This window comes from Meles meles, chromosome 18 (assembly GCF_922984935.1).
Source record: "Meles meles chromosome 18, mMelMel3.1 paternal haplotype, whole genome shotgun sequence".
NCBI lineage: Eukaryota > Metazoa > Chordata > Mammalia > Carnivora > Mustelidae > Meles > Meles meles.
Genome location: NC_060083.1, coordinates 7,075,539 through 7,144,373, shown reverse-complemented (window position 1 = coordinate 7,144,373; position 68,835 = coordinate 7,075,539). Strand labels below are relative to the sequence as shown.

Here is a 68,835-nt window from a genome sequence, read left to right as displayed (position 1 = left end):
GGACTGGGTTCCAGAGAGCCCTGGTCCCATCTCACTGCCCCCGAAACAGGCCCATTCCAGTGATTCAGCAAATGAGGGTGGTAACGCTAAGTGTCAGAGCCCCGGAGAGGTTCACCTCTCCACGTGGAAGGAGGATTCATTGCTTTCAAAAGACGCACCCAGTGATCTCCACTGACCAGCCAGCTCTGGCAAATGGCCTGTTGTGGTCATCTCGTACCTTCGGTGCCGTCGGGCTCGGCCTGCTCCTCACGCTGCTTCTGCTTGAACTTCATGTTCCCGTAATGCATCACGGCGCCCGTGAGCTTGTAGAGCCCAGACTTCTCCTCTGGGGTGAAGCCCAGGATGTCAATGGCGCTCTGCCCGTCAAAGGACAGCACGTTAGTCGGCTGACCCTGGTGATGGAGGAGGAGCACCCCGAAGCTTCCTCTCGGTTCTACTTACGTCCGTAGCCAACAGCTCCTCCGCATCGTCGATGCTGGCCACCAGGATTTCACCCTGGCTGATGAACGGGTAGTCGTAAGGGTTGGTTGTAATCAGCAGCAGCTCTGAAATGAGAAATTTTAAATAGAGACGTCACACAGATACAAAGGAAACATCCACCCAGTGCATCTGAGCTCCTAGATTCTGGGCTGAGACTTTCACCGGGGGAGCCCAAATTGAATTTAGGGTCTGAAATTGCTTTCCTGCAGCCTGTCGCTGCGCTGAGGATTAAGAGCCCCCGAGAGAACATCTAGATTGCCTTGCTTTGCGCGTAAATGGTGCATCTCAGTGTAGGCCGGGGAGATTTACTACTTGAAGTTGGCGGAGCGTGGGTCAGGAGAGGAGCCCACACAGAGGGAAGCACAGGTGCTTCGGTGTCGTCGCAGCCTTTTCCAAACCTGTGGAAGGGCTGCAGCCCGTGTCCAGGCGTTGGGACCAGAGGGTGGAGCAAGCACTGCAAAGAGCAAAGCCCACAGAGGCCTGTCTTGGTGCAGGACGAAGGGCTGTTGGTCTGGGGAGAAGCTGCTTCCTATGTCCGGACACTAGGGGGCGCCGAAGGACAACCAAACGCTCAGCTCCAGCCCGTTTTCAGGAGCCCTTGTGCAATTCAGCTGCGGTTTAATCTCCTTCCTGCCCAGGGGATTCAGTTCCTTTCAAATTGGCACATGGCTGTCAAAAATGGCCCCGTCCCACTTCTAACACAAACATCCTCCGCTGGCGGCCAAGTCACCTATGTGTAGGCAGGTGCAGCTCTCCCTGGTGCGGTGACTTCAGGGCCCACGTGCCTCACCTATGAGCTCCGGCTTCTTGTTGGAAAGGATCTGGTAGAAGATGTGGTAGCTCCTCTCAGCCTTCAGCTGGAAGGTCACTCTCGATTTTTCCAGCAGATCTATGGGCAAAACACGGCACTGTTTGCCAGACCGCCCTACCCACCCTGGGACGCCCTGTACCCTGTAGTCCGCTTACAAGTTTCAATATCTGCAGAGGCCAGCTTCCCAGTGGTCCCGAAGTGGATTCGGATGAACTTGCCCTGTGGGGGGAGGGGACAGCAGGTGTCTACGTGGCTCCAAGTATCCCTGCTAGTCTCCTGGGCGGCATGAACAGGAGCTTTCTTCCCCTACTTAAAATTGTATCTTCCTTCTTCTCCCTTCTCTGCCCACTTTGATGGGTCCCCTTTCTTCCATGCCCTTTGCCCCAGTGCTCCCCTGGTCCCCATCCCACTATAAAGTAACAGAGTGACTTTTTTCTTTCTTTTTTTTTTTTTTTCAGAGTGACTTTTTTCAAGATGCAAATCAAACCGTATCGCTTCCTGGCTTACAGAATCGCTCAGGCGCTTCCTGAATAAAATCCCCCCTCCCTTCTCATGGCCTCCACGCTCCTACGTGACCAAATCTCTGTCCACCTCTTCCCCCACCTCGTGGGACCCACCTCTTGCCCACCTTGCTGCTGCCGCGCGAACTCTCCACGGGTCCCTTGACTACACCCGGCCCTTCCCCACTTCTGAGAGTGGGTGCTTTCTTTTTTTTTTTTTTAATTTAATTTCATTTATTATTTATTTGACAGAGAGAGAGAGAGAGATCACAAGTAGGCAGAGAGGCAGACAGAGAGACGGGAGGAAGCAGGCTCCCTGCTAAGCAGAGTCCGATGTGGGACTCGATCCCAGGACCCTGAGATCATGACCTGAGCCGAAGGCAGAGGCTTAACCCACTGAGCCACCCAGGCGCCCCAAGTGTGTGCTTTCTCTTCCCTTTATCCCTCCTCATCCTGCAGGCCCTGGGGTTCGCAGGCCGGCCCCCCAGATGCCTTTTCTGCCAACCCTGTCTGAAGGAGACCTTGCCCCCAGTTACTCCCTGTTGATTGGAGCTTTTTATGAAACTGTCTCGCGGCTGTGCTGCATTCTGTCACTGGCTACCCCCACCCCCGTGCACCCCTCCCCCCTGAGCCTGTAGCCTCCGTGAGGACAGGAAACTGGCCTGTCCTGAAGGCCCCTCGAAACCCCAGCCGAACTGAACTCAGACTCACAAAGCGGGAGGAGTTGTCGTTCCTCACGGTCTTGGCATTCCCGAAGGCCTCCAGCAACGGGTTGGCACTGATGATCTGGTCTTCCAGTGTCCCCTAAGGCAAGCCGTCAGGGGAGGAAGCAGCCACAAATGACACTGGGAAATGCCCCCAGCTCTGCCCACCTACCCGCCCTTGCTGCCTGGCAGCCCGTGGCAGAGCCTGTCCCCGTCGCCCTGGCTTTCCAGGACAAGTCTCAACCAAACCCTCCACATGGCTCAGTGGAAACGCTTCAGCGGTGTTGTAACATTCGTGTGCACTTGAGCGTCTCGATGTAAAATTCCCTTAATGCTTCAGTGCCTTGCTTCTCTCTAGGGAGTCTGGCTGTCTGCGTTCATCTCGTTCATTTCGTAGGGGTTGTAACCTATCTGTTTTGAAAAGCAGGTATTGCTACAATTCTCTTAAGTCACAAGTCTCTTAAGTCGGTGCATGTGATTCTGCGTAAAAGAACAAGTTCTGAGCTGCTCCCCAAATGACCCTCCTTAGTTAAGCCTCAGAGCCTTGCTTTTTAGGGAACCGCAGGATCTGGACGATCAACCACACGCCCCGTTTGCATAACCGGAGCTCCTGGGACTTCAGATCCCAGCCTGCCCTCGCTCCTCGCTATGAGGTTAACACAAAGGTCAGAGGTGGAAACTTGGCAAGCCTTTCCCTTCCCTGTACCTTCATCTTGGAGTCCTTCTTCTTGGCGAGGTCCCCAGTCGCTGCAATTGTTGCAAAGTACTGGATGACCCGTTTGGTGTTCACAGTCTTCCCTGCCCCGGATTCTCCGCTATTTGAGAGAATATAAGAGAGAGGGAGAGAGAAACATGTCCTGTTAGTAGAAACAGCCTCCCCAAGGTGTCCCACAGAGGCCTGGACATACCCCAAGCGACAGCAGACCCACACCTGCCAGACAAACATGAGAAACTACTCAGAGAGGCAGAGGCCCAAGGGAAGGGTCATCAGAGCCGAGCTCCCCCGGCAGTGGGTGATTCCAATTTTCGAGACCTTACATATTTCCTTCTGGGTGTACGTCCCCACCTCTGTCCTGTCATCACAGACTCTGCTCTAAGTACTTTCCTCTTTTTTTAAAAAAAAATATTTTATTTATTTGACAGAGAGAAATCACAACTAGGTAGAGAGGCAGGCAGAGAGAGAGGAGGAAGCAGGGTCCCCGCGGAGCAGAGAGCCCGCTGTGGGGCTCGATCCCAGGACCCTGGATCATGACCAGAGCGGAAGGCAGAGGCTTTAACCCACTGAGCCACCCAGGCGCCCCCCTCTTTTCTTTTTTAAAAAGAGAGTATGCAAGGGGAGAAGGAGCAGAGGGAGAGGGAGAGAGAATGTAGGAAGACGCCCCACGGAGTGCGGACCCTGAGTGGGGCTCGACCCCACGACTCTGAGATCATGACCTGAGCCAAAACCAAGAGTCGGACGCCTCCCCGAGCGAACCACCGGGCGCCCCTGCTCCAAGTCTGTCTAATGAACAGCATAGAGCAAACAGTGCCTTTGCCTCCTGCCCTGGAGACAGAGCCACAGCTACGGAGCTGCCCTGGGTCTTGGATACTTACGTGATCAGAATGGACTGGTTCTCACGATCTGCCAAAGACAAAATGAAACAGTTGACAGCGATATGAGGAGCTTCCCCAGGCCTCCGCCCCTTGTCAAGCAGTCATGGTTGGCTACGCCAGGCCTCCTCCCCGTAGCATTTTGTGGGCATCTGGGGGCAGCCCAAAGAGCCTCCTTCTTGACGGCGACACTCAGAGCGGAAGCCTCTGCCTCAAACCAGCCAGTGGCTCTTCATCCCGCCGGGTGGAACCGTGTGAAACCGTGGGTCTTCATCTTCACCCCGCCCCCCCATGTCAGTTTCATGTGGTTTAACCAATGCTTACGTTCAATCCAAACTTCCTAGCAGGGCCTGAAAAGCCCTAAAAGATCTGGCCTCTTGCAGCCTCTTGAACTACCCCCTCGTCTCCTCCCTTCTTCGGAGGGCCCAGGCCAGCCAGCAGCCCCAGCGCGGCCCCTCCAAGGTAGGTCCTTCCTGGACACTCACCGGTCAGCATGAACTGGTAGGCGTTGTCGGAGATGGAGAAGATGTGGGGTGGGGCCTCCTGGCGCTTCTTGCCTCGGTAGCCTTCCACCACCTCGGGGTTGTACACCGGCAGCCACTTGTAGGGGTTCACGGTGACGCAGAAGAGGCCCGAGTAGGTCTGTGGGAGTGGAAAACGTGTGTGTGCACGTGCGTGCGTAAAACCCTTTGACTCTTATTCTTTTTTTTTAAAGATTTTATTTATTTATTTGACAGATAGAGATCACAAGTAGGGAGAGAGGCAGGCAGAGAGAGAGAGAGAGGAGGAAGCAGGCTCCCTGCCAAGCAGAGAGCCCGATGCGGGGCTCGATCCCAGGACCCTGGGATCATGACCTGAGCTGAAGGCAGAGGCTTAAACCACTGAGCCACCCAGGCGCCCCTTGACTCTTATTCTGTCTTGATGCTGAACTTGTAAAGGAGGGGTGGATTTCTCTTTAGAGATGAGGCACAGAAATGCAGAGGGGACCAGTCGGCCCTCCTGCCACTAGCAAGTGACCCTGCCCAGGCCCGAACCTCGGCTGGCTGTCCTGCTCCCTCCCCACTCCCGGCTGCCAGCCTCTCTTCTTCCTATGCCCCCTCCCTCCCTCATTCCCTGCCTTTCCCCTCCCCCTCCTTCTTTTTCTCCCAGCTCCCCTCTCATGGGCCAGCTCCGTCACACCCCCGTCACCCCCACAGCACTGACCGCCCCAGGGCCCCTGGGCACTGACGTAGATCATCCAGGACGTGTAACGGTCCTTGAGGTTGTACAGCACGGCCGGCTCATTCAAGTGCGTCAGCATGGCCATGTCCTCGATCCGGTCGAACTTGGGGGGGTTCATCGCATACACGTCCTCTGGTTTGACCACCAGGGTCTGAGTGGGAAGACGGACAGTGACCCACCTCGTGTCGTCTGTGTGTCTTGCCCCCACCCCTCCCCCCGTTTTCATTTTCTTGTCTGTCTTCCACGAGAAGCCTGAATCCCAAGGGGCAGACCCTGGGGAAAAGGGCCTCGGACAGCAGGAGAAACAGGGCCAGGGGGAGACTCACGGGAACACCGAGAGTGTGTGATTATCTCTGTCGCTCAGGGATTTTGTCGCTTACTGTCTACGGCGCTTCCATCTCTGGGCAAGGTGGATGGGAAACCTCTCTTTTCCTGCCTTCAGGTAGGAGTAATTTAAACCACCCCGAGCAACCAGCACCCCCTTGTGATGGGTCTGGACCGTCTGCTTCCCACCGTCCCTGCTGCTTTGCAAACCCCCTGGCAGCCCAGACATTTGACGGGTACGGAGAGCCCCTCCAGGAACCTCGGCGGCGGGATGGCCTTGAAGGGTGACTCTACCGGCCCACTTTCTTCACACGAAACCCAGTGACATTGTGTTCTTTTTATTCTGCTCTTAATATTTTTTTAGCTTTTCTCAGAACATTTCCAGAATCTTGATTCCAGAAACTAGTGAAGTCCAGGATTTCATCACCATGTTCTTGGCCAGAATGTATGGGCGACGCTGCTCATGGCCTTCATGAAACAGGGAGGCTGCCGTTTCACACGGAGCCTGTGGTCCGCTAGGATCCCTGACTCGTTTTCCCTTCTTCCTCAGCTAGACAGCTACTGCTAGAAAATGCAGGGGAACCCAGGCTACCAAAGGAGAGTGTTTTACCGAAGGAGGTCTTCTCGCTGTTGGCCTTCCAGCCCCACACCCTTACCATCCCCCTAAAGCAACGTGAGCATTGGCAAAGCCTCCTTCCTAAACTTGAATTGCTTTGAGTGGCGACGGCTGAGTTGTTGGAGGCGGGTGGTGAGGGTGGCCGGTGCTCAGACTCCGCGACCCTGCGGAGCCCACAGCGGGCCCGGCGGTCGGCAGAGGGCGTGCGCGAGGCTTACCCGGTTGTCTTCGGTTTCCACCGTGACCTTCCCATCCTGGCTACTCTTGATTCTCCCCTTGGCGTATTCCTCCTTTGAGTCGACCACAAAGCAGTAGGTCTTGGCGTCGAAGGGCTGGTTCTGAGCCTCGATCCTCTCCTTTTCCGACTTCCGGAGGAAAGGAGCGGCGATGCCGAACACTTCCATTTCAGTGTCGCTACTCATGGTGCCGCTGGGGGGAACGGGGGACAGGTGAGCCCCGCCGCCGCCACCCCGCTCCAGCCCCGCGTGCCCGCCTGCTCTGCCTGCCCGGGGCAGCCCCATGAGCGGGGGCCCAGGAGCCCAGCCGCCCTCCATCTCACAGGACCGGAGAGCTACAAAAACCACGTGTGCGTGTATTTGCCCCGGGGCTTCTCCGTGCAAATGGCACAGAGCACAGGTGATCCAAGGTTCGGATCCAATGGTGAAGGGCCCGCAGGGGTGAGGGCAGCTCCCAGGACCTCACCCTCCTGGTCTGTAAAACCCAGCAGCTGCCGAGGAAAGCTTTACAAGTAAACACCCTCAAACGTAACCAGTCTTCACACGGTGTGCTAAGTGGCAGATAGCTAAGGACCTTCGGGGCCATTCTGATTCAAGGTGGTGCCTCCTCCCACAAGGAGACCAGCTTTGGCTCAGACTAGAAGCAGCATCAGAAGCCAGCATCCCTCGGCAAAGTTCCTCTCCCACCTAAGGTGTGCTTGTCTGAGGTCGCTTCGACGCCACGCCCTCAAGGCCACTGGGAGGAACAGGGAACCTAGGATTACCCCGGGGGCTTCCAACAGCCCAGGGACCTGATCTGCTTTCTCACCTGATCCGTCACACCCACGCGAAGGCAGCACAAAACAGCAGCCGTGAGAATCAGACCTGCAACAAATATGCAAAAGACAGAGTCAGGACCGGGGGCAGTGTCTGGTTCAGCTTTGCAACAGCTCTGGATGGGATAAGGACATAAGGACCAAGGCTGGTGGTTTAAGAAGAGCCTTGCCCCAGAGGCAAGCTGGAGGGGCAGATGGGACATGACCCACGGTAAGCCACTAAGGCAGGAAAAACCTCAGGTGTCCCCAAATCTGGCTCCGACTGGCAGTGGTTCCCATGTAGAATCAAGCAGTAAGGTCTGATCTCTGATAAGAAGTTTGTGGTTCCAGCGAGGGCCAGGTCTAATCTTCAGCGGACAGAGAGGTCTCTGACAGTGGCTTATGGCTGCACAGCCAGCATGGTCTTGATGGGACGGGGCACCGGACAGGCACACAGCCCAGGATGGCCAGGAAAGAGCAAGGGAAGGCACGGAGTCCCCGGCCCCCTGCACGGATCAGAGCCACCAAGGGAGAACAGAGGGCCATGGTGGACAAGCCTCGGTCCATGGTGTGCACAGACAGATCCTACCCAAGAGGCACCCAAAGACAAGGTCACCGGGAGCGTGGGGAGGCAGCAGGAGGGCCTACAGGACCCCTGCTTGGGTGGGATGCTGGAGGCAGAGGGGGTGGCCATTTGGGCTGGAGAGATCCAGCCCCACATCCAAGTGATTCTTACCAAAGCCAGGCAGGGCGGTGCACCGTGCACCCGGCCCCATGCAGCCTGTGTCCTCCGGGGCACAGGGACGGAAACCGCAGGAGGGGCGCTGTGACTTACCTCCGCCCAGGAGAGAGGGAGCTCCAGAGGGGCTGCAGCCGCCTGGGGTTTTATAGGCCCCGCGGCAACCCCACGGGCTCATTCCTTCTCTATATTTGGAAAGAGAGTGACCGACAGCACAAGCTGAGAAGCCGCTCCTTCCTCACGTTTTTTGGTCGTTGCCAAGGGAAGGGTATATATAGAAATGAGCAGGATCCATAACCCTTTTCCAGCTGTGGAAGTGGGAAGTTTGAGATGCCTTTCTCTGGATTTGGGGCTGGGCCTGCCGTGCTCCCCGCGCTGGGAGCAGCCGTCCGGCTGCCGGGGGCCTGATCCTGCGGGCAGCTGCCCCTCCGCAGTCAGAGCCAGCCCAGCCTGAGCGCACAGCTCGTCCCAGTGAATGCAACCCAGGAGGGAAAGTAAAATCCCCTGGGGATGGCGAGCAAGACTGTGGTCCCCACGCAGGGTCCTGACAGGGCTGTGTAGGACAGTCCCAGGAACAACAACACTGATAATAATAATGCCTCCTCCTGCTCCCCGTTTACTGTGCAACTTTCCGTCTGATTCGCGTCATTATTAACGGAATCCTTGTTGAAGCCCCAGTAGGACCGACAAGTGCATGAACGCTGGGGAGCTATTCCAACAGCCAGTGTTCTGCGCGGCAGCTGCTTGAGGGCCGCTGTATTAAGACATATTGCCAATCGGGGAGGACCAGCTGCCCGCCTGGGTGGGGGGCAAGGGGGAGCGGAGGGCCCCTCAGGGAGAGGGAGGGCGGGGGCTGTCTGACACATGCGGTTGTTTCCAAATCGAGATTGGAAAAATAAAACCTCAAGATGAGAGTCAAGGTAGATTTGAAGCTTTTGCTTATTCTCTTTCTTCTTTTTTGTGTTTCTCTCCCCCTACCCCACCCGCCTTTTATTCCCTGGCCACGCCGCTGGGAGGGTGGCCGGGTGGACATCCTGTGATTAACTGTAGCCAGGACTGGGTCTGCATTCCCACTGGGGAGCAGGAGCTGCCCCCTGACAACCCTCCCGTCCCAAACGCAGGCATGGAGGCCACGCAGAGAGCGGGGAAGGGGAAGGGGGAGCGGGGCCACAGTCCCTGGGGGAGGGACATTCAGGAGACACCCGCTGGATACTGGTCCCTGCCTGGGGCACCTCGAGAAGATACAAAGGAAATGCGACATAGCGCTCCTCTGCTGCTCTGAATAATTTACGCTCTAAAGGATGAGTCAGTTGTTTTCAAATATTGAGGCAATTTCAGATCATGGTAACACATTTGTGAGCGGCCGCCTGCCTGCCTGCCTGCCCCTCCAGCCTGCTGGGACGGCTGTGTTTCCCTGTCCCTTCGTCTTCTTTTCTTTCCTTAAAGAGTTTATTTATTTATTTATTTATTTGCGAGAGAGCATGAGCTGGGGCAGGGGGAGGGAGAAGCAGACTCTCTGCTGAGCAGGGAGCCCAACACGGGACTCAATCCCAGGACTCTAGGATCATGACCCGAGCTGAAGGCAGATGCTTAACCGACTGCGCCTCCCCACCTGGACGCTCCTTTCCCTGCCGCTTCTCTTCCGGTTTGGACCAGGACACCCTCCTCATTCAGGGAGAGAGCACCGGCGCTCCTGGTCTCTGTCCAGGCCCCAAAACACGGTGGTCTCCCTGGAGCCTGTTCTGCTCGGTGACACATCAGTCCAAATCCTATGCTGTCGGCTGGCCGTCTCATCCGGAGGCCTGGTTAGGACCATGTCGCCTGGGAGCAGGGATGTTAGCAAGGACGCCAGCGAGAGGGGCCCGGCTGCCTCTGGGTCGTCGGTAGGCAGAGCAGGCTGTGCGGGGGACGGGGGCTTGACGTGCCTTCTCAAGTGTAGTCCCCCGTGTGCCCATCTCTCTGTGCAACCACATCTGTGCCAGCAGATGGAGGGGACATCTTGGGTACAGCAGAGCTCAGAGTGCCTTGTAAAAGTGCACTTGTCAGGTGGCCGCACTCAGCTCTGAAACGTCATCGGCCCCCGAGCCCAGCTTTTCCAGAGGCACTGACCTCCCTCCCTTCTCGCCATCACGTTCGTGGTCATAGGATCTGATGTGCCACCTGAACGGCTGGACAGGCCTTCTGCTAACCAAGCTCCATCTGCGTGTGAGGACACGGAAGGAGGGCCCGGGAGCTCCTCCGAGGGAGAAGGAAGCCCGAAAGGAGAGGATCCCAGGTGGGGATGGGCTCTGCATGCCGGAGGAAACCCCCAGGAAGACAGAAGAAGCGACAAGGACAACCTCCAGTGCAGAAAACAGCTTAAAAACTAGACATCAGGAATCAAAAGATCTGGTCCTCTGGAACCATGTTTTCAGGAGAGGGAAGAACCCCTTGTAAATTGCTTGGGGGGCAGGGGGCGGGGCTTGGGCCTCACTTCTCGGAGCCTCTGTGTTCCCACCTGTAAAATGGGGACGAGGTAGCTATGTGCGTGTATTCCGCGGGATCTTGAACTGTCAGACACACTATGCCAGGCGCTGCGCAGGGCACATCGTGGACATTTAAATCTTCTCCTGTATCTGAAGGCTTCCCTGTGTCCCAGGACAGTGTGACTGGTTTTCTTGATGACCCGGAGTAGATTATCATGACTATCCGTCTACTGAGATGAAGAGGGGGTAAAGGACACGCAGAATATGAATATTTTAAAAAGATATCCAAAGAGAGAGAAACGCTAAAGGAGACAACCTCTCAGGCTAAGGAACGCTCTGGGGGTGTGGAATCTGTTCTCCAGTCGCGGGGGACAGATGACTTATCAGTATATTATTAGCCGCCTTTTTGGGAACAGGAGGCACCCTTGTTCCTCCAGCCCTCGCCCGGCTCGAGTTAATCCCCACAGCCAGGGCAAAGAGCTGCCTTTATTCCCGGATCAGCTGGAGACAGAAACTGCTTGGTGTCTCAAGAATGCTCGCTGGCTGGGGAGACATTAAAGGAGGGCGGCCGGGCTCCCCTTCCCAGAGCCTGGCCGCTTCCTCTGGAGCTCCTTCCCTCTGCTGCTGTTTGATGTCCCCGGCCTAAGGGGACACGGGGCTTTTCACAGCGGCGCTGGGCGGCCTGCTCTCTGCCAGAGCATGAAGTCAGCATGGAGAGCAGATGCCTCTCAGCAAGGATCAAGGACCTTCTCCGCGTCCCGCTGTGAGGGGATTAGGTGTTGCTCGAAGCAAGGCACTTGGTTGTGCTGAGCCAAGACTGTTCCTGGCCCTGGCGTGAAGGGTGGGGGTCCCGTGCCAAGGCCCAGAGCCCCAGACAGAAATTCAGGCAGAGAGGGCCCGCGGCTGTCCTTTAATCCAACGCAACATGCACTTTTCTCAACTTTCCGTTACAGAAAAACTGCAAATGTACAGCTATGTTCAAAGCCTAGTGAAGAAAGAAACACGCAGGACCACAAGGTTGCTGGGCCTCAGGTCAAAGCCGGGGTGGGTATGAACCCCTCACTGTGCGCCTGGGAGGAGCTCAGGGAATGGACGGGTCGGTCAGGAATGAGGACGTGAGCCGGGGGGTTGTTAGGTCATTTGAACATGTCATATCGGAATCCCTAAGGGAAAGCGGGAGCAGGTACCAGAAGGCGGGAAGGTGAGGAGTGGCCTCCCACACTGAAAGTGTAAGGAGGGGACCCCCAGAGATGACTGAGGGCAGGATCGGCAGAGAGGGGCTGAGTCCCGTGCCTGAGGTGGGGCCCCTGTGCTGCCCTCCCAAGCCCTCCTGAGATGCAGGTGATTGATGGCCCCTTGTGCTCGGGAGCGCGGGGCATGACTGAAGCAGGGAGGAATGCCCCGAGCTCGAGCTGGTCCGAGCTGGTCGGGAGAAGATGTGCATTCCAAGGGAAGGCACAGGCATGGCCCGGGGCCTTGCCAGGGGATTTGGGGACAGGAATGAACAGTAACGCAGGGGTCAGAACAACGGCATACAGAAGGAAGCACGTAAGCCAGTCCTTGGGCGGCATGCGGGGCGTGGAAGACAGCGGTCAGAGACCCCCAGGAGCTTACCAGCAGAAGGACAAACAGCAGAGAACGAAGAATCTGGAAGAAAGATGGCCCATTTGGGCGGTGGCAGTTGGTCAAGATTTAAAGCATGACCTTTAAAAGACAAAAAAGATTTTTATCTATCTACCTATCTGTTTATTTAGAGTATGAGCAGGGGGAGGGGCAGAGTGAGAATCTCAGGCAGACTCCCCGCTGACCGTGGAGCCCCACACGGGGCTCGATCTCACCACCCTGCGATCATGACCTGAGCCGAGACCGAGTCTGACGCCTCGTCGCCTGACCCGCCGTGGCACCCCTAAGGCATGACCTTTACATCGAAGGATAACACTGGATTTTCACTTTAAATTGTGGTTTTCAAACTTAGCCCTGCCTTTGAGTCACCCGAGGAGCTGTCAGAGAAAACCCGAAACTCTGCAGAGCCACTTGGAAGACGTGACGTCACACTGCAGAGGAGACTCCCTGGCAACAAACACGACCGAAATGTGGAAGCGCTAACTTGACAAGACAGGTGCTGAGAGTCACAAAGGTGATTTCCTCGCTTCCGGACAGGACGAGTCAACAGTCACAATCACGCCGGTTATGCACACATTAATGTATACATTCAGGGCAATCCCAATAAAAATAGCAACAATTTTTTTTCTTCCTGGAGCCGGGTACTTAATTCTAGATTTCATGTATGCACCACACTGAGAAGGGACGTCACAGGCAGGACATTCTACCGGATACTGAAGTGTATGCCGTAAAGTCTACATATTGAAGAATGTCGCCTTGGTGTCTGAAGAGGCAGGCGGCCCACTGTGCGGCGGGAAGGCCCGGATCGACATGAAAATGTGATTTAGGATCAAGGCAGCATCTCAAGTCAGTGCAGCAAAGATGGGGTCTCCCATCATTGCATCGGGGGCCCTCTGGAAAAAGGTACGTCTGGACCCATACCTCATCCCACCCACCAGATGAAGTAACAACACACGCGTGAGGTCCAAATGGGAAAATGACACAGGCACCACGGAATCATGGGCAAAAGTCCTTTACGGTCCAGGAACGGGGAGGGCCTACCAGGCCTCAGGATTCAGAGTGGTAAAATAAAAAAATATGGAGATTCAGTATCATAGCAGTTAAAGCTTGGGGAGTCAAAAGACAAAAAATTATTCAGTGGAGGAAAGGTAATCAATGTGTATTGAGGGCCCCAGGTTTATACAATGAAAAAAAAAAGACAAAAATTTAGCAGAGTCAGAGACAAATGACAAATCATAATTAAAAAAGAGACAGATGACAAATGGGGAAAAATATTTGCAATTCAAATTGTGCCTAGGGCCATTTTCCTTAATATATGAATTTTTAGAAGTTGGGAAGAAAAGAAATTAGGAAAAAAACCCTCAGAAATAAACGGCAAACCAACAAGCAGGCAATTCACAGACAAAGATAAGCAGGTGGCATTTAAAGATAGGAAGAAACGGGGCGCCTGGGTGGCTCAGCCTGCCTTTGGCTCAGGTCATGATCCCAGGGTCCTGGAATCGAGCCCCGCATCGGGCTCCCTGCTCAGCGGGAAGCCTGCTTCTCCCTCTCCCACTCCCCCTGTTTGTGTTCCCTCTCTTGCTGTGTCTGTCAGATAAATAAATAACATCTTTAAAAAAAGGAAAGACGTCTGCCTATGGTTTATATGAAAATGACACTTTCTTACCAGTGTGAGTGGAGAAAATCCAAATCCTGGGCATCGGATTCCCTTGATGAGCTGTGATGGGACACACACTTCTGTGCTTCTCTGGGGGGGGGGGGCGGGGGGGGGCATGGAAAAGTGCGCACCTGCCACGGAGGAGAATTTTCAAAGATTCGCAACATTAAATATGCGGGTTCCCTTTGGCCCCACAGACCTCGTTCTAGGAACTGACCCTGAAGACAGGAGTCCACCAAGAGTTAAACACTATAAACCCCAGGTTATTGCGGCACCATAAATGATTGAAGATAGCCCAAGAATCTATACAGGATGCTTACTGATTAAAATTAGGCTAAATCCACATGAGGGTCTCTGTGACTCTGCCATCTGCAGGCATAAAAAACAAACAAACAAAAAGCCTAGAAAGATCTCTGTGAACTGTTAGGGAGTAATTTCCAGGATACGCTGTAAGTGAAAAAGGAAAGATCCAGAACAGTGTGTATAGGAAGGAGATAGAAGAATATCTATACATATTTGCCCATTTTTGCAATAGGAAACATAGGAAACTAGCAAAAATGGCTGTTATCGAGGGGGAGTCGGAATCATGATGGCCGTGCCTGGTTTTGACTTCTGAGACATGTCAGTGGTTTATACATTCAAAAATCAATCTAAATTTAAAAGGCGGGAAAAAAGCAATCCCCCAAACTGAACACAAACAAAAGAAATAAACCTCGTGTCTATCAAATTCATAGCATACCCACACACGGAAAAATCTCAATTCTGGTGCCAATTCTGAAAAACAGTCTGCACGTTCTTAGGGAGATGCCTTCAAAGCATGAAAAGACCGTGAAGAGGCTGGGAACTCTTCTCTGTTGGCTTATTATTAGTTGTAATACTGGATTACAGTTCAAAATGACCCATATATTTTTGGATAATGCAAATAACTAAATTATTAAATTTTCACAAAATACTCATTTGATGAGAAACCAAGATTTCACTCCAAGGGAAAAAAGGCACAAGTATAAAATAAAAGAAGGTGAGGAAAATCCAGTGATGTTCATGTGAATTGGACCTATTAGTATGCATCGATCGGCGTATCTGGAGGAACAACGATTTTATTTGAATAGCAACAGATTGGACAGCAAATAATCCATGAGTGCTAAAGTAAGACAGAGTGAAGGGGTGGGCATATGGAGGAAGGCAAGCTCTTCCTCTTCTTCACAGAAGAATGCCACTAACAGACCGGACGGAATGAGGAGAAATAGCATCATTTTGCCACCTCCGTTAGAGCTGGTCCGAGCCAGGATCATTAATGCTGTTGAAAACCACTGGGTGAAGGCGCAAGAGAGGGGGATCATCACCGCCCTAACCAGGCAATGAAACCTAGCACCACGCACCATATCCTGCGGTAACGACCTGGCGTCCTAACGAGGGGACCCAGGACGCACTATAAATACCCTCCACCACCCGAATCTAATCAAGCCTCTGGCCACCGCGTCATGCACTCAGAAAGCAGAGAGAGGAGCAGCTGAGTGAGGCCAGGAAGGAGAAACCATCAGTCTAATCCAGAATGAGGGGCATTACACAAGAAAACAAAAACATAAAACTGGCCAAGATAGTCAATGTTATTTTCTTTCAAATCTGCTTTTGGTTAAAAGAGACCACAGAGACAGAACCAAGTGCAGCACCTGAACCTTGGGGAGATCCTAGATTGAAAGAAAGGACAGGAGGTTTGGGAGAGACGGAAGAAAGAACAATCTGGAGCCATCTGGAAAGGCATTCTGGGGACAAACTGAGAAAATCTGAGCATAATCTGGATATTTGATATTGGATACAAAATCTTCTTGAATTTCCTTCGGTGTGAAAATGCAACTGTCAGTACACGGGAGGGTCCAGCCAGAAATGCGAGTCCTCCAGGCCGGGGACCATCTCTCCAGCAGAATAATTCGTTCTAGAAAAGCAGGTTCTGGGGTGCTCCAGAAACCTGGGAGTGACAAAGACTGAAGCGTTCGTTTAGAAATGAATAGCAGCCAGGTCTTGTGGGGAAAGGCTCCCTTTGCCAAGACAGTTTTCTGAAAATAAAGTCAAGAGTCATAAACATTTAAATTTTAGAGGAAAAGATAAGGAAGGTAAATTGTAGCTGAGACTAACAACCGCCAGGACGACACATTATTTCCAAATATTGTTATATGCCTGTCCATATTTGTCCTTTCAAAATAACCAGGGGAGACGGGTATCTATTTTTTTATTAGAGCAGCATACGCTCCCTGTAAATGTCAAACGATACCATGCAACAATGTATTGATAATCAACCTCGCTTTTACGCGATGTTATTGTGGACATCCTTCTATGTCAGGAACTTGGGATTTATGATTTATGCCCATTTGTAATGGTGCCGTACAATTCCATTATGTAGACGTCCCATAGTTAATTTAATAAATCTCACTTTTGAAAATACCATAGTGACGAACATCCTTGATCCCAAAGGATCAAATCTACTGACTCTCCACCCCTCGTCCTGCCTTCCCTACCGTGTCAAGATAATTTCCCCATGTCTTCACTGACCCTGGTTATCATGGCTCTAATCTGTGCCAGTTTTATAGACGAAAAATGTTACTTCCCGACGTCTTGGTGTGATTTTCTTCTATTATGCGCGAGGTTGGACCTCATAAGCTTCTGGTCACTTGTCGTTCTTCTGTAAATAGTCTTCACGTCCTTTGCCTTTTTCCTCTTGAGGGGTTACTATTCTTCTATTTTAAGAACTTTCATATGTCAAAGATTTTGGTAATCTCTTGTGTACATCGCAAATGTTTCCTCTCATTTGTTCCTGATCTCATCTGAGCCTCACAGCAGTGCCGGGGTTGGGGTTAGACGGAGCAGGTGGAGTTATCCTCACTTAATTGATGTGGAAACTATGACTCAGTGGGGAATATTTGGCTTTCCTTGCTTGGAGTCCGGCATGCCAAGCTATCTTACTGCTCCAGCAGGGTCCTGATGGCAGCCTCAGGGCTCTGGGAGGAGTAACTTATCAGAACTTCTTAACTGTTTGCTCCTTGGTTTCCTCTTCTGTAAAAAGAAAAAAAAAAAAGTGGAGTCAGGTCAAATGAGCCCAACATTCTCTTTTGCTTTACTGTCTTTTGCTTCTGTGATTTGAGGTCCCAGAGAGCTCCAAGTGGAAGAGGGCATTGTCTGTATCCTCGAAGCACGTCCGTGGAGTGTGGGAGGCCGCTGGGTTGTCTTTCGCCACATACAAAGTGCAGGGTGAGTGCCCCTGCGTGTGACCAAGAGTGTTTCCTTCTTAGACCTCCCTGGGCTGGAACTGGGAGCTCAACTCTGGCCCTGTCTCTCTCCAGTCAAGAGCAATCCAAGACTCCAGCATTTCTGCGTCACGGCTGGAGGGTCCTAGGTCAAGGTAGCTTACTTCCTCTTCCCACAGTCCCTGCAGACATCATTAGCCGATCGTAGCTTGCACATCAGAGCCCGGCCACAGCTTCAGATCCTTGGAATTGTCTTCTAGGGGGCAATAACTGATCAAAACTGACACGGGGATAAGCTGTTTGTCTTCCCGACACTAGGATATTTTTCCTAAAGATCACTTTCTTATGACAAAATTAAAATACTTTTGTTGGGGGGGGGGGTTGGAAATAGAGCGTCAAAATTAAGAAAATGAAAAGAATCCATAAGACCATCATTGTTAATATCACTTTGGTATATATTTTTGGGTTTATACAAAAAATGACATCAAGGGGTGCCTGGGTGGCTCAGTGGATTAAGCCTCTGCCTCTGGCTGAGGTCATGATCTCAGGGTCCTGGGATCGAGCCCCACATCGAGCTCCCATCTCAGCAGTGAGCGTGCTTCAACACCCCCCCTCCCTTGCCGCCTGCCTCTCTGCCTACTTGTGATCTCTGAATAAAATCTTAAGAAAAAAAAATGAGATCAAACTTTTGCAACTTACTTCCTCACTCACGGTACATATTGGATGTCTTTCCTGATCATTACACAGGAACGAGCTGCTCCCTCTCAATGGTCCGTGGTGCTTCCCTTCAGAATGGACCATGGTTTATTTATCCCCGGGAACTGGGCACCTTCCAGATCCCCTAGAGTTGGTCACCTAGGCTGCTTTCTGTTACTTACACCGTCCATCATCTACCATTACACAAACGTTGCAGTGAGCGAATCTTTGTGCGTCATCTACGGTTCTTTCCGTGGATAAATGCATAGGCATGGACCAGCAGGCTTGCTGTACTACAATGACAAGTTCAGAGGACGTGTCACACTTTATATTCCCCCAGCTCGGTGGCAGGGTCCCTTTCTCCATACCCTCATACTCAGCGAGTAACGTTCTTCTTAGCATTTTGTCATCCCGAGAGACAGAAATTCCACTCCTTAAATTTGCATTGTTTGATCACTAATAATGGTTTTTGTTCTTGTTTTTGTCTTGGTTTTGGTGTGGCGAGTCACTCTTTGATATTCTCCTTTCCTGAGCTGCTCGTTTATATCCCTTGCTCAGCTTTCCCTTGGGGTGTTCCCTTCTACTTCCTTAGGGATCCATAAACATTCTTTACACATCAGCGATGGTAACTCTTTGTTCCAGATGTTTCTGATGAGGTCTAACAGTGACTTAACTTACTCCGTTTATAAAAGCTTTTTCTACTATCTTAGTTGGCGTCTTTATGCCTGCAAAAAACAGGGGCTCATTCAGAACCTCCAGAGAAAGGAGGTGGGATGCAGGGGGCGGGCATTGTAAGGACAGGTGGAGATTTGACCTAAGACAGGAAGCCCCAGGCATTCTAAAGCGTTGGTCTCCAGGTCAGGAACACGGGAAGCGGCGACACATGGGAAGATATTAGCCCCTCTACTTAGATACATAGATATACATTTTAAATTTTTATAGGAAAACAGAGCAAACATACATAAGGTATACAGCCGTGCACACGTGCAGTTTATAGACTAATAAATACTGATGTATATATCACCCGGTCTAAAAATATCACTTATTTGCTACTTCAGCCTTTCATTTTTTTTTTCTTTTTAATGTCCTACATCTGGCAACCACTTGCCAGGGGTACTTGTAAAATAGTCTGCGTATATAATTTATAAATAATGAGTGTATATATTGGGTGGATGCATGTCACCTTTCTTTATCTTAAAAACTTGTTACTCGAAAAGGTTGGAGAATGCCACTCAAGGAAATCTCTCTTCTGGGGTTCCTGCTTGTCTCCCCCTGCCTGCTGGGAGGCTCCCTTTGCTCACCGCTGTGCACGCGTTACTTCCGTGTGCGTGTGGCTCAGCGGCTCAGGGCCCCCACCTCTGGCCTGGCCGGGGGCAGGCTTCACCACAGCCCTGTGGCAGCTCCCATGCCGACCAGCTCAGCCTTCCTCTGCTCTTGCTCCTGAGGGGAGGAGCTGAGTGATCCGGCCTGTGAACTGGCCGCCGACTCTGGGCCGCACGGGTGTGACCGTGTGGTACAGGACCTGGGCCACCGCTGCCATTAGGCACGTGTGGGCAGGACGCGTGCCACGGCACCTGGGGCAACCCATGCCCCGTAGGGTAACTATTCACACGTATTTCCTGGTACTGCCTATATTATTTTTTATACCTAAATCCTTAATCCGCCTATGCCTGTTTGAATGGAGGATACAGAACAGCCAGCTCCCTTTTCTCCCTTCATTAAGTTCACCGAGCCCCAGTACTAACTGGAAGCGACCTTCACCAGTCCAATGTACCACCCTCGTTAGAGAGTCGTGCGAAACATGTCTCTGTTTGCATACTTCTGTCTGTGATTTGATCTGGTGAGGGCTGTACTCGCACTAACTACACTTCTTAAAAAATGACGGCTCAGCGATATAATTTGACAGTAGTAAGGCAAGTCCTTTCTCCTTGCTCTTATTTTCACTCCCTACTTGCATTTTTCCAGACTGATTTCTGAATCTTTCTGTTGAGCTCCCCAAAAATGCCACTGCAATTCTTTAAAGTAAGACACGTAGGTGAGCTGCAGGTCACGTGTACACCCAAGTTACACACCAAATGCCGGATGCTGTTGAGATTTAAAGCCGCAGGCTCCACGGCTGGCGGTCTCCTGTAACCAAGAGTCCTACAGAGCCTGAGCTGGCCAAGACGCGGGCACATTCAGCCTCTCCCAGTCTAGCTCCCAGTCCCACTTAACTGTATTAGCTATTCTCATCAGCCCCGGGGCGGACTGCAGGGCAAATGGCCCTCAGTCTTGTTTCAATCCACCTCCAAATGGCCCAAGTGGAAATACCACATTTAACCCTCATATGGCCTCAGGTTAACCAAAGAGCCCATCTCTCTGCTTTTTGCTGTAATCCCCCCCGCCCGCCCCCGAGAAACCCTTGACATCCCACGCTGCAGAAATTCTGACGGAGTGATCGATGTCTTTGATTAAAATTTGAAAAATGGAGCGATCAAACCATTCCCAGAAAATGGAATGTGTTTGCTTGAGAGACAGCTTTCAAGTTATGGGTTCCACAGAAGCAAAATTAATTAAAGAAAGAGCTTCCTGGCGGCGGGGTGGGGGTGGGGGATGGATTACTTTATTATTTTTTTACTTTCTCTCTTCCCTGTTGGGGAAAAGTTAGCAGGCTCTGAAGTCGATGTGCCACAGAGCGGTGGTTCTCAGACCTTAACGTGTGTAGGAGTCAATTGGGGAGCTGGTTAAAATGCCGCTTCTGATTCGGGAAGGCTGGGGTGGTGCCCGAGACCCCGCGTTTCTAGAAAGCCCCAGGTGACGTGATGCTGCCCCGGGGCCGCGCGTGGGGAGAGGGCTGGAGAGGAGGTTCTGGTACTGGTCTTGCTACAGACTGGCAGAGGGGTTCCAGCTGGGCCCTTCCTCCCCTCCACGACGGCGTGGGAGCAGAACAGCCTGAGACCTCGCTGCCCAGCGGATCAGAGCCCAAGGCTCTTGGTGCGACTCCTGGAGACTGCAAGGCCCTCCCTGTGCACAGAACTCAGCCTGCCCCCCCTCCCCCCGCCCTGGCGCCATCTTCAGTGGAAAACGGATAACGGGCGCCAACTGCAGACCCGCCCAAGAATACTTCAGATGGCTCAAGTATAAGGCCAGTGTTGCTGGGTTAGTCCCTAAAAAGGGACTTGACCGGCACGGGCATCATCAGAGCGGCCTCCGGGCTTGACTGACACCGGCCAGCTGCCGCTCGTGGGGACAGCCAGCGAGGAGCACGCCTGCTCCCTCCTTCCGCTTGCTCCCCGCTGCATCCTGGGCCCAGAGAGCCTCCAGAAGGGTCTGAGCGGGATTCTCTGCCTCTCTGCCAGCTGGGGGCGGGAGTCACCGGGCTCCTTCTGGTACCTTTGGTGGCAGGAGAGGAGAGACACTGTGTGAGCGTGCGCAGCGCAGGGGCCTGGCCCTGCTGACGTCGCTCCTCTGGGTTTGCTGAAACTCGGGGGGCTTCGCCTTCCATGCGGTCTCTGTGCAGTCCACTGCCCATCTGGCTGCCTGGCACTGGCCGTCAGCTCGTGCCACCACCCCTGGGACTGCGAGCCGCTTCTCCGCATCACTGAAGGCTACCTTCGTGGGAACTCTCTTTCCCTCCCTCCAATCAACCACTTACACCCTCGGTTTACAACCTAATACATTTTAGATGCGAATGTCATCACCGGGACCGAGCTGTCCCCTGGAGCTTTGCAATCCATAACCGCGCAGCTCCTGGCGATGGCTGTCCGCCAGTCTGCCCTGCTCTCCCAGCGCCTCCCCTTGTGCCCAGTTATTCCTGTCGTACAAACAAAACAACTAAGACGGGGCGGGGGCGGGGGGTGTCATTCCAATCTGGTCCAACCCAAATACCGCCGCTGCCGGGTGGGAACGGCGGGGAGGCTCGCAGGGGCTGTGGCGTCGAAACCCCCCGTGTCCTCCTGACGCTGAGCGCAGGCATGGACACGGAGTCCCACGTGCCACACGGACAGAATGCGCCTCCAGGACGAATGGTGTCGTGGCTTCTTGCGACAGAGGATCCAGCGTGGACTTGAGCTTTCACCGACCGGTACTGGTTGATAAAGCAAGAAACAAGACGCGCAAATTCGTTTCGGAGGTGACGATGGGATGGTGACTGTTCTGAGAAGACGGAGCTGGTACCTTTCAGAGGTGTACGCACGTGGGATCAGGGTGGGTGGAGATGAAAGGTCGGCCACGTGGCCATCGTTGTTGAAGCCTGGCGGTCAAGTTCACTGGACTAGTCTACGCTGTGATCATGTTTTAGCATTTCCACAATAAAAAGAGAAAAGAAAACTCGTTTTCTTTCGATTAAATAGCCAGCCATTTCTCTTGAAATAGTACTCAGAGTGCGTGACTTTTTTAAGAGCCCCGTGAGGGGAGACATTAGCACCCCGACTCCTCCATGAACCAAAGCAGCAATCACAGTGGGGCCCTGTGTGGGTGGGTCAGGCCAGGCTCTTGTTCTCGGCCCTTCCAGAGCTCCCCGGGGCCCCCAGGCTCCCAGTAGAGCCTGAGTCCTGGCCGTGCACCAGGTGTGACCTCCAGCCCCTCCTCCAGCCTCTATCCCTCATCCTCCCTGACTCTTCCGAGCTGCTGTGGCTTGGGCTCCTTGCCGCTCTTGCCTCCCAAGCACATTCTGGGGTCAGGGCCCTGGTCCTGGGAGCCCTCCCCACCCCCAAGATACTCCCATGGCTCACTGCCAGGTTTCAGATGGCCACCCCCACCCCCAAGGATCCTCCCAGGACCAATTAATGCCCATCCTCCGCGTCAATCCCCAAACCTTTAGTTTCTGAGTTCACAACACTTACTACTACCTGATATCATTGAACATATTTTTTTTATAGTCTGTCTGCCTCACTAGAGATAAGGGGGCTTCGTGGGCCTCTGTGCCTACTGGCCTTAGAGCAAGCACCCCATCAGGCTGTCTCTTGTGTGACCGTGCCCTGGTGTTTCTGTGTCAAGACCAAATGCCCCAGGTTTCTGGTTTGAACCTCACCATTGTTTCAAGAACCTGGTCTCTAAATTCAAATGCCATTTAAGCGAGCAGGTGTGAACGGATCATGAAAGTGATGTGACCACAGTTCAGGGCTCAGGTGTGGGCTGGCGCGGGTGTGGGGGGCAGAACGGGCGGGCGCCTGTCAGAAACCAGCACCCCCACCCCAGGCAGGCTGAAGCGGAGCAGTGACCCAGGGAGGGCAGGAAGCACTTATGACCGAACCCACTTATCGACACCATCTGTTAGGCAGGTCCCCAAATTGGCACTGGTACCGGGACCAAACTTACCGCAGCCCTCAGCAGCCAGGCATGTTCTCGTGTACTGCACGGCTTCAAGGATTTTATTCATTTGACAGAGAGAGAAAGCGTGCACACAAGCAAGGGGAGCGTCAAGCAGGGAGGGGGGGGAAGCAGGCCTCCCGCTGAGCAGGGACCCGACGCGGGGCTCGATCCCAGGACCCTGAGATCATGACCTGAGCTGAAGGCAGATGTTTTGCCGACTGAGCCGCCCAGACATCCCCTGCACGGTCAGTACTGAAACCAGGTTTGGTTTCAGTGCGTGTTACTGAGCAACAGTGCCATGACGAAGCGTGCAGACTGTGAGCACACCGCCCCCCCGTGTGTGTGTGCACGTGTGTGCGCGTGTAAGAGAGAGCGAGAGGGTCAGGGGAGCACTGAGAGGACAAGGGAAGATGACCCTGAAAACTATTTTTCCTCTAGCGAATCCACCCCCTAACCATGGCAGGCGTTCTGGGCTAATTTCAGTATTTACCAAACTCAGTGACACAACAAACGCGCAATGACAGAACGAAAATATAACCATTACCAGTTATATAAAAACCGGGACATCTGTGCCGGTCACAGGAGTAACACGTTCAGCTTCAGGCTTGCAACTTGAGCCCGACTGGAGCCCCGGGGCTCTGGGAAGATGCGGCCCAACGTGGCAGGGGAGGGGGGACCCAGGGGGACAGGAAGTGGTGGGCAGGAGGGGCTTGAGCCTGCCACATCCCGCCTCACTTTATAAAGGGATCCACTTGCGAATTTTGGGTTTAAGAGATTCTAAAATGTTGATGATTCAAGGGAAATGCGGCCCAATACTGTATTTCCATTTTTCTGTATATTCCAAATTTTCTTTACTGAGGATGTGGTGAAACTGTGGAAGAACCAACAATGACCTTCTAAGCTCTAGAGGCGTTAAGGAATAGAGAGGTTTCCGCGGGTGACCGCTCTTTCAAAGGCAGCTCTCACACACAAGAGATTAAACTGGACTATACGGGAAAAATAGATGTTATTTGAGGGATCATGGATGATGTGAGACGTTTCAGTTTTTACTCATTTAAACACAATTAGAACTATTTTTAAATATTTAAGTGCAGGTGTGTTTGAGACTTTGAATCACTTTACTGGGTCCACACCAGCCTCCCAACTTGTGGGTGTTTTCCTGTAGACCAGATGGGTGGTTCGGTGCACCTCAGCACCGGACCTCAGGAGCCGTGTGGACAGCCGATACATTAAATGCTTCCCAGCCTCCCAGCACCCCAGGTGTGGTTGGATTCCCGGGGTCACTGTTAGCCCCCCCCATGGCAGGGGAACTGGCTGGGGCTTGACTGGACACCGGGTCCGAGTTCCAATCTAGCTTCAGAAGGGTTGCGACTGTTCCCTCACAAGTAAAAACAGATGTGGACGTCATCCCTGAGGCCCCTTCCCTGCTGCTAACATCCGCATGCTAAGCCTTTAAACTTGACACTGGAATGAGGAGCAAGTATGTTTCTTCAAAAGCTGCCATTCCCTTTCGGGATCATGACAGCAGCTCCGACCTGCGACAGCTGAGAACCAGGACTGTTTTATCAGGGAGCTGGCCTGCGGCAAAGCGATCCACACAAATGCTCGGGGGCTTAAAACAGACCCTCTTTTCTGAGGTCTGGCATTTTAGATATTTAGTATATATTTTTCTTTTTAAAGTTACGCTCCACACCCAGGGTGGAGCCCAGCGCCGGGCTTGAACTCCCAATCCTGAGATCAAGAGTCGCAACCCTGGATGGACAACGCCCCCCACGCGTCCCTATTTAGTATCTTTGTCGTCACACAAGACCAGTCCTTCGGTGAAGGCCCTCGCGTTCTTGACAAGGTTTCCAGCAAAGGCCTCCCAGCCTGGAGTTTCCATGAACTCCATCTTGTGGCTGTTTCTCAGGGAGCCCTCCCTGAGGGGGTAGAACAGCCGTGGGTGCAAAGCCCCCATGCGGGGGGCTTCAGCAGACCCCCGTCTCCCCACGGCGCTGGGGCCTCTGAGCCGGAGAGTGAGGCGTCAGCGGAGGCAGAGGCGGCTTCTCGTGCAGCTGGTGTCTCTTTTCTCCAGGGACACCTGTCCGACCAGGCGAGGGCCCACCCTTCTGGCCTCATTTCCACTTAGTCACCACTGTAAAGACCCTCTGTCCCAGCACCCTCACACTCTGAGGTACTGGGGGGCCGCACCTCACCAGATGGATCGGGGGGGGCGGGGGGGACACAGTGCAGCCCACAGAACCGCCGCGGGGCTCACGGCTTTTCTTTTCCACAGACAGACCGGCCTGTCTCGCGTGCATGTGAAACCCAAGTGCCGTTTAAGAAACTGTCGTCTGACTAGAAATGATACCTGCTGTGTTAGGATTTATGGAACCTTCCAGAGCTGCCCTCCAGGTGGCAGAGAGGGACGGTCCGGCCCAGACACCCAGGGAAGCTGACTTCACAAACAGAAGATTCATCCCATGACTTGGCGGTCACTTTCCGGGATGGCGGTGCGCACCGCCCTCTGACGGTCCCACCAAAAGCTGGTCAGGTTTTCACCCGCACAGATCAGATAAACCCCTGCTTACCCCCCCAAGTCTCTCCAGGCTCGGGCCCCAGGCCGATGGCACCTGAGGCTCCTACAGGTGGCTTCTGAGCACAGGGGTCTGCATCCCACTCCGGACCCTGCGGATCCAGCCCTGGCCGGGAACCTGGGCTTTAGCAAGCACCCAGGAGGCCCCCCGAGTCCGAGGGCCGTGCGCACCCACGAGAAAGGTCAGGCTTGCAAAACCGCACACACCTTTATTTCACACCCACTGCAACTCGGTCTCGGCAGACAAGTGCCCTGAGTCACAGTCATGGTCGAGATCCTCTTCTATCCACTTGGTAGGTCACTGAAAACGCAACATATTTCAATAAAAAGCACATAAAAGATCCCTAGAGAAACTGATCTAGCGGCGTTCCCCCAAACAACAGATTTCCTCCTCATCAGTAAACTCAGCAGCTGACGGGAACACAATGCGGACGTGACCGTGAGCTCTGCCAGCACGCAGGAATGTACACACGTGCGCTTTCAAGTCTGAAGATTCACTACGAATGTCCCAGAGCCCGACCTGACTGTTACCCGCCACCAAGAACTCGAAGAGGAAAAGCAAGGGCACCAAGGAAATGTCACCCTTTTTGGAATTCAGCCTTACACCCTGACAAGGGTCCAGGGCACCGGAGAGGCAGCGACGCTGCTCCGAGGGCCCTGCTGCCGTGGGGAAACGTACCTGCCCAGCCTCCCCAACTTCCCAGGGTCCGTTCCTCCGGCTTCACGCTGACCTGGTCCCCTGCGCTCAAGTGCCTGCCTGGCAGGAATCTTCATGGTTCCAAGAACTCTCCTGGCTGAACCCAAAGTGACACGCCCTATCCCAAAGACCGGTGTTCTTGCGGTGCGAAGGCCGTTCTGTGGGTTGCAAATATGAGTGTGTGAGGATACACATGTGGCTTCTAAGGGAGACAAAGCTCTTCTCCTCTTTCGCAAGAGAACACGCGGCCAGCCGCGGCCCGGGCTACCTCCTCTTCCTGTGTTCCCTCATGTGCGCGGCGATGGAACCGGCAATTTCCGCATTCTTCTTGTTCTGGCCGAAATAATCTAGGAACTGACCATCTGGTCCAACCAAGTACATGATTATTGTATGATCCACCTGCAGAGAAGGGGGGAGAGAGCGGACACAAACATTACCAAAATATGCTTATTTCACTGAGTGCTGGAGAGAATTTCACGCTCATGCTTCAATAGCCTGTCATCTGTAGAATGCTGTAATAAACTCACGGTGACAAATAACTAAAATCTTCTGGGTTCCAGAACTCCGCACTGACTACTGCTGTAAACAGCAGGGAGGGTTTGGAATTCTGGTTCCATCCGTACCATGCACACCCACACAATCTCTGAGAATCTCTTTCCAAGAACCGGCTGGGGCTTTCGGAAGAACCGGGTAGTACACTGCGCCTCAATGCTGCCTACCACGTTTTAGGAGAAGAATCCAGAAAACTCACCCCTACTGTGAGTTTATAAATTCCAGCACAATATTTAGTCCTGATATTAGCGATGCAAGTGGAAACGTGAAAACAAGGGTTTCCTCCCCTAGGAAATTTGTCTATACTATGCAGAATGATCCTATCAGAAGCAGATGACCTGGAAACTTCTCAGGAGCCATAAATGCTAAGTCTCCGAGGGGTCATCTTCAATTTATGTCTTTTTCAGGCAAAGTTCTGAAAACATTCCCAGCTCTAAGTTAGGCTTCGACTAGTCCTCAATGTTTGTATTTATAGGCTTCCGCCAAATCCAAGTTTAAAAGAGCGGAAGACGTGGCACCTGGTGTCCTTGGAATTCACCGCAGGCTTGACTTGCTATTTGGCAAGACAAAAAGGAAGACAGAACTGTGATCACACACACCACACTGGGGCCACCCCTCAAATGCACCCGCCGCGCAACACAGGTCTGTGAGCTTATTACTTCTTTATATACACACATTCGTAAAGACAGAGCGAATGGAAAGAGCCACCTGCCTGCGCACATAAGGAAGGAATGTAGGCCAAAGGCTCCGACAGCTGGTGATTCCACGCGTCTCGGAATAACCCACTGCAGCAGGACGGGGAGCTGCGCCTCTGCACGTCGGCCAGAGGGACGGCGGAGGCTCTGCTGGGCAAGTGTGACTCTGCGGCCTACCCTTACTCCTGACTTCTTCCTTTTCCCCACTCTATGCTCCCTCTTCCTTAGAAGACTAGAGCTCAGTGGATTTCTTTGACGAGTGTTCTTCATGTGTCACTTTCTAATGCACAGTGGAAATACTGTTCCATCCGCATCTGCCTAACTTGTCAGTGGTTGTTACGTCTGGACGTTCAGTGACTCGTGGGCACAGCGTATCGCCGTGTGTCTCTAACACAGAGGGCTTTAAGGTGGGAGTAAGTAGCTCCTCGGAGACTGGTACCCTACTCCTCTACAGACGACCCAAAGGGCTCGAGAGTAAGCCAAGTCGTTAGTCAGCGCCAGAGCTAAGCTTGGGGCCCGGGTCTGCCCGCTTTCACAGTCCACCCTCCTACCAACCAGCTCATGCTGGCGTCCCACTGAGGACCAGCACTGCGAATTTTCTAACAGGAGAGTTTTCTGGACACATGTACACGTTCTCTCTGTTTTGAAAAGGTAACGTGCGCACATAAAAACGAGCACAACAGTGAACTCACGCACTGGAGATCTGCCACTCGTTCCAGACGCCCAGGGGCCCTCCATTGTGCCCAGAGGGAACTGCCACCAGTTCCTTCTGGAAGCTTCCAGGGAAACTGCCCACGCCTACTTCTTTCACCACCAGCACCGTCTGTGCGGAAGTATCAGCACCACGTAGCTGCTTCCTCGTTCTACAAGGGACCGCACACCATTCTCGGAGTGTGTACATGGTGGCTTCCGGTTTTCAGTCTTCTCCAAGAACCGTGCTGTAGGGTACAGGTGTAGACAATCCCCCAGAGCAGAATCTCTAAAGTAAAAAGTATTCTGCCGCCAATGTGACGGACTGCCGCCCGAAGAGGGTGTATCGCTTAAATTCCTACCATCCACGCAGGGTCCTGCCTGCCCTTCCAAATTCACTCCAATGGTGTTTTCCCTTTTCCCAAACCAGATTTCGACAATACTTCAAACTTCTGACCTCTGCTGATCTAACAGGTAGAAAGTGGTGTTACATCGCACAGTTCCCACTCTTTCATCCTGAGTGGAACGGAACATCTTTTCTGGGGTTCAAAAGCTAGTTGTAGTGTTTTTCTTTTTCTTTCTCTGTCTGTCTTTTTAAATTTTTTACAGAGAGAGTACAGGGGAGGTGAGGGGCAGAGGGAGAGAGAGTCAAGCAGATTCCCCACTGTGCGGGAGCCTGAAACAAAGCTCGATCACACGACCCTGAGATGATGACCTGAGCCAAAATCAAGAGTTGGATGCCTAACGGACTGAGCCACCCAGGCGCCCCAGGTTGTAGTGTTTTTCAGAAACACTTGGTACGTAATGCAGACGGAGGGAACATCATATATGTAACACAGTGACGTACACACTCAGCCTCCGACGGCATCCTCCGTGTCTGACGTGCCCACCTGCCCCGTCCTATCTGTCCGAAGACTCCACGGGCCAGAAACCGTCCCTTCTGCAGCTCCTGAGATTAAGAAAACCTCACTCGGTTACATCCCAGCTCTTAAGACACTCCCTTCCTCCCTGCAGGCCCTTCATTAGGTCTTGACAGCAGCTTTCCAAACCTTTTTGTGGAGGAAGATCAGTGAGCTCAAGGCACAGAAGGTGGAGCAGTGAGAAACCCAACAAGCTGGAGAGCGCCTCCCCCTACTGGTTGGCTTAGCGAGTGTGTACACCGACCTCACTGGTCCTTGCTGCTGTTACTGCAATTCCAGCGCAGTCAGTAACACGCAGGGCTCCATGAGCTTCAGGCATCTGACTCACTGCTTCCAAGCAAAAGGTCAAATTCTTAGGGCAGTGGACTAGCAGGTCTCATGGGGTCTAGCACGTAGTCCAGGGGCTTCAGGAACTCTCTTTAAGACTCAAGTGTCGGCAGGGGTGCCCGGGGGGCTCAGTCCGTTAGGCGTCTGCTGTTAGCTTTGGTCACGATCTCCTGGGTCCTGGGATCCAGCCCTGCCATCGGGCTTCCTGCTCCAGCCCTGTGGGGAGTCTCCTTTGCTTCTCTCTCTCTGCCCCTCCCCAGTGCTCACTCTCTCTCTCTCAAATAAATAAATAATCTAAAAAAAAAAAAAGACTTAAATATCTGCATTCTAATTTTTTAAAATGCACAAAGCGACCACAGCCATTCTGGATTCTGTGCGGCACCACCTTCCGACTGAGTACAAGTCTCAGCGCCCAAAGGCACGTTTACGACCCGCAGGGCACTAGCTGTTGCTGCTGGTTTTGGGCAGACGCCATGAAAATGACGTGTTCCTGCTGAGCCAAGACCAACCAGTCAACGCAGACCACACAACCTGATGTCCCCGTGTTTTACAGGACGCATGGAGAGCAGCTGATGGGACAGTCGGGCATCCGTCTGAGAGCAGGCCGACCTGAACCACGGTTTGTAGACAGAGTCAGGACTAGTTGCTTTGCCAAACCAACGTGACAGAGAAGCCAGAGCATGAGGGGAAAAACGGAACTACTCCTACAAGGTCAACTATTCACAGGCAGGAAGAAATGTCCAGTTTGAGAAGACACCTGGGTAGGCGGGGCCGGGCCGAGGAGCAGCAACAAGGACCGCGCCATCCTCCCCCGGCCCGTGCGGCAGCGCTGCTGAACACTGGCTCTGTCTGCCCTTCCTGGGCAGAAGGCAAATATAAACACAGAACAGTGGGAGGCATACTGATCCTAGAAAAGCACACATTACGGGAAGTCGACCTTTCACAGCTTTCAATCTTTTCTCTTGCTTTTCAGAACTCCAAGGCATTCCAAAAATGCAGTACCCTGGGCCCTCACACTGCTGCTTATGCCTCTTCCCTGGGGACACAGGGACCTACACCATGTTTTTTTTCCCCTTAACATATAATGTATTATTATCCCCAGGGGTACAGGTCTGTGAATCGCCAGGTTTACACACTTCACAGCACTCACCATAGCACATACCCTCCCCAATGTCCATCACCCAGCCACCCTCTCCCTACCCCACTCCCCCTGGAAACCCTCAGTTTGTTTTGTAAGATTAAGAGTCTCTTATGGTTTGCATCCCTCCTGATCCCATCTTTTTTCATTTATTCTTTTCCTACCCCCAAGCCCCCCATGTTGCCTCTCCACTTCCTCATTATCAGGGAGATCATATGATAGTTGTCTTTCTCTGACTGACTTATTTCACTCAGCATAATACCCTCTAGTTCCATCCACGTCGTCGCAAACGGCAAGATTTCATTTCTTTTGATGGCTGCATAGTATTCCATTGTGTATATATACCACATCTTCTTTATCCATTCATCTGTTGATGGACATCTAGGTTCTTTCTGTAGTCTGGCTATTGTGGACATTGCTGCTATAAACATTCAGGCGCACGTGCCCCTTTGGATCACTACATTTGTATCTTTAGGGTAAACACCCAGTAGTGCAATTGCTAGGTCGTAGGGTAGCTCTGTTTTCAACTTTTTAAGGAACCTCCATGCTGTTTTCCAGAGTGGCTGCACCAGCTTGCATTCCCACCAGCAGCGTAGGAGGGTTCCCCTTTCTCCGCATCCTCGCCAGCATCTGTCGTTTCCTGACTTGTTAATTTTAGTCATTCTGACTGGTCTACAATATGTTTTGAACTCAAATGACTGTCCCCAAACGATGGCTTCTCTTTATTTCCAACGTGGTATCCAAGCAGCAGGTTCTATTGAATCTAAAATATCACTTGCTGTGTACTCTCCCGTAATTTTATGGGCCACTAAGAAGGGTAATGGGCAATGAAGTTATGTGAACAGTGACTCTACATTAAACAAGCAGCCTTAAAAAGGCGATACTTCTATTGTCCTTTCAAATATCCCCAATTCCTGAGGAATTCATGCGGAAAGCCTCTCTTTCATTTCTGAAGCCAGTCACTCGAGCTGTATGACCGTGCAGGGCCCGAGAGCCGGCTGTGGGCGACCCGAGCATTTACTTACTATGTAGTCCTCATCCTCGTCCTTCGGGCCAGGGCTGTAATACACCCGGTACGCTCGGGCCACTTGATCAATCTCTTCTTTGCTACCGGTCAGGCCAACCAGTTTGGGAGAAAATTCTGGGGGAAAAAAAAAAAGAGAGAGAAACACAGTGAAAGATGAGAAGCAAGCAAAACCCCCCTCCCCACCTTGACTTTAAAAACCAGTCTCAGTTCTAAAGCCACTTTCTTCTGTGGGTCCCTGACCACTCCCCCTGGCGAGTCACAGGAAAACAACAGATACAAATTCTCCTCTGTGATAAAGATGTCACATCTCCAAGAGAGGCCACTTTCTGGGCCATCAAGTGCACCCCAGCAGATTTAAAAGAACAGAAACCGTATGACGTGTGCTCGCAGACCCCAGTGGCATTAACAGAGAATTTAGTAACAGAAAAGTAAGTGGAAAATCCCAAACCGCACGGAGATGAAATGCTCTTCTGAATAATACAGATCAGAGATCTTAAGAGATCTCAAGAGAAACTGGGAAGTATTTTGAACTAAGTGAAAATGAAAACCCACAAGCAGAAATCAATGAAAACACAAACACATTATCAAAATTTGTGGGATACAGTCAGAGCAGGGCTCCGAGGGACATCTGTGGCACCGAACTGGTAAGCTGGAGAAGATGAGAGACCTTAAACCAGGGCTCTAAATATCCCCCTTAGGAAGCTAGAAAAAGAAGAGCAAATTAGATCCGAAGCGAACAAAAGAAAAGAATAAGTGCAGGAATCAATGAAACTGCAAAGAGGAAAATCAGTAGAGATAAAGCAACGAAATCCAAAGCTGGTTTTTGTAACATGTAAGTCAGATCCTTTCAAAACAATCTTGTCAAGACCGGAAGGGAATGGATTTTAATTATTTAAATCACATTTTTTATGAACTTGGTTGTTTTTAAATACTTAGATATACTTCTGAGACATACGACGTTTACGATATTGTCAAGAATCAGGCAAGACACGTTTTCATCGTATTGTGAAAAAAAGGTTTGCCCCACGACTCAGTCATCCCACGCCAACGGCTGTATCTCATTTTCCAGCAAATATTCTCGTGGCATGCGTCTGCTGTTCGGTTTTTGGGATTCATGGAAGCGAGCTGGCGGAAGTCACTGAAACACCTGGGTTCATTAGACTACAGAGATGACAGTCCAACACCTAACAGCAGGACCTTCCTCCAGAAGTAGAGGAAAAAAGCCTACTGTCATTTCTCAATTCATCCTCATTTGAAAAACTGCTCAGATACTGAGAAAGCAGGATGGTTTGTTTTTCCTTCCCATTCTGAGTAGAGTGAAAAGTGAAATGATGCCTAAATTAGTTGCATGTCCAGACATTTTTAAGAAAAAATTGTTCGGGGCACCTGGGTGGCTCAGTGGGTTAAGCCTCTGCCTTCGGCTCGGGTCGTGGTCTCAGGGTCCTGGGATCAAGCCCCGAATTGGGCTCTCTGCTCAGCGGAGAGCCTGCTTCCCCACCCCCCTCCCTGCCTCTCTGCCTGCTTGTGATCTCTGTCAAATAAATACATAAAATCTTAAAAAAAAAAAAAAAAGGAAAATTATTTAAATTGCAATAATTTTCTACACATGAACTTCAATATTTACCCCTGGTGCCAACACACCTAGTAAAGAATTGTGAAAGAATGGAGCATTCAAAAACTCTAAGAGCTTAAACAGGCATACGTATGTGCCGGTGAAGACTGCGGTAAGGTTTCTGCAATTCCGTTACAAGAACTCAGCTCTCGTCTGGGGACATTTAGGATTCGGGTAACCTGCAGTAACAAACCACTGCCACCATTTCACACTTACAGTAGAGATCGTCTGTCACCCATGAGCCAGACCTGCTTCTTACTTATTTAGGAAATAACTACTGATCTTGTTCACATTCCTGCTAAGCCTGCACACTGTGAATATGTATTTGCCTTAAATATCTAATAGAAACTCCAAAACTTCAAGGAAAAATAAACCTAACCTCTGGTTGGGCAAAGATTTCTTGCCAATGAAGCCAGAAGAATTATGTAGAAAAGAATATACTAAGAGACTGGATTTCATCAAAACTGAACAACACTCTTCGAAGGACACTGAGATACTGAGATGACAAGCCACAGGCTGGTAAAAGACCCGTATCGGGAACACGCATGATAAATACAAGTAAAACCAACAGCCCCAAAGAAATGAGCGAAAGCTGTGAAAAGACGCTTCCCCAAAGACGACATACAGACGGTAAATAAGAACATGAAAAGATGCTTAGTTATTTTTTTCTAAAGACTTATTTATTAGAGAGAGAGAATGAGCGAGTGGGGGCAGGGATGGGGTAGAGGGAGAGAGAATCCCAAGCAGACTCCCCACTGAGTGTAGAGCCTGACAATGGGCTCGATCTCATGACCCCAAGAGCAGGCCTGGGCGGAAACCAAGAGCCAGATACTCCAATCATCCGTGCAGCCGTGCCACCCGGCTGCCCCAGGTGTTCACTCGCAAGGGTCCTTAGGGCAAAGCATATCAAATCCATGATGAGCGACCACCGAACTCCTAGTGAAATGGCTAAAATTAAAGGCCGACTGCATCAGGTGTGGGCAAGTGGGCAGGAGCTGGAGCTCTCACACACGGCTGGCGGGAGTGTGAAAATGTACTCCTCTGGAAGACTGTTCATCAGTTTCTAAAAAAGATGAACGTGCACCCAGCATACGCTCCCACAACCTACTTGGATGCATTTAGTCCAGAGAAACAGAAAGTCCGTCTCCATACAAAGACTTGGACTCGACTGCTCTGCAGCAGCCTCGAACTAGAAGTAACCTGTGTCCCTCAACAGAACACAGCTCGGCAACAGAAGGGTGAACACGGACCCAGGCGAAAATGTGGACGGGCCTCAAAAGCCTCTTTATGGGGGCGCCTGGGTGGCTCAGTGGGTTAAGCCTCTGCCTTCGGCTCAGGTCATGATCTCAGGGTCCTGGGATCGAGCCCCACATCGGTCTCTCTGCCCAGCAGGGAGCCTGCTTCCCCCTCTCTCTCTACTTGCCTCTCTATCTACTTGTGATCTCTCTCTATATATCAAATAAATAAAATCTTAAAAAAAAAAAAAGCCTCTTTATGGGGAAAGAAGCCATTAAAAAAAAAAAAGTACAAAGTGTACAATTCTGTTCACATAAACTTCTAGAAAATGCAAAGTAACCTACGTTGACAGAGAGCCCATCAGTGGGTGCCGGAGACTGGAGTGGGGGCAAAGCGGGGGAGGAGCAAGGGTGCAAGGAAACCGCTGGGGCGGACGGGAACACCCAGTTTTCCACTGCGGTGATGGCTTCACAAGTGCGGACACACGATGAAAGCTAACAGACCGCACACTTCATACGTGTACGTATTAGAATGTGTTTGTTACGCTCGATAAATACGTTACACGACAGAAACCACAGCAGGTCTTCCACGAAACACACTAAAATAACTTCAGAGCTTTAGATGGTATGTGTGATAATGCGTCATATGTAACATTAAATGTAAAACTATTCATCAGTCCTTTTGACCAGCAGCTAAACCAATTTCACCATAATTAACATTCCAATTCCTGGGCGCCTGGGTGGCTCAGGTGTTTAAGCAATTGCCTTCGCCTCAGGTCATGATCCCAGAGATCCAGTTTTGAGTCTCAAATTGGGCTCCCAGCTCCACAGGGAGTCTGCTTCTCCCTCTGACTTTCTCTCTCATGCTCTCTCTCAAATAAATAAAATAACATAAAATTAAAAAAAAATTCCAATTTCTGATTTTTCAGCACCCATGTTCTGTCACAAGAGAGATTACTGTCGTCATTTTCCAGCTAAAGAAATTTGAAGCCTGAGAAATTATGCAATTTGCCCAAGCTCATAAGTACCTAGGTATTCATCCTTAATCCTGTCATAACTTAGTCTGTAAAAGTGCCTTCTCATAGGTTTTTTTTTTTTTTTTAAATATTTTATTTATTTGACAGAGAGAAATCACAACTAGGCAGGCAGAGAGAGAGGAGGAAGCAGGCTCCCCGCGGAGCAGAGAGCCCAATGTGGGGCTCGATCCCAGGACCCTGGGATCATGACCTGAGCCGAAGGCAGAGGCTTTAACCCACTGAGCCACCCAGGCACCCCGCCTTCTCATAGGTTTTAACCTGCATGTGGAAACGTTTCAACTTTTCCATGCAAAGTTACATGTGTCTCTGTCATAATAAGCACTCTGGATTTACAAAATACGTATTAGGAACTCACACTGTGTTTAGTCTCTAATCTCCCAATCTGCATGCTCCCAGCACATACGTCTGTCCTAATTTTACAGAGAGTGAGATGCAGAGCAGGAACTAGAAGCAATGTGTCCTCACTCTCTCCTCAACACTGTCAGCTTTGTTGATATGTGAAGGCCAAGTTCAGTCTTTCCTGGGACGAAATAAAAAGAGCCTTGCATTAGGAATTGAGAAACTTGTTTATTTGCTTTCAGCCAAAGTCACAACGGAGCCTCATCTTTTCATCTGAATCTGTCGTTTGCCCTCCCTATTCCACGAGGCATGTAAGGTCAAAAGAGGTGATCTTTCCGAAACTCTAAGAGCCTAAACAGATGTAAAGTCTTATTATTCTTTTCATATTTTTATTTTATTTATTTGAGAGAGAGAAAGCACATGCGTGAGTGGGGTGGGGGAGCAGAGGGAGACCCCAGCAGATTCCCCACTGAGCAGCCTGATACTCAATCCCACGACCCCAAGATCATGACCTGAGCTGAAGGGTTGGATGTTTAACTCACTGACCCGCCCACGCACCCCAAGATGTAAGTATTATTAACAAGACTTACCTTTCACATAATTTGCGATGGCTTCTTTTGTGTCCCTTTCTGGGTCAATAGTGATGAAAAGCGGAGTCAAATTTGGCAGAGTTGGAATATTATCTGAAAGAAAGTTTTGGTCGGTCAGTATTCACACTTAGGGGAAAAGAGGACAGCAGCATGAACAGTGGAGAGCAGTAAGTGCTACAGCAACGCGTTCAGGAAACAGACGGACACCGGACGTTCCAGTGGAGAGGCCGGGGCCGGGGATGGGACGGCCTGCGGGAGGAGCAGATGTCCACAGCCTCTGCCGCGGAACCAGGTCCTTATCCCACTGAATGCCTGCAGCAGCGCGTGCACATTACCCAGATCACATCGTGTGGCTATCTCGTGTCCTGATCCAATCTGATGTTTGCTTTGCAGTCTGCTCCCCACACCGTATCTCAACGGCAAAGAAGCCATTAATGAGGCCCAAATCCCCTAAAACGATCTACTTTAAGGAAGACGTAGCCTGCGTCCTCATTGGTAGTAACTGCCGCTGACTGCACATGACAGACCGTACTGGTGATTTCCGGGTCTGTGTGTCATGGGGACGAAGGCAGGGTCAGTGGCGGGCGTCCATAATCAAGGAAGGAATACAACACAGAGCTATGGGAAACCAGACCTCCGTGGCATCTTTAAGCAACCTGATGTTCAGCATCAGAACAAGCTCCCTCTGGTAGAGAATACAGCCACAGGAATCAAAGCAGAGAACAAGTACGACGCTGAGATTTTATGTTCTTACAAGGAGCCCGAATGATCACGACACCCGACCCGACAGGAATGTAAGAACATGAAAAGTGTGGTAACATTAAGTAAACATACTTTTTATAGTCGGTAACGGCTTACCTATCTCATCCACGACTTGAATCATTTTTTCTAGTTCTTCTGGGCAGACATCAGGGCAATGAGTGAAACCAAAATAAATCAATACCCACTGACCCAAGTAGTCTTTGTCGGTTTTAGGCTCTCCAGTATGTGTTGTGAGGGAAAATGGGCCCCCAAGCAAAGGCTTTCCCAAGCTTCGCTGCCGTTCCTTCTCCAGCTCTGGAAGAGATACAGACACGCAGGTTACAAAAGTCAGTCTAACCACAGGCACTGAAATGCCTGAGGTACGGTCAGTTCTATACTTGGGACTGTGGGGGCACAGACTGTTTCTAAGCAGCTTAAAAAGCCTTTTTAAAAAATAAGTATCCAGCAAAGAACAAAATCAAATCAAATGCTATGGTGTGTAGTAAGGGCTATAAGAAAACCAAGTGGTAAAGATATTGCTTCCTCTGCTGGAACAATTCAGTCCAGTCGTTAGGACCGGGCGGGGTGGGGGCTGCCATGGCCCCGAGAGGACTGTCTGAACCCAAGCGTGGCAGGCTGGGTGGCCTGGCATCTGCAGTGTTAGCCTGAGTGTCCTAAGGAGGGCATCTGAGTGGGGTGGGGACAGCGGCAATGGGACCTTAATTACACGCAAGACATGAATCATAAATAAGCATATTAGGGGCACCTGGGTGGCTCAGTGGGTTAAAGCCTCTGCCTTCAGCTCAGGTCATGATCCCAGGGTCCTGGGATCGAGCCCCGCATTGGGATCTCTGCTCAGCGGGGAGCCTGTTTCCTCCTCTCTCTCTGCCTGCCTCTCTGCCTACTTGTGATCTCTGTCTGTCAAATAAATAAATAAAATCTTTAAAAAAAAAAGCATATTAAAGGTAAGAGTTACACAAGAAGAGGTAGAAAGATGCACGGAGACAGTCAGAACGGCCCCTTAGCATGGAGCAGAGACTGCGGGTGCCGGTATGAACTCAGGGCTGACACACATACAGATAGAGAAGTAAGCAGACATGTAAGTACATACGTCTAGTTTCTAGCTTGGTCCCCAGAGAGGACCCTGGAGCAGACACAGCCCAGCAGTGATGAGCCCATCCTGACTTCTCTCATCCTCCACCAAAAGGAAACAGGGCTTTGTGGAGAAAGGGCTGGTGTCGGGGCCACAGCAGAGGAAGAACAAAATGAGCCAGATTTTAGGAAGAACTCAGAGAACATTGGAGGCAGGTGAAAAGAGTCAGGAAATAGCTCAGATCTCAAGGACCAATATGGGACAATCTGAGCATCAAAATAAAGAGAATACGGGTTACAATTCTCGGGATACATAGGAAAGCAGGTGTCTGTATGGGCACACGTACACGGACAGTTTGGTGCGGACTAGAGTATTTATGTGTGTAAACACACACCACAAAATCCATGTTAACTGGATTTTCGGTAGAGAAGCCTGACAGACTCACGATCAACCTGAGCTGTATCAGTAATGGGACAGAATGAAATCACATGGCGCCGGACTAGAGGCAGTGGGAACACAGCGTCACTTTGGGGACATTCCTGCCGAAAAGATAAGACCCAATCTAAATTGTGAGGAAATCAGACAAACCCAAACTAGGGAACACTTTACAAAATAACAAAGTTCTCAAGGTCATGGAAGTCACATGAAAACTGAGAGACTGTGACAGGTGGAAAGGGACTGCAGAGACATGCAGGAGCGGGAATGGTTCTGACCCCACCCTTCTGCGACACAGAACATCAGGGAGCAGCACTTGAATGAGGTCTGAAGGCTGAACGGCAGTTAACATGTTGATGTTAAATTTCTGATCGGATGGCGGCATTATGACTATGTCGGGAGAATGTACTCGTTTATAAAAAGTACACAATGAAGTATTCGATGAAGCATCACGTCGGCAAATACTCTCAGATAATTTAGAAATACTTTTAATAGTTTTTTTTTTTTTTTAAATAAAACAACTACTATTGCAGGTGAAATTCCAAACTAAAGCCAAAGGCTTACATATCCTAAAACTGTCTCTGCCACTACTTCCCCAGCTTCGCAGATCTGTTTCTTTGTGAAACTGAAGGAACTTAACTTCTCATTAGACCATGACGATCACATACGTATATGATACCAATGAAACACGTCTACGTATTGATACGGATCTTATATTGCTAAGATGTAAAGCCTATGAATCCTTGCAGATTTAAGCACATCCTTTGTATCATGGCATCGAAAGAGACTCTAAAGAACCAAAGAAGATTTAAGTGATACTTTAAAGGTTTACTGGAAACTTCTAAACCACAACTTAAAAGCCTGGAACATGGGGCGCCTGGGTGGCTCAGCGGGTTAAATCCTCTGCCTTCGGCTCAGGTCATGATCCTCAGGTCCTGGGATCGAGCCCCGCATTGGGCTCTCTGCTCAGGGGGGAGCCAGCTTTCTCCCTCTCTTTCTGTCTGCTTCTTTGCCTACTTGTGATCTCTGTCAAATAAATAAATAAAATCTTAAAAAAAAAAAAAAAGCCTGGAACATTCACTAAAATATAAAGGTCTAGCAAACAATTTCTAAGCATTTCCTGTGCTAATCCAGACCCGTTCCTGGCACCCACTGACAAGGTTCTCCCAATCTCTGTCCATCATCTGTGGTCAGCCTCTGGCCAGCCTCTCCCTCTGCTGATACTCCCAAGTGGTTAGGGGTTGGCCCTTCTTTGGCCCTCAGAGCGCCCTGGCCTTCCCCCTGGCCTAGCAGAACCTCAGCTAGTGAAATACTTTACTTCTGTGTCTGCTTCCCTCTCCTGTGCACCTCAATAGCTGGACTACATCTTAGTCATCTCTGTACCCTCTGGGCTTCATACCACCCTTCTCCAATTCAGTCCACATTAAGTCTTTTTAGATTGTTAGACACTGGTACCTTGGACTGGATCCTGGACCAGATAAAAGATAATGAAAAAACTGGTGAATTCCAATTCAAGTGAACAGTACTGCACCAACTTTAATTTCTTAGTTTTGATAAATGAGCTACGGTTATATAATTTGTTAACAAAGAGGAAACCAGGTGAAAGGTACATAGATAGGAACTCTCTATGCCAACTTTGTAACTGTTCTGTTCATCTAAAATTATTTCAAGATAAGCAGTTTAAAAACAAAAAGAAGTTAGAAAAGGATTTTACTTTGAGCTGCCCAGACGAGATCTACTTACTCTGTGTCTTTTCTTTCTTGAAGTACTTCATTCCAGCCAATAAAGCTCCACCAATTGCAAATGTGAATGCCAAAGACTTCCAGGAAACAGGCTACTGGGGCAGAGATTTCAGATAAAAAGACTAGTAAGATGCAAACATTTAACCATACTAAATTTACTATCATGGCGTTTAATATACATAACTACAGGTCTTGATCCCATTAAATACGTATCACGTTCCTGTGACTCTGGGGTGAGAAAGCACTGACGGTGGTTATATCTGGGCTGCGATGACAATGACAGAGGCATTCATTTCCAAAGGGAAAGTGGTTAAGTGCAGCACGCCCGAGTGGCTCAGTTGGTTAAGCATCTGCTTTAGGCTCAGGTCATGATCCCGGGGTGCTGGGATGGACCGCACATCGGGCTCCCTGCTCAGCAGGGAGCCTGATTCTCCCTCTGCCAGCTGCTCCCCCTGCTTGGGCTCTCTCCCTCTGACAAATAAACAGAATCTTAAAAAAAAAAAAAAAAGAAAAAAAGTCGTGGGGCGCCTGGGTGGCTCAGGGTTAAAGCCTCTGCCTTTCGCTCAGGTCATGATCCCAGGGTCCTGGGATCGAGCCCCGCATCGGGCTCTCTGCTTGGCAGGGAGCCTGCTTCCTCCTCTGTCTCCCTCTGCCTGCCTCTCTCCCTACTTGTGATCTCTATATGTCAAATTAAAAAAAAAAAAAAAGTCGTTAAGTGCATTTCGTGTGAAAGACGACCCAGAGCTCAAGTCCCATGACTACTACTAAGGGTCACCCTGACACCACATGCTGATTTCAAAACCGGTTAATGATGTGATTGTGCTGATACTGGGAACATAAATAAACCAAATGAAATTCGGGAGGTTGATCTAACTCTGGCTTCCAGAAGTAACAAAGCGAAAGGAGAAATGAGCTTCTTGCAAATTATTTCTCTGCGCTGTTTTTCAAGTCCCAAGGTAAGATGTCGAGTACCTCGGCCTCATTCGTTAACCTTCCTCCTCCAGCTTCTAGACCCCATTTCTTACCCAACACTAGTGGGTAGCGGCTCTCAGGTTCTCCTGGGGTCAGAACTAGAACCTAAGAGAAACCAAGGAAAAAGGCACACCCTGCACGCAACTACGACCCCCATTTTGCTCAATTTCAACACAGACGCCAAACCTCTAAAGGGGGTTCAAGTGACAGAAGCAAACATGTTCTGGGTCCTCAACCCTGGCCAACGTAAGGCTGAGACCCCCCCTCCCCCCGGAAACCCCGAGCCCTATTTCGGGGTTATTTTGGGAGGAGGGGGCGCAAAAATAAAACCAAGCCCGAGAATCCCGAGAATCCAGCCGCGTGGGGAAAACGTCGGTTCTCACGTTCTCCCTTTCGGGCTGGCCTTCGGGGCGAAGCAAGGGAAAGGCGGGAGGGGAGTCTGTGACCCGGGTAAGGCTGAGCCGGAGGCCACTTCCGAAGTCACCACCACGCGGGGCGGGGAGGCCGCGGGGCTGTACGCAGGCGCGACGAGTAAAGGGAGGGCTGCGGGTGTGCACTCACCCCGGGCTTGGAGGGGCGCGTGGGGTCTCTGCGGCCCTTGGGCTCCGGGCCGGACGACCCCGGCGGGGGCGGCACCCCGGTGCTCCAGAACCGGCTTCCCCAGCCGCAGCGAGCGAGCTGCGAGGTCCGCCACGCCTCCTCTTGCCGCGCGCCGAGTTGCCTCAGCCACGCTCCCGCGGCCCCCTCCGCCGACCCCCAGACCCTGCGCCCGTACGGCAGGAGCCGCCAAAGCCGGCCCCCCGGAAGCAGCATGCTGCGGCCGGGGACCACCCAGAGTCCAGCCACGCACTCGGGGGAACCGCGCCTCTTGCGCCCGCCCCCCGACTTCCGGCGCCCTTCCCACTTCCTCCGGAAGTCGCCGGGGGCCGCTCTCCGCGCTCCACTCGTTGGTGGCGAGGTCGCCCAGCCGGTAGCCAGGGAGCCCAGGGCTGTGGAGCCGACGCGCGGTAGGTGGTTCCTCGCGGCTGGAGGCGGGCCCAGTCGGGGCTGGGCGGGGGCTTCGCGGCGCGGGCAGGCTGGCGGGCGGCGCGGGCGGGCGCGGGAGGCACCGGCGGGAGAGCCGCCTTCCCCCACCCTCTACTCCGTCCCCACCCGCGTCGCCCCGCCATCCGCCCGGAGCCGCAGGGCGCGAACCCCGTTGCCTCCCTCCCGGGGTGCAGGCGGGCCCGTTGCACTTGACGCAGTCTCGGACCGTTCGGGACTCGCTCGCCGGGTTCATTGGAGGGGCTGGGGCGGTGAGCGCCGGGCGCTTCCAGCCCTTCCCGCGTCGCGCTGTCACCCCGCCGGGAGCACAGCGCCCACAAACTCGCCGGTCCTGCGCCGTGTCCCCTCCCCAAGTCCGTCGGCTGGGCCCCGCGTCCTAGGACGCCCTCGCTGGCTCCCCTGCGCGCGGCGGTTTCAGGTGTGGGGATGAGGTCCCCCCCCCCCCCCCGGGACCGCGTCTCTCGCCCGGGGACAGCCTCGTATTCGTGGGCGCGGAGCAACCGCGGGCAGCTCCTTCCAGGCTGGCGAAGGTGCAGCTTGCACGCGCAGCCTCTGCCCGTGTTTCCCTCCCCGTCTCTGCATCCTAAGCGTCTCCCCTGCCCACCTCCGCGCTGGACTGGCAAGCAGCAGAAAAAGGGCGGGGGGCGGCGGGGAAGGAGAAGGGCCTTCTAATTCTCTTCCTCAACTTCAGATTCCGCTCCTGCGTGGCTCCATAGGATCAGGGAGCTTCCCGTGAGCAGAAGCAGCTCGCGCCCCGGTGCTTGTGGGGCCGGAGCCCGTGGTGTCTGTGAGTTGGCATAACTGGCCAGGGAAGTGTGCCCCTGCCCAGCAGTCGAGCTGGGCTCTGCTGATACCCATGTTTCTTCCTTCCCGAGTTGAGCTGGAGTTTTCTGGAAGTTCTGCTCCAAGTACATGGTGCACTTCACATCGTTCTCAAACGAATTTTTCTGTCCTGAGGTTACCCGTGGGTGAGATTTTTTGTTTGTTTGTTTGTTTGTTAAGTATCTGTGTGTTTCTTTGCCCTGAGAGAAGATTTCCCTTAAATTGCCAGAAAGTCGCAAACATGCCTTACCCGTTCAGGCAGTGAGCACATGCAGTTTTTGTCCCCCTTTGTCATTGCTCCGCTGGATGTTGATGATGCCAGTCATATAAATTAAAATACGGTGTTGTTTTTAGCTGGTCTGTTAAGTTTCATTTGCCAAAGTGATTCTTTGACCAGCTTTAGCCTTCATTTGTTGACCAAAGCATTTTTATACAACTTTTTCATGTTAAGTTTATAGTATTAGATAAGACACTAGCTTCTGAAACTTTCTGACTCAAAGTAGGTGTTTTGTAACTACACATGGGATGAGTTGCTGATGACACCTTCTGAGCCTGATTTCTCAGACCCGTGAAATGTAGTGTTAAAAAATACCTAAAACGTTATCTCGTGTAAGCCTATCAGTATTACTACCACTTTTAGACCACCCGGGTCAGCAGATTTTTTGCCTTCAAGTTAGGTACCTTTTCTTGAAAGAGACAGGATGTATATAATATCATCTGACGTTTGTTCTATCCATAGTGACGAGGCCGGTCAGATTTTGTGTTTGAGATAACTTCAGGCTGTCTTGATTGGGCAGCTAGGCCGTAAATTTGTGAGACCTTCCCAGCTCTGTAGCTTGTCTGCTCCTGCCCCTGTCCCTTGCCACAAACATTTCCAGCCTCCGCTTGCCTGTCATTGCAGTACTCAGCACAATTAAATGAGCCGACTGCTCCCTCTCCCCTGACACCCCTTTTTTTCCCAAAGCCACCTGTCCCATGGACTCTGCATAGAAAGACTTTGCTGGGGCGCTTGGGTGGCTCAGTGGGTTAAGCCTCTGCCTTCGGCTCAGGTCATGATCTCAGGGTTCTGGGATCGAGCCCCACATCGGGTTCTCTGCTCAGCAGGGAACCTGCTTCCCCCCTCTTTCTGCCTGCTGCTCTGCCTACTTGTGATCTCTCTCTCTGTCAGATAAATAAATAAAAATCTAAAAAAAAAAATTTAATAGGGAGGTAGTACTTTATGATTTACAAAAGTAGATTATTGTATGGTATAGGCTAGTTGAATCTCACAAGTGCCGATGAGTTGTTTCTTTGTAGGAAAAACTGGGATTACAGTTCCCTTCCTGGTCTTCAATCTCAAAGCTTTCTTTCAGCAGCCATCTCACTACCTCCTAACTACAACTTAGGTAACTTCACATGTAACGGTGCACTCCAAACTTTCTGAACAAAGTTTGCTTAGAATTTGGGATTTTCCTTTCTTTCCAAAGGTCTTAGGTTTTAGGTCTTTTAATTTATTCAGACTTTATCTTCTCTAAAAATACTTTTTAAAAACCTTGTATTATAGACATCTTGAAACCTGCATAAAAGCAGCGAGAGTGAACCTCCTACCCATTCCTGGCTTCATCGCTTATCCTCTACTCACCTACTTGTGTGTGGTATGTTTATTAATTGTGTGTGTCCCCATCGGAGGTGTCAGAGTTTTTTTCTCTCTCTGTCACCAGGACCAGTTTTTCTGAGCTCCCTGGCCCCTCCCAGAACCATACAATAAAAGACGTTGAACTAATTGGGAGAATCAAATCCCTGCCCACTTGAGTTTTTTGGACTCACTGAACTCACTTCTGAACTTAACAGGCTTACCTTGCATGTGGCCTTGTCCCTCATCCTTGCTTCCTATCTTTCTCTTAACAGTTGGCAGTATCAGTTTGCACTTCTATATTAAAAAATAAATTCTTTATTTCATAAAACTGTATATTCCCTGTCCTTAGCCTCACTTTCAAAAGCCATATGTCTTTGACATTACAGATCTGTTTTCTACCCCAAAACACAATACTGTTTTGAAGTGTACGGCCTTTGCCGCTTCTTGGCACATTGCTTAATTTTCTTTAAAAGGTCGGCATATCTTCATTTACCCTTGAGTTTCTCTAAATTGAACAGTGTTCCAGTGGAATGTGTATCTGATGAGACTTCTTGCATAACACAACAGGAATCTTAGAGCCAATTCAGTTTGGCTTGACTCAGAGGAGAGTGAGTTTATTTATTGATTGATTCACAATTTTCCTTATTTGAGAGAGGGAGAGTGTGTAGGAGCACGAGGGGGTAGGTCAGGGAGAGAGGGAGAGAGAATCCCAAGCAGACTCTGCCGAATGCTGAGCCCAGTGCGAAGCTCCATCTCATGACCCTGAGATGATAAGTTGAACAGAAACCAAGAGTGGGATGCCTAACCGACTGAGCCACCCGGCGCCCCGGAGGAGAATTTAACGGCCGATAGAACCGAATGACCGAGAGCAGTTCTAGCAGAGACAGGTGGATGGATCTAGGTGTTCAAGTCATGTTTCCAGGACTTGACTTCTTCACATCATTCAAATGTGCTTCCTTCCAGGTTGGGTTTCTTCTCAGGTGACCTTCCCCAGCGGCTCTGGCCTTGGTCGTCAGCTTCACACGAGTCGTTGCAGCAAAAGTCCCTGGGCTGTTGCTCACTGTCTCTGGTGTGGGTCCTGTGCTTACCCCCAACTGACCAGAGAGAAACTGGGTGCTTATGGGCCAGGCCGGGCTCACGTGTGTGCCCTTTTGGCAGCCAGAGGGTAAAGGTCACAGCAGATACACTGAGATGTGCAGATGCCTGGAGAGACCAGAGGTGCTGTTACCAGAACAGGAAATGAATACTGGCTAGGCAGGCACAAATAATAGCTTCTCCTAGAAGAGCAAATGAATTGGGACTAAAAGCTCCCCTTAGGAGATCTGCAGTATGGATTATCACCTTAAAGCCATGAGTTTACAGATGAAAGCAAGCTCATTTGGCAAAGGATAAAAGCCTCCCCAGAAACTGTTTTCTCTTAAGCTTGGTAATAATGTTCCAGTGATACATGTACCCAGTTATCTTCTGGTTGGACTCTCCTATTAATTGTACTTTGAATCACAAACTTTTGAAACCTAGTAAGACCACAGATTTTCATCTCACTTAGATGAGTCTTAGGTTTACTGTATCTTGAGTTCTGCACGTTTCGAATCAGATGATCTCAGCCACCCTGCAGACATATTAGCTGGCATGATAGCTACTGCGTTTTCAGATGGGGACTGCAGGACGAAACAAGCAACAAGCAATTGAAAAAAAAAAAAGTGTCAGAACACCAAGCCATTTTTCATGGTTTCCAGCCTTTTTCTAATGCCGCTTTATTTCTGTGCTAGGGCTAGTAATACCCAACCTGGTTACGGAAGAGAGGAAGGTCGCTGAAGCTCATAGTTGGGTGGATCGCTGGTGACAACAGAATGAAAAGAAGCCTCTCGTTCTCAAGGAAGTCATACTGCCATCTGGCCCTCTTGCTGGCTGTGGAGTTGTCAACTCTGCCTAGGACAGCGATGCTCTGTCAGCAGACATTTCATGTATCTGTGGATGATTGAAGAGAACTCAGGAGCTGTAGTGGGCTACTGGAGACCAGGAGTCGGGAAGTAATTTTAGAAATGCCACATGAAGCTGTCTCAGAAACAGCAAGGGTTTACTATGCTTCCATCCCACAGCACAGTATAGTACTCTAGACTTTATAAGAATAGTTGATCATTTAGGATCATGGCCTTTGGTTTTTAGTTTATTTTTAAAGATTTTATTTGAGATAGAGAGAGGCAGGCAGGGGAGGGGCAGAGGGAGAGGGAGAGGCAGAGAAGCAGACTCCTCCTGAGCAGGGAGCCTGACATGGGACTTGATTCCAGGACCCTGGGATCATGACCTGAGCGAAAGGCAGATGCTAATCGACTGAGCCACCCAGGCGCCCCTGGTTTTTATTTTTAGTCTTTAGTGTTCTTAGCTCTTTTGAGGCATTAGAAATGATTATAAATTTAGATTGTAAACAGTCTAGTAAAATAATAGCTTTTCAGGTCCAAATCCCTTGTTCTTGGCTAGTGTGGCAGGTCACGTGGGAGAAGAAAATATGATGTATTTTCCATTTTGGTTTTGGGGACAGGGTAGTTAATATTCAGGTTAAAAAAAGCTGGTTCAGGTGGGAATCCAACAACTGAAGAACCAGGAACTCTTTGTCAGAAATGAAGATAGTCACATCAATATTTTAGTTTTTGTTTGTTTAAAATGATTCCCCTCCTTTCTTCATTTCCTCCCCCTGTTATCCCAGATATAAAATAGAAGCAAGTTCTTTCAAGTGACCTACCCATCAAAGAAGACAAAAGATCCAGCCTGACATGAAATAATCTGTAGCAGGAATCTAATGTACAAAGTACAGTGAATGAGTGTAATACATAACTTTCTATAAAAAGAATCCTCTAGTTTTGATAGAATTATTTTGGTATTTGTGGAAGAAAGTACTCTCTGTGTGTGTGTATGTGTAAAAAACTCGTGGATATTTCTTAAACATTACAAGTTCTACCAGATGTGAATTTGACTTCCCTGGATTTAGAATGCCTGTTCATTAACAGGATAATACCGTTTTGTAAATTATTCTTCTGAAGAATAGAGGTTATTTCACAGATGAGAAAACTGAACTTTTTCAAAGACTTGGTACTTCGGCTGTAGGGCAATTAGATTTTAAGGCCCATGTGCTTTTCTCTTTACCACGCTACCTGGTGGATTAACTGTGAATACTTTACCATCCTCTTCAGCCCATTTAGAAAAGTAAGATGTTTATAGTGTAGTTATGTTCTCTATTTTGTTTAGAAACCCGTTTGGAGGTTATGGACGATAAGCCCGAGCCTGGAACCCTGAGTGAGAATTCGGAAGTTCTCTTCTCCTTTGGAGTGATAGCAGATATCCAATACGCTGATTTAGAAGATGGCTACAACTTCCAAGGAAACAGACGGAGATACTACAGACACAGTCTGCTTCATCTACGGGGTGCTATCGAGCACTGGAATACGGAGGGCCGCCCGCCCCGCTGCGTGCTTCAGCTGGGAGATATCATTGACGGATATAACGCGCAGTACAAAGTGTCCGAAAAGTCACTCGAACTTGTTATGAACACTTTCCAGATGCTCAAAGTCCCCGTTCATCACACGTGGGGGAACCACGAGTTCTACAACTTCAGCAGAAACTACCTAACAAATTCCAAACTTAACACAAAGTTTCTAGAAGACCGGATTGTGCATGATCCCAAGACTGTGCCTTCGGAGGATTACTATGCTTATCACTTTGTCCCGTTCCCCCAGTTCCGGTTCATTTTACTGGATGCTTACGACCTGAGCGTCTTAGGTGTGGATCAGTCCTCTCCGAAATACCAGCAGTGTCTGAAGATACTGAGGGAACACAATCCAAACTCGGAGTTGAATAGTCCGCAAGGTGAATTATTCCTTTGAGCTGAGAGTCTAATACATTGTCTTTCCATTCTTCAGCTACTTTTTATTCAGCAGGAAGATGGATGATGAAGGTAAAAGTCTATCATCACTGTTGTTCAGGGTCAGGATTTCTCACAGGCCTCATGGCGCGTGGATTGGTCGCTGTCAGTTCAAGGTTCATTTATTTAACGGGCACCTGAATGCCTCTTCTGGGCAGGCCCTTTTTCAGGGGCTGACTCTCCGGAGCCAGAGCAGGGCTGACAACGTCACCTTTGTTTTTCTTTTAACGGAAGGAGTGGGGAAAGCAAGAGAAGTAGGCGGGCAGGACAGCCGATAAATGAAACCAATAGAATTACGTCCACAGCAATCAGTGCAACCAGGAAAATGATTTGTAACGTTAAAGTAAAAGACTCAGGGTAGTGTTTTAGCTTAGCCAGTCAGAGATGGCCTCCCCAGGGACAATTAAGCAGAAACCTAAATGATTAGGAAGAGTCATCCTTGGGACGTGCGGGGCAGGTGGAGTGTTCGGGACAGAGGTGGGGCAAGATGGAAAGGTGCTGAGCAGAGTGACACGTTAGCATCATGAAAGGGCTCAGGAAAAGGCCAGCGAGGTGCAGGGTGACTTGTGGGGCCCTGTGGACACAGCCAGGAGCCTGCGTTTTGTTCTCAGTGTAACAGAAAGCTAGAGGGGTAAGCAGGGGAGTGGGATACAGGCCATTTATCTGTCTATTGCTCTAAATTCTTGTGGTTTCCTACTTTAAGTCAACTGCTGCCACACATTCCTACAGAACAGTGCAGGCGTGCCCCCGTTAGCCAAGTGTGCGTGCCCAAAGGAGGAAAAAGCGGACATCTGGTGGGTCTGACGTACTGCGTTCATTTCAGGACTTTCTGAGCCCCAGTTTGTCCAGTTTAATGGAGGATTCAGCCAAGACCAGCTGAACTGGTTGAACGAAGTTCTCACGTTCTCTGACACAAACCAGGAAAAGGTGGTGATTGTGAGTAAGTATTTGAATTACTTGATTATGCCAGCCTTTCAGAGAGTGGAAAAGGGAGGTCTGAAAGTATACAAATGCTATTTATGTCGTGATGTCCTTCTGCTGTCAAATGAACGCTTACCTCTCTTTATTGAGAACCTGAGCGTAAGAGTGACATTTACGGCTGAGTCAGGAAGACCGTGAAATAGAAAAAAACATCTTGCCACGTATTAGTGCCTGCGCATTGGCCTTTTAGGTTGCTGAGCAGAATTTCAGCACATGGAATCGCTTCATGTAGTACCGCTGACCCTGGAACAGTGGGGGAGGTTCAGGGTGCCCCCCCCGGCCCCCACACAGTCAGAAATCCACGTACAACTTTTTACTCTCTGGAAACGTAACTCCAATGGCCTACTACTGGCTGGAAGCCTTGCGGATAACAGTTGATTGATGCATATTTTGATGTTATGTGTATTATACACTGTCTTCTTACAATAAATAAGCTCGAGCAAAGAAAATGTCTTAAGAAAATCATACGGAAGAGAAAACACATCCACTGTATTTTCTGTGTTTACTGTTAAAAACGTGTGGATAAGTGGACCTGCGCAGCTCCAACCTCGTTCATGGGTCAAGTGTGATACATGAGTGAGCAGGTCAGGTCAGGCTGCATACCCGGCCTCAGCCTCAGGAGACTGCTGTTCAGTGTGGGGGCCGCCCGCCGGGGGCCTCTGCTGTCTAGTTAGAAGTGACGCTGGTCACAGGACCCATGTTAGAGACTCCCCTGGCAGTGAGGACTTCAGTTCTAGACTCTCTGCTGCGTGTTTGCGAGGAAATCAATTGCTGTTATTTCCACCTAGAATCGTCTTTTGCAGACGTGCTGTCATCACAGGTCATAGGACTCTGGAGGTGCTTAACATTCACCCAGCTGCAGGTGTGCACGCACACGTGTGTGCAGGTGTGCACGCACACGGGGTACTGGATTTGGGTTTGCAGTGTGGCTGGTGTACTCGCTTTGGGCACTGAGTGTAGAGCCTTGCTCTGGAACTGATGTGGCCGAACGGCAGAGAAGACCATGCTCGGGGTCCCGAGGATGGGAGGCCCTTCTGTGCATGCTTGTTTCTGTGAGCTGGGTGAGTCTGGGTAAATGTGGAACCCACGGACCGTGGTTCTTCTCTGGATTGCACAAATGGGATTGCGAACGTGAAAATCGCTTGGAAGGGACAAGCTCTTCTGATAGTTGATCTAAAAGTACGCTTCCGTAAATACTTGTGAGTCTTTTCCTGACGGGGGGCGAACAGGTAGATGGGAGTAGGAGTGTGTGTGCTGCCGTGGGGCTTTGAAGTGTCCTCCCAGGCTTGGAGAGTACAGGACGCCCAGCGGGTGTCGGTGCGATGTGACCCTCCGCACTCTACCGGAGGTGCTCTCAAACCGGGACACTTCCCCGTGTGTCTCTGCTGCTTGGCTTCCCGCTGCCAGGCTGTGCGTGTCACCTCAGAGAATACTGGAGCTGAGAGGGACTACAGGTCATACCATCAACCCTTTCAGTTCAGAGATGGGGAGACTGAGAGAGTAAACGACCTAGTAGTGTCACAGCGCACGGTTTTGCCTGAGACTTGAGTCCCTCCCATCTCCTTTCCTACCCTGTCCCGGGTTCCCCCGTCGCCTCTTCCATCCATGCCCCTGTCTACATTAGCTGCCTCTTAAATTCCTCTTTCACTGGGGCGCCTGGGGGGCTCACTGGGTTAAAGCCTCTGCCTTCAGCTCAGGTCATGATCCCAGAGTCCTGGGATCGAGCCCCGCATTGGGCTCTCTGCTCCGCAGGGAGCCTGCTTCCTCCTCTCTCTCTGCCTGCCTCTCTGCCTAGTTGTGATTTCTCTCTGTCAAATAAATAAAATACTTAAAAAAAAAATTCCTCTTTCACTATAAGCTCAGAACCTGGATGAACAAACCTTTGACAACTGGGTGCGTCAGGTTTTCTCTAGCAAAGTTTTAAATGGCTGATAGCAATTTTCTTTCATTTTACTTTGCTCTCTGACTTTGCACTTTGGGGACTGAGAGGTCATTTCGCCCCCACCTCTGGGGTTTTGGCCGTGCAGTTGGAAGGCTCGCACGCTGTTCACTGACTTACGGGGTGCTGCTGCAAGAGTGGGTTCAGGAGTTCAGGGGTTTGGCCGTGGAAAGGTTAAGTTTCAGACGCCTGTCAGGCATCCGTGCAGATGCTGAGAAAGCAGTTTGGATGCTAGGTCTGAAATTCAGAGTGGGGGTCTGGGCTGGGTATAAACTTATAGGAGTGGAAAGAATGCTGGAGACATTCGAGGCTTTACTAGATCACCAGTCACTTTACTCGATTTGAGAAATTACTAGATCACCAGACCGTTAGGGGTCAGTAGGGAAGCAGAGCCCAAGGTCCAAGCATTCAGGCACTCCCAGTAGGAAGCAGAGAAACGGGGAGCCGGAGGGGAATGAGAACTCGTGGCCATTGAGGCTGGAGGAAGACGTGGGCGACTCGTGGTGTCTCGGCAGCCCAGTATTTCAAGGAGGGGGGGAGCAGGTCACTGTGTCAGAGGAGTCCAGTGTGACCTTTTGATCTGGAGAGTCACCGGCCCCTTTGAACTCTGAGCCATCATCATGGCTTCAAGGGTGGTCGTTTGTGCACGTGTGTGCGTGCGCTTACTCGTAAGTTCTTCTGGTGCCTTTGACTCTTTAGGGATCTGCTAACACCCGCTTTGTAACTTGTATTACAAACTGATACTAAAATACTCATAAGAAAAATTCAGAAACACGTCGGTAACAAATAAATAGTACCAAAACAGGAAAGTGATTTCAGGGCAAGAAGCAAAGCCGAGGGAGGGAGCTTCGTGCCTGCGCTCCAGAGTGAGACGTGACGCGACCTCCTGTGTGTCTTGGCGTCAGGAATTCGAAATCCTCCCCGTTCGACTTCCACGTATGTCCTGTGGGACCGAGTGTAAACCCTCCCTGCTCTACCTTGCTGTTCTCTTCGTTCTCATCTGTAAAATGGCTCTGGCTCCCGGGGCCTCGTGGAGGTGTTTAAATCCGTTTTAAACCACTGAGTGTCTAAATGACCTGTAACCCATGCCCCACCTCCAAACTGTTCTTAAATTTAGGGGTACCTCTTTCTGCATACCCAGCATTCATGTTTAAGAGACTGGACTCCAGCACGGCATCTGCCTGGCTCCTGGCCACCCTCGCTCACCATTCTGAACTGGATGCCCTCATTTCTTCTCAATGTTTGTGCCTCTTCGGATGTTTTAGGCCGTAGGGATCTCAGGGGTTCTGCCTGGACAGTGGCCTCTCCCCGTGGACGTGGACTGCTTCCCCCTTCTATATGCTGCAGAGACGTGGCTGGACATGATGTAGTTCTTCTTCTCTCGGTCTATTTGAAATGAGTAGCAATATCCTTTTTCCCCTAAGTACTAGTTTTTAGCCATTTACTTTGATGAAAGAGACATTTCCTAACTGGCTCATAACTCTTCTTCTCTTTGACTAACAGGCCATCTTCCCATTTACCCAGAGGCCTCCGACAGTGTGTGCCTGGCCTGGAATTACAGAGACGCCCTGGCGGTCATTTGGTCTCACAAGTGTGTGGTGTGTTTCTTCGCCGGTCACACTCACGATGGTGGCTACTGTGAGGACCCCTTCGGTGTGCACCACATCAATCTAGAAGGGGTTATTGAAACGGCCCCGGACAGCCAGGCTTTCGGCACCGTCTATGTCTATCCTGACAAAATGGTGCTGAAAGGCAGAGGCAGAGTTCCAGACAGAATTATGAATTATAAGCGGGAAAACGCTTTCCAGCTTTAGTCTGATTTATCTTGTTCACGGCTGTAGGAGAGTGGCAGCTGAGCGCTGTGTTTTTGTCTCTCTCTCCCCTCCCCCCCCCATTGTCAGGCTCATTGTGTAGTTTCTGTTTGCATAACAAAATGTATTTATGGCCTCAGTGTGCGCCTGCTCACGGGATATTCTGAAATGTCACTTCTGGGTAATCTATCCAGCACGGAGGATTGGAAACAAAATGAATGAAAGCCGCCTGAGTCATCGGGGAGGAGAATGAGGGGGGTGGCAGTCGTTCTCAAAACTGACTTCCTTTAGCCTTATCTGAAATTTTTTTACTTTTTACAAGGAGGATGTATCCATGTATTAACATGTAACTTAAAATTCGTAATAAAAAAATAAAACCAGCTCAGGTAAGCTTTCTCTGTGTATCCTGCCGTGTGAGTGAACTTTGGACATTTTTTGCTCCGAATACCTGTCATGTTTGTTTGTACATTTGTAGGCTTGTATCCCTGTTGTGTAAACCACAAAGAAGTTCTTTCGCAGGTGAACGCGTGGTCTCCCGCGTGAGGCCATGAGAAGGGCCTCCCGAGAAGTCATGCGGTGGCCTTGTGATTCTAAGCAAAGCAGGACCAAGGGCCAGTGCGGCTGTGCGCCTGTCGGTGTGTGGTCCCTTTGGGCAGCAGCTAGAGACAACAGGGGTAAATGAATTTACTCTTGACTCCCTTTTTAGACAAAGGGGCACGTTAACTGGGTAGTCCTATGTGCTAAGGCTTATTTGTGGCAACACTTACTAGGTAGCAAAGGGACTGTTGGAATGTAGGGAAGGTTTGATTCAGGGCCTAAAAACATCAGGAGAGGTGAAAGCGGTACTAGTCAGGGTCCGCGTGCCTGCCGAGTGCCCAGGCCCTGGGGGAACAGTGGTGTGTTCATGTTCTCTGGCTGCTGTGGCAAATGACCACCACTTCGGTATTTTCAGACGGCCCTTACATACTCTCTTACTGTTCTGGAAGCCACAAGTCTGAACGGTTTTCCCTGGGCTGAGCTCAAGGCGTGATTCCCCCCTTCGGGGCCTCCATGGCAGAATCTGCTTCCTAGCCGGCTTCCTGCATTCCAGTCCTGGCCCAAGGGCCCTCCCTCCACCTTCAGACCAGCAAGGCAGCCTCTTTAAACCTCCGTCTGCCTGCCTTTTATCAGAACACTTGTGATTACCTCCAGGCTCATCTCCCCACCTCAAGATCTTTAACTTTATTGTATCTGCAAAGTCTGTTTTGTGATGCAAGTAACGGTCCTGTTTCTGCGGACCAGGGCCTGGATATCCTTGAGGGTCATGATTCCGCCCACCAGAGAGGCAACGGTCCGTGCTCCCTGCATTCACCGACCTTACCATCCATAGATCCCAAATGTGTAGAGAAGGGCCTGGGAATGTGGAGGGGGAGGTGGAGGAGTTTTAAGTTTAACGGGATTAATGATGACTTGAAGGAGGAGGATAATGGTTTTCGTCAGGCGGGCAGAGTGTGAGCGGAGGTTAAAGGGCATGTGAATTTAGGAGGGACAGCTAACTCTGAAGAATCACAGAAAGGGGCCTGCGGTTGTGGCAAGAAGCAGGCCTATGTGGTAAAGAACCTTGAATGATGAGCCCACAGTTAGGACTGGGCTTGTCAGACAGCGAGGAGCCATCGTTTCTGCGGGCCGAAGCTGTGATTAGATCTGTGTCGCAGGCCCCGCAGCAGATAACGAGAGGGCAATGGACAGGAGTGCCAGAGAGAAGAAGAGAGACGGGGGCGGGGGGAGGCAGAGGCGTGAATAACAGAGACCCCGAGGTTACCGGAATTCAGTTGGGAGCTGGAGTGTGCAACAATCTGTGTAACAGAGACCCCTTTCAGGAGGCTTGCGACGTAGCAAAGGGATTGCGTAGCATCACAGAATTCATAGTGTGATTCCGGGGGTGCAGGTGAAAGAATATTTTGAACATCCCTTTTTTTCCTTTTTTTAAAAATTGGAACATTTCTGTCTTTTAAGCACAGAATCACGCATTCCTTGGAAGATAGGTAGATCCTAGTAGAATTTGCAAGTGAATCCGTTTATTTCACGTGTAATTTTAGTAGTTACATTAAAACAGATGTACAAACCGTATCGTGGAAGCTAAATGTTCCCTGGAACGGAGTCTTCTATCTGTACTTGACTGACCCTTAAAAGAAATTTCACATTTCTTACTTGCTTTAATATCCACTAGATTTTTCTTTCCCTTTCCCTCATCGGAACCTTAATAGAGGACTTTGCCTGTCCCGTGGCCACTGTGTAAAACAAACAGAAACCATACATACCTCCTTTAGCAAATGTTTATAGAATACTTAATATCGTATTAAAAGCTATAAAAATAGACAATTGGCCTAACTTATTTCCACTCTCCCGATATATGGTTGGTAGTCATAGTTTTTGAGCGAAATATTTCCTAAATCTCATGGAATGGAATCTTGACTCCAGAGGTGGATGCTAGCAGATGTAAAACAATCACCATCCAACGAAAATACGACATGAGCCGCAGAAGTAATTGAAAAGCAGTCCAGTCACATTTTATAAAGTAAATAGAAACGTAACAGTTTTAATGATATATTTTATATTAAAATCAAGTATATGAAAATATCATTTCAGCATGTGATCAACATAAGAATATTTACATTCTTTTTGTACAATGTCGTTAAAATGCAGGATATATTTTATACTTAATAAGCCATCCACTGATAGTACATTCTCACTGGAAATACTTGATCTATACTGAGGTATAAAACTTGCAGCTTAAGAAGTAGATTGGCATGTCCAGTTCCAAACACACTTCAATGTTCCAAACACATTTATAAGTTTTCTAATAATTGAATTGACACGTTTTAAAATTAAAATGAATAAAAGGAAGATTTTACTTCCTCAATTTGGCCACATTTCAGGTGCTCAGTGCAACATGTTACGGTGATGTTATCATGTTATGTTCTCATGTCATATGTAAGCACCATAGTGATGTTCCCACCTTCTGTGTGGGTGTCTGCACCACTGTGACACTCCCATGTTTGTGTGTGTGTGTGTGTGCGCGTGCGCGCGCATCATGGTTGTGGTCCTGCCGGTTACGACTTTGGAGAGTACAGCTCCAACATGGTCTTCTCCCCAGGGTTACCTTTGACTCTCATTTCAAAAAAAAAAATGCATATAGATTTTGGTCTTATTTTTTATTTATATTCCCTCTTTCCTTTTGGTCCCAAATTCCTTTATTCTACCTACCCCTTCTTTCTTTCTAAGTCACGCTCGTTCATTTGGCATCCTCATTTAGTTCATGGCACGGCGCTGGTCCCATATAGTGAGTTCAGTGCAAGGGTACAGCCCTTTCTTGAACCTGTGTGTCCATCCTATCACCTAAACCCCGCTTTGCTCTGTTTTAATCAGTGGCTGCCCCTTATAAGCACTTGGGATTTGGGGAGTGCTCTCATATTCTCTAGTTTAATCCTTGCAACTGCACAAGTGAGTAGGAGATCTGGCACTCATCCTGTTTTGCAGATGAAGACATCCACAGGAGGTTTCCATATTTGCCCAAGTCATTTAGATAGTGATAAGCTGAGTTAGAATTCGTATTTCTGAACCTTTGTTCTGCCTTTTCTGCTACACTGACGCGACTGAACGTGAGACCCCGTCTCTTCCCAGTCCCACGCAATCCCTGTGCTGTGTTGCAGGCATCCTTGGAAGGTTCTTAGGAATTTTTTTAAATCCAATATTCACTCAAATTACCTGAAATAAACTCTTAGGAGATTGGCCCTTTACAACCATGTCTATAAACAATTGATTAACAATTCTCATTTGAAGAAGAGGATTCTTGACTTCATTTAAATTACTGTCTTGCAGTGAACTGGCCAGGAAGACCTCATCTCCTTGTTTATGTAGATGTAGATCCAAGAGATGAATGGGAGGAGAGTGATTACCAGGGCAGCAGCCAACTGAATTCTTCCACCAACTGGATTCCTATAAAGACACACAGGAATTATTATCAATAAAAATCCATCGACTGAGCCTCCAGGCACCCCCAGAAGATCTTCCTTCTTAGTGCAAATCTTTGTTGTTTGGATGCGTTGCAAATAGTTTTTCCCACTTGCACAATGATATCTTTTGAGCAACTGAAGTCACTGATTGATTGGACAGTGTTAAAATTGATCGTTTCCTAATGATTTCTGTGTCGTGTTTAAGAAAGCTTTTCCTCCCCAAGGTCTTGGAGATTTGGGGTAATCTTCTCTAAAAGCCTTCCTATTCTGCTTCTCACTTTAGAGCTGCAATCCACCTGGAACTGACGTTTATGAAAGTGAGCTAGGGAAGTTCGTCCCTGTGGGCTTCCACTGATCCAGCACGGTGTTCGAAGGTCTGCCTTTCTTTGCTGTACCTGCCCTGTTCCCTCTGTCCTGAGTCAAGGATCTGCTTGTGTGTGGACCTGTTCCTAGAGTCTAGTCTTTCATTAGTTTATCCTTTTAACAGTACAGGTTTATCCTTTCACTTACTTAGATCTTCTTTAATTTCTCCCACAATGTCTTGCAGTCTTCTTTATAGAGATTTTACCCATTTCTAGGTTTACTCCGAGGGAGTTGATTTCTTGATGTTATTATCTCTGGTTAACTTTTTGTTTACTTTACATTTTTCTGTTACTTGTTGATAAAAATGCGGCTGTTTTCAGTACATTCACCCGGTGTGTGGCAAACATGCTAAACTCACTCACTCTGCAACTTTTTAGACCCTGTTTGATTTTTTGGCACACGCAATCATGTCAGCCGTGGATAATGAACATGTTTCTTTTCCAATTGTTGTGCCTCTTATTTCTTTTTCTTGCCTTATTGGACTGGCTACGATCCTAGTTAGAGCAGTGTGGAGCAGAAGTGGCAGTAGGGGCTAACCCCTTCTTGATCCTGATCTCAGAAGGAAAGTTTTCAGCTGCTCACCACCGAGTCTCAAGCTTCGATGCTGACAGCATTTCCCAGGTTCAGTTCCTTTCTACACCTGCTAACAGCTCTTATGAACAGATGACGAATCTTACCAAATGCTCTTTCTAAATAGATTGAGAAGATAGTTTATTTTTTCCTTTATACTGTTAATGTGATAGAAAACACTGGTTGGTTTTTGAATGTTAAACTGTGTTCCTAGAATAAACCCCAACTTGGTGGTTGGGTTATATATCACTGGATTTGATTCCCTAATGCTTTGTTTAGGATTTTTTCAACCTATAGTCATAAGTGAGACTGCCTCATAATTTCTTTGATTTCCCTCCCCCTTTTAAAATGTTCCTGTCAAGTCTTGGTATCAAGATTATTCTGTTCTTACAACATGAATTGAAAAGTGTTTCTTCTTCTTCTGTTCTCTGGAGGTGTTTGTTAAAGGTTGGCATTATTTTCCCCTTAAATATTAGGTATAATTCTCCAGTTAGGCTATCTTTGACTTGCCTGTCTGATCTGACCAACCTTAAAGACATCTGATTTTAGCAAATAAGTTGAAAACTTACTTTGATGAACTGTGACATAGGCCCATCCATACTGTGATAATCAGCAGACCAAACAGCTCCCTATAAAATAGCATACATTTCAGATTTTTGAAGTAGCTATGAGTGAGATGCCCATCCTCCCATTTTCTCCATGACCACTAGCTTCTACTGATTACTGGAAGACTTCCCCCAAGATACACAGTATCTACAGAATATTCTCAAGTCTGGCCATGACTCAAAAACTACCTTTTTTTCAGATGCTTTAAAGCCTTATATGAAAATAAGTTTCATCTTATGAGACAGATGTGAACACCATCCCTGTTCCCCAAGTTCTAAGTGAACAACAACAACAAAATGAAAACACAAATAAATCACTTATTTCAGGTCACTGGGAGGAGTACAGTACAACCAAGAAAAGTACCCCAGATTTATCAGGCATCAATTTTACATTGTTTTAGAGTGTTCTGTGTTGGTCAGGATGAGCTCAGATCCATAAAAATGGAGCGCCTGCTGCAAAAGACTGGGTCACATCTTAGGGGAGAGGGATGATTTGTAAGATGAGTCAGGCTAATGGTATTGGGGTGGGTCTATGCTTCTAGAAGTGTGTGTTAAAAGCACACACCTTTTACACAGAATAGAAAAGTCCTATTTGGCTCTGGTACCACTGTAACTCGTGGACCTCAAGGTGGTAGAGGTGATTCAGCCCATTGGGTTGACGGTCCCATGGGCAGACCCAGCCTGATTTGCTCTCCAGTTTCCCAAGGATTAGGGCCTGCAACAAAGTAACATGTCACCCCGGGCTGATTACCTTCCACCTCTCTAGATCTCAGTGTTAGCAGTAGGATGGGCAGGAAGGACAAGGGGCTATGCGTGAGGCCAGGGAGTCAAGGATGGCAGGGAGCAAAGGAAGAGGTGATTAAATAGGAACACATGGCCTCGACAAAGGGAGGAGATGACATGGGACGTAGCAGGCCAAGGCTGACAGAGGTGGACTTAACATACTGACCTCTGATTTGGCTGATCCCACGTGTAGAGATTTTCGCCAGAACCACAACTAAATCAAAGTGCTGGCGGAGCTTTCAGCTCGTGAGACTGGACGGAGTTTTACTGTACGGCGTCCTTGCTTGTGTTTTGTAAGGGAGCCAAGGTCAACTGCCAGGCAGTAAAATAACGTTGTGTGCTCACTGCCTCTGGCTGTGGTTGCGGAACGTGGTTCACGGTGCTGGGTGTGAATCCTGGTTCATGTCCTGCTTCTTCAGCTTATCAAGGAGGGAATACCTCCCCTGCTCCTCATGGTGTAGTCGGGGGAGCTGCGTCATTGTGGTGTGGATAAGGGGTGACAGAGGAATGGATTTCTCCCTTCTACCCCACCCCTTCCAAAGAGCAAAAGTCACGGCTCACCTTCCTTCTTCTTCATGTAAGATGTTCTTTCGGGAGTGAAGCCAGAGGTGGCCCGCCAAGCCGACAGCCCACAAGATACAAAAGAATATGTGTACTGCGGAGACACTCTTCCAAATAAAATTGCCTAAAAACAGAGATTCTGGCGCTGTTAATTCTGGAATCACATACCAGAGAAAAACGATTTCTTTGTACCTGCTCTGCCATAGTCTGCTTTCAGGTAAACCTTCGGGAAAAGCCGGGGTGGCGTCTGGCTGGCTCAGCAGAGCGTGCGACTCTTGAGCTCAGGGTCATGAGTTCAAGCCCTATGCTGGGTGTGGAGCCTCCTTAAAAAAAGCTAGGTTTCTTTAAGTTTTGTGTTGAGGGACGTCACAGAGGTTAAAGCAGTAGCAATAAACTTAGGTGAATGTTTAGTGTTTTGGTTGCCCAATGTGTCCCCTTTCTGTGACGACTACCTTTTATTTTCTTTCGGGATCCACCCTTCCCACACACCTAGGCCATGTGTCCGGACCTTTGGACCTTAGCTTGGTCAGTCAAGGCATTTCATTCCTTTAGCAAGCATGATCAGGCTCCGAATGAGCAGATGACAAATCAGGGCCCACAGCTCAGTTCTGAGACTTTTGCTTAGCTATCTGGGAAGCAGGTTCTATCTTCTGTTGGATGGAGATTCATGAAGAAGTGAACTTGGAGCTGCTGGGCTACCATCTAGGGGCCCAGGACAGAAGTCAGAGCGGCACATGGCAGGGCTGCGAGGTGCAGGGAAGTTCAAGTTCCGACCCACCAGCCGCATGTGAAGCCAGCACCACCCCTGTCTTTCTCCCTCAAGTGTCCCAGTACATCTCCTTTGTAGCTCACAGCCCATTTGAGTTTTTTCCTTGCCTGCAACTAACAGAGCCCAAACTAAGCCCGTGCATCCAGGGGCAGGAGTTTTCCCCAGCCGGCTGGGAACCACTGGTCTTTCCTCTAAGGCCCTGAGAACTCCGACAGCCCACTGGCCAGGGAGCTCTTTTCCTGACAGCGGAGAGTAACCCATCAGGACTGACAGTTCCTAGTAATAAAATGTTAGCACACAATGTAAAATGTACTTTTTCGTTATGAGACACCATTTTATGGTATAAAACTGTCCAACTTAAGGTTTGTTGAGAGTTTTTAGGGCTATTAAAATCAAAGCCACTAGGGGCACCTGGGTGGCTCAGCGGGTTAGAGCCTCTGCCTTCAGCTCAGGTCATGATCCCAGGGTCCTGGGATCGAGCCCCACATTGGGCTCTCTGCTTGGCTGGGAGCCTGCTTCCTCCTCTCTCTCTCTCTGCCTGCCTCTCTGCCTACTTGTAATCTCTATCTGTCAAATAAATAAATCTTAAAAAAAAAAAAAAAATCAAAGCCACTATGTTTCGCCCAGCATTGAGGTAGGCAGCCTGTGGGCAGTACAAACCAGCTATTTTAAGCAATTTTTTTAACCTGTATACCCAGGATGGATGGATGGATGGAGATATATATATATATATGTGTGTGTGTGTGTGTATATACACACACACACACACACACACACACACACACATTTTCCTGCTCCTTGGAACATTCGTTCATGTTCAACAAGCATTAAGTACCTACCATCTTCTTGGCTGTATTTCAGCGAGGCTTGGGCAAAGATGGGCTAGACATAGTCCCCCTTTTAAGAGGCTTACAGCCTCACAGGGGAAAACACATAAAAGCATGCAGTAAATCGCTGTATGTACTATGATGGTACAGAGGGAGTTAGGGAGAGCAAAAGGTATGAATGTAAAACCTAGACATTTGTATGGACATTATAAACTGCTTCCCTAAATAAGTAGCAGGCCATATATGCATGTAATGAATGGATGCAAAATAAGAAAGTGGTCCCTGGGAGTGGTATTGGATCCTGATGGCCACTCACTAGAGAGACACACGGTCTGCGCTCTGCTGCGGATTTTCCCTTAGCGTGAGAAATCAGCGTGGTGACCAGAGCCATTCTCTCTCGTGGGCTACACTGCAGAACCCCTGTTCCACTCCAGCACTCGGGTTCTGAGCTGCTAAAAAGGCTGTCTTGGTGTGACAGGTCCTTGTGAAGTTTGCCTGAAGATGGGTGAGGGTGATCTAGATTTAGAATTATTCCCTCTTGGTATGAGCAATGAGGAGACCTGGGGGGCCCCATTTTTCTCCCGGGACTCTGTCCTTATTGTCAGAAGTCGGATTTGCTCGGTGTCCGTGCAGAATCCAGGGTCCATACCCGTGGCAAGAGGATTAAGTCCTACAAGCAGGCTCAGCAGCGCAGGTATCATGTACACCACCTATGAGCGAAGAGGGAGACGACAGGGGTTAGAAGTATGCCCGATCTGGGGGGTGTGCAGAGGGATCTAGGAAGCGCAGAAAGATGGTGAGACCCTAGACTCACTGACCGACAGTGTCTGCATTAGGTTAGATTGGGCTCTTCATTCTGGAACTGCCAACAAGCTGTTTTAGAGTTGGGAAGACGGGCCCTGTGGAGGCCGTTTTCAAGCCTCATGCTCGGCAGATGGGCTCCAGCCAGACCTGCTATGGCGAGCGTGTTGTGGGTCGAGAGCAAACAGAGTAGGAGACGTGGTGGGTTTCCAAGAAACGCAGCCACTTCGCCATATCCACGGTGACACGCACATCTGACGTCTTCCCTTATTTGGGAATTCTCAGAGCTGCACACGTTAAGTGATTGATTTTCACCCCAGAAACATGTCTGTCTGGATCCCGGGGAGAGAGGGCTTCTGGATTACAGACGCTGTGTCCATCCTTCCTGCTCCATCCCTAATGAGGGCCAGGACTGACATTTGCCAAGTCTGGTCATCTCTCATAGGAAGGCGTTTGTGCTACTGAGGGGTAAGACCAGGGCTTCCCGAAGTTCAGTGTGTATATGAATCGCCTGGAAATCTTGTTAAAATGTAGATCTGATTCTAGAGGTCTGGGGTATGGCCCAAATTCTGCTTTTCTAACAAGCTCCCAGGGGGCGCTGCTGCCATTGTTGAGGGCCACAGCTGGAGCAGGAAGGGGGTAGTTTTCTCCTAGTGAAAACCTTCACGACTAGCCACTGAGAAAGAGGAGAGTGAGAGAGAGAGAGAGAGGTTACACACACACCATACAACATTTAACTGTGCTCTCTGTAAGAAAGGTTTGGCAGAGATTTTTTAAAAGTGTGTACTCAAATGTATCAGATATCTGTCATTAACAGATTAAGGGATCTGAGACCTTCTTATATCTTTTATGTTATAACCACATGAACAAAATAACCCTTTGAACTAACCAGTGGTTTCTCATGGGAGTTGTGCCAAGTTAATCCCCAAACGCTTTTCTCTATCTCAAATAAGATAAAATTTTTTGGAGGACCAAGAGACTGAAAATAATGGTTTCTAGTATATAAGGTAAAATAATACACAGTATACTCAATAATGAACTCAGTAGAACCCACTTATAATGATCTTTTATTTTTATGTTGGTGTATTTTTTTTTAATCCAGAGTATCATTTTACAATATTTTATTCACTATATAGTTCTTGAGTACATGGCATTTGTTTTGTTGTTGTTGTTGTTGTTTTGTTTGTAAAGATTTTGTTTTAATTTTTAAGATTTTATGTGTGAGAGAGAGAGCAACAGAGAGAGAGCAAGTGTGAAAGAGGGTGTGCACAAGCAGGGGGAATGACAGGCAGTGTGGACAAGGGACAAGCAGGTTCCCTGCTGAGCAAGAAGCCTGATGGGGGGATCGATCCCAGGATCTTGGGTTCATGACGTGGGGGTGTAAGGCAGACGCTTAACTGACTAAGCCACCAGGCATCCCAAGACCTTATTAAGTTATCTCTATACCCAACCTGGGGCTCAGACTCACACCGTGAGATCGAGAGTCACAGGTTCTACCCACTGAGACAGGCAGGCACCCCGCCATGGCATTCATTCTTAATATCTCTCTCCTTTGTCCACCTGCCATTATAAAAACTGAAAAAGCCAATATTTTTTCCCAGTGTCTTCAGCTAGGGGTGATCATGCTCCAGCCATGAAATGTAAGAAGTCTTATAGGGGCAAGGCTGATACTCAGAACTTTTTTTTTTTTTTTTAAATTCAGAATAGCCTAATTTTTTTTTAAGATTTTTTTAATTTTACTTATTTGACAGAGAGAGATCACAAGTAGGCAGAGAGGCAGGCAGAGAGAGAGGAGGAAGCAGGCTCCCTGCAGAGCAGAGAGCCCGATGCGGGGCTCGATCCCAGGACCCTGAGATCATGACCTGAGCCGAAGGCAGCGGCTTAATCCACTGAGCCACCCAGGTGCCCCTGATACTCAGAACATTTTAACAGCCAATATGCAGACAGTGACCAAGCAGGATGGGTCCTAGACCATAAACCATATTGGTATGCACACACTGTCTGAAGGGCTTTTTGGGTAACATTTCCTCCCTGATAAAAGGGGAGAAAGCTCAGGAGGAAAAACTGTTTTGCTCCTGTCTTGTTCCTTCCTACTTGGGATGCTCTTGTCTGGGCATGATGTATGGAGCTGCAGCAGTCATTCTGTAGACATGAGGGGATATATCACTCACACACTGGAGGCGGCAGAGAAGAAACCCAGGAAGCCCAAGTCTTTGATGATGTTGTCGGCATTAAGCAGATGTCTCTGGACTTCTTGTTAAGTGAGATACTCTATTCTAACCTGATGCTAGTCAGATTTTCTGTTATTTGCTCCCATATGCATCCTGATACAGGCATCCTTCATGAGCAAGATGGAAGTAGGGGACATGAAAATGAGTCAGGCATGGCTCAAGTCCCCAAGCCCCGTTACATTCTACTGGCTCATCTGTGCATGCTTTCATTCAAGAGTCAATACAGAAGGGCTGCCCTAGGGAGGCTCAGTGTTAGGTTGCCTGAGGACCACCAAGAAGAAGTGGTCCCTGTTCTCCCAGGAGCTGGCGTGTGCAGAACCAAATTGAATACACAGTAGAATGTGTTAGCATTAAAAGGTTCAAAGGAAGGATGGTTAGAACCTATGGTACAGAGGTAGAGGGATTTTTTGAGGGACAGAGCATTTGAGACAGACTTCAAAGTGTGGGTATGACATACAGGAATTCTAGGGGCAAGACAGTATTATAGGTGGATTGGGCTTCCAAGACCATTCTGGAAAGAGGCAGCTCCAATAATTAGGAAGCTACTACAGAAGTCCACGTGGGAGGTGACTGAGGATTAAATTGGCGAGGAGGATGTTTGTGGGGACACAGTGTGTCTTATTATTCACGCTGTGACACCTGAGCATGGAGTGGGAGGTCAAGTACACGCATACCTCACAGATAAGTAGCTAGACCTAGACTGGGTTTTGCTGGATTGCTTTGTTCTTCATTTTATTTTTTAAAAGGATCTCTAAGGTGGTGGTAAGGAACCGAGCGATGTTAGAGATGCCTGTGGTCTGGAGCGAGGATGACCCTGGGGTTGATTCTGCTGTTGACAGAAATGACTGAGTCAGGAGGAGGTGGGGGTTTAGGAGGGAAAGATGCTGTAGGACCTTGGTGTGTTTGAGAAGTCAGTGTTGGAAATTGAACATGAAGTTGGGTATTGGAGACTTGTCTGCAGGGAAATAATATTTGGAACTCAGGATATAGACCAGAGTGCTGAGGAATAGGCAATTTGATTCACTGTAAGAGCATGTGAGTCTGGACAAGAAGCAATGTCAGAATGAGTTCTACTGCACTAAAACACTGACCAGAACTTTACATTACAGATCCAAACGCTTTCATTTGTTGCTAATCTGTATAGTCAATGTTATTCCAAAGCTGAAAATCATCTCATTGGTGATATTGCACAGTGTTATGTATCTGTTTTGAAAGAAACCAGACAAAATCCAGATATTTCAGAAAATGTGTGGAATGATCTCCCTCTTCTCCAAATAACTCAACCAGAACATTGGTTAAATGTATTCTGTAGATTTTATGGGCTTTAATTACTTTTTATAAACATAACTCACTGAATTACAAGAACCGCACACCCTAAGCCTGCCATTTTTATGGTCAAACGTTTGTTGGAGTTTCTGGGTAGAAACTCATGAGGAATGGCTCAGTTGGCCTCCAGAGGTCTACTGTGTGTCTTCAGAAAAGTGTCCTCGCCCATTTTTATTCAAAGGGAGTACTGCTGAAAGGCCCCTAATGTCTCTGGAAAGTTCTGAATGCTCACACTCCTTACCTTACCCACCACTGATTCCTCTCCCCTGATATTATAGGGAAATGATCTGGTTTCTAAGTTTTTATGTGCATAAGGCAGGGAGGCAGAACAAAGAGAGAAAACCGTGCTTTGTGTCGTTGTGCATTTCCTGGAAACGGAGGAAAGCGGCTTATACTCACCATCCACAGTTCTGCATCGGGGTCATTGACCTGGAATGCCAAAACATGGGCATTAGCAGTCATTCTGTGGTGCTCCCGCCCTCCCTTTGGTCTCCTCTGGGACCCATCGCAGTGATAAGTTTTGTGCCAGAAGCTGCACTAGGCAGCGAGGATACAAAATGGGACTAAGCCCTAGTCTGGTAGGTCACAGCAGTTGAGGGGGCTCTGGGTGAGCACATACAGGATTGTGCACAGAACCGCACAGGCTGAGGGAAGTGCTGTAAGGGCCTCCGGTCTTAAGGAATGAGGACAGCTCCTACGAAGGGGGTCCCAGAGCAGACCGGAGAGGGTCCGGGCGCCACAGGGGGTTCTGTCTGCTTCCTCGCCTTCGCCGGGAACCACACTGGGTGCCCATCCCAGGCTCCTCTGGCTCCCAGCACGTGGCACGGGAGAGGGGTCGGGCTGTCACGTGATCACGCCTGCCTCTCCGCGGGCGGACTGGGTGGGGGCGCGGGGCATAACCCCCAATCTCCGTCCCCGGCTTACACGACCCGCCCGGTTAGTCTCCACCGCGCACCAGGCCTGGGGCGGAGCTCTTAGTCCCGCGCCCTGCAGAGCCCGCGGAGCCCCTCGCCCGCCTCCCGCCACCCGGGGCCGGGGCGCTGACCTGCACCAAAGCCGCCAGCGCGAAGAACGCGGCCATGAGCCAGTTGCAGGCCCGCCACAGGACCGGGGCCCAGCGGCCCGTCGTAGGCGCCATGGGCTCCGCCGGCTCCGGATGGGGCTTGGCGGGGGGCGTGGCGGCGGGGTCAGGGCGTGGCGACGGCTTGAAGGCGGGGCTTGGGCGGGACCAGGCGCTGAGGGGGGCGTGGCGCAGGGGCGGGTGCCTGAGCCGGTGTGGGGCCCACCCACTGAGCTCCTTGCTTCCTCTGGGACCGCACCTGCCCTGCGCGGGTTTCTCTGGTCCCCAGGCGTCGAGTGGCCGCTGGCTGCCGCTCGCCGACTAAGGAGGTGGCACGACTAGAGCCTTACTAGTTCTACCATTAGGTTCTCCCCAAAAGGTGAGGAAGGAAGGCGCGGTGTCGGCATTTCACAGACGAGGCGGGGTATAGCTCAGGGGTAGAGCATTTGACTGCACAGAGGAGGGAAGCGGGTCCCAGAGCGTTTGGGTGACTTGGCCAGGATCGCGGTGCCGCAGAGGCGCAGAGCACCTGGCTCCGGGGGCCCCAAACAGACCAGATTCGGTCACTGCTCCGCTGACAAACTCCGAAGGCAGGGAGAGGGCGGTGGGGAGACAGGAGAGGAATTTATTTCAGGGAGACGGACGCCAGGGAAGACCGCAGACGGCTGCTCAAAGACTGTCTCCAAAGCGCTGAAAATACTTCCAGATTTACATGAGGAAAATGAGGGACAGGGATGTGTGTGTGGTCTGCTGGCAGTGCAGGTGGGCGTGCAGGTCGGTGGGTCATTGTCGTGGGGTCAGTCACGGGCGGGGTCTTGCTGACTGCGGGAAATCCTTACTGGTTGAAGGGGAGGTCAGGTTCCCATCAGGGGGTGCTTTGCCAGCAGGGTCTTTTGTCCCAGTTGAGAGAGAAGCTGGAAAAGAGAACGCAGTCAGAAAGTTTGAGGTCATCTTGGAGGTGGTTAGGGTCCACTTTCAGCGCAGGTCATGGGTGGTGGAAGGAGTTCACACTTGAACCCTATAGGTCCATCTCTGCTGCCTGGTCACCAAAGCTGCCTTCCTCACTTGGAAAAAAAAAAAAGATGGGAGAGGAGGGGCGGGGTGGAGAAAGAAAGGCGCTGGGCCTGTGTGCATTTTCTGATAAGTGTTTATGCGTATCTTTCCAGAGCGGGAAGAACTTTCAGTGCCCCGTAAGCATTATGGTAATTTCTTAGTGACGGCGGTTAATTCTGGCATCTTACACAGCTCACAGCTTTTCTGCAAACAGGCTCATTTATCTTCATGGGCTTTTAGTATAAAAGGTATTTACATATTATACATATTTACAATTCTTTCCCACTACCAAAAGCAACAAAATTTCCACACACATTGCTCATGAATTTCTTATGAACTAAAAGACACTGAAATATTCA

At 49.8% G+C, this 68,835-nt stretch overlaps 4 protein-coding genes across 12 annotated transcripts in view; 1 reads left to right on the top strand and 3 right to left on the bottom strand.

Annotated features, from left to right (window-relative positions):
- LOC123929181 (myosin-3) overlaps window positions 1-6,668 on the bottom strand; it is a 19,841-nt gene extending 13,173 nt beyond the window's left edge. The window contains exons 1-10 of the mRNA XM_045984549.1: window positions 6,465-6,668; window positions 5,314-5,457; window positions 4,571-4,727; window positions 4,089-4,116; window positions 3,202-3,310; window positions 2,503-2,595; window positions 1,447-1,510; window positions 1,271-1,369; window positions 442-545; window positions 218-356 (exon numbers count right to left, since the gene is read on the bottom strand). Of these exons, the coding sequence (XP_045840505.1) occupies window positions 218-356; window positions 442-545; window positions 1,271-1,369; window positions 1,447-1,510; window positions 2,503-2,595; window positions 3,202-3,310; window positions 4,089-4,116; window positions 4,571-4,727; window positions 5,314-5,457; window positions 6,465-6,668 (1,141 nt within the window). The remainder of the gene's footprint in view (window positions 1-217; window positions 357-441; window positions 546-1,270; window positions 1,370-1,446; window positions 1,511-2,502; window positions 2,596-3,201; window positions 3,311-4,088; window positions 4,117-4,570; window positions 4,728-5,313; window positions 5,458-6,464) is intronic.
- Window positions 6,669-25,745: 19,077 nt separating this feature from the next.
- On the bottom strand, window positions 25,746-42,217 carry LOC123929316 (protein SCO1 homolog, mitochondrial). Its single transcript, XM_045984840.1, has 6 exons — window positions 41,966-42,217; window positions 40,434-40,524; window positions 37,280-37,477; window positions 36,422-36,514; window positions 31,607-31,722; window positions 25,746-26,658 (listed from the first exon to the last, which is right to left on the bottom strand). The coding sequence occupies exons 1-6, from the start codon at window positions 42,215-42,217 to the stop codon at window positions 26,524-26,526; spliced, it is 885 nt and encodes a 294-aa protein (XP_045840796.1). The 3' UTR covers window positions 25,746-26,523.
- Window positions 42,216-53,912, top strand: ADPRM (ADP-ribose/CDP-alcohol diphosphatase, manganese dependent). Of its 9 annotated transcripts, none has more exons than XM_045984835.1 (6): window positions 42,457-42,866; window positions 43,140-43,412; window positions 46,655-46,911; window positions 48,129-48,746; window positions 49,625-49,741; window positions 53,225-53,912. In XM_045984835.1, the coding sequence occupies exons 3-6, from the start codon at window positions 46,848-46,850 to the stop codon at window positions 53,533-53,535; spliced, it is 1,110 nt and encodes a 369-aa protein (XP_045840791.1). In that variant the 5' UTR covers window positions 42,457-42,866; window positions 43,140-43,412; window positions 46,655-46,847; the 3' UTR covers window positions 53,536-53,912. The 9 variants fall into 9 exon arrangements, with proteins under 9 accessions (XP_045840787.1, XP_045840789.1, XP_045840791.1 ...); XM_045984834.1 differs by having other exon boundaries at window positions 43,140-43,416; XM_045984838.1 differs by having other exon boundaries at window positions 43,140-43,416; window positions 46,655-46,915.
- A 3,085-nt stretch (window positions 53,913-56,997) lies between these two features.
- Window positions 56,998-67,541, bottom strand: TMEM220 (transmembrane protein 220). Its single transcript, XM_045986657.1, has 6 exons — window positions 67,409-67,541; window positions 66,763-66,792; window positions 62,655-62,715; window positions 60,410-60,533; window positions 59,030-59,089; window positions 56,998-57,510 (listed from the first exon to the last, which is right to left on the bottom strand). The coding sequence occupies exons 1-6, from the start codon at window positions 67,499-67,501 to the stop codon at window positions 57,375-57,377; spliced, it is 504 nt and encodes a 167-aa protein (XP_045842613.1). The 5' UTR covers window positions 67,502-67,541; the 3' UTR covers window positions 56,998-57,374.
- Between the last annotated feature and the right edge of the window lie 1,294 nt (window positions 67,542-68,835).

Excerpts from the sequence above, each read along its gene's own strand:
- LOC123929316 (XM_045984840.1), bottom strand. The coding sequence starts at position 42,217 with ATGCTGCTTCCGGGGGGCCGGCTTTGGCGGCTCCTGCCGTACGGGCGC. Across the intron at positions 40,525-41,965 it reads CGCGCCCCTCCAAGCCCGGG|CCTGTTTCCTGGAAGTCTTT; the intron begins GTGAGTGCACAC and ends CTGCCCCAGTAG. Across the intron at positions 31,723-36,421 it reads CATCGCAAATTATGTGAAAG|AATTTTCTCCCAAACTGGTT; the intron begins GTAAGTCTTGTT and ends TTTTTCCCCCAG.
- ADPRM (XM_045984831.1), top strand. The coding sequence starts at position 42,216 with ATGCTGCGGCCGGGGACCACCCAGAGTCCAGCCACGCACTCGGGGGAA. Across the intron at positions 48,747-49,624 it reads GGAGTTGAATAGTCCGCAAG|GACTTTCTGAGCCCCAGTTT; the intron begins GTGAATTATTCC and ends CGTTCATTTCAG. Across the intron at positions 49,742-53,224 it reads GGAAAAGGTGGTGATTGTGA|GCCATCTTCCCATTTACCCA; the intron begins GTAAGTATTTGA and ends TTTGACTAACAG.
- TMEM220 (XM_045986657.1), bottom strand. The coding sequence starts at position 67,501 with ATGGCGCCTACGACGGGCCGCTGGGCCCCGGTCCTGTGGCGGGCCTGC. Across the intron at positions 60,534-62,654 it reads ACTTAATCCTCTTGCCACGG|GCAATTTTATTTGGAAGAGT; the intron begins GTATGGACCCTG and ends CTCTGTTTTTAG. Across the intron at positions 57,511-59,029 it reads CTATGTCACAGTTCATCAAA|GAATCCAGTTGGTGGAAGAA; the intron begins GTAAGTTTTCAA and ends GTGTCTTTATAG.